Source organism: Poeciliopsis prolifica, unplaced genomic scaffold (assembly GCF_027474105.1).
Source record: "Poeciliopsis prolifica strain line A6 unplaced genomic scaffold, Auburn_PproV2 SCAFFOLD033, whole genome shotgun sequence".
Classification (NCBI taxonomy): Eukaryota; Metazoa; Chordata; class Actinopteri; order Cyprinodontiformes; family Poeciliidae; genus Poeciliopsis; species Poeciliopsis prolifica.
Window position 1 is genome coordinate 4,169,905 of NW_026562408.1, and position 60,826 is coordinate 4,230,730.

Genomic DNA, 60,826 nt, shown 5'->3' on the forward strand with positions numbered 1-60,826 from the left:
TAATATCTGCAAATACAATCAGCTCCCAAAACAAGTCTTAAAGAGAACCTTTATTTGCCTTAATGCAGAATGTCTACCATGCTAAATTCAAAAACTAAAAGTATCAAACTATCATCCTCTTAATATTTGTTTCCATCTCTAAGCTGTAGATTCTAACTTAGAATATCAAAACCTATTTTTTATATAAAATGAGACGAGGAATGTTTTCTGTATTTATGGTTTTAAAAACTGTAAATGACAGAGTTACAGTGCTCCCTAGTGGTGAGACAGGTTTTCTTTAATAAGTCGACTCAGGACCTGCAAGAACATGAGTAACACAGATTTGATTCATAAAGGAACAGAAAACCAAAACTTTTTCTTTATTTTTAAACACAGGGTTGCATTCAGGCTTAAAATGAGAAAATCCACAAAAAATTACCTGCATGTAGAGAATTTAGAGCTAGTTTTGTTGCTTTTAACTGCTGTCTGATACTTAAGCAGAAGTTTTTGATAGTTTAATTGCATGAATCAACCCTTTGTCCTTTTCATCTCAGCATTCTTTTAATCACTTAGTTGACAAGTCTGCTTTATTAAACAGATAAACATACATATTCTAGATCTTCTGTCTTCCTCCTTATGTAATATCTACAGGTTAAATCTCCTCAAAAAGAGAGAAAAGTTGTAGTTATTCAGTGATTTTAAATAATCGATGTTCATTTCTGAAGCTTTGCAGTCGTTCAAAACAGTAAAAGTGCTGATTTTAAATTTCTTCTATACAATTTAAAAAAAAAACACAGATCTGTTTCTGTTTTACACCAAACAAAGCATTTATTTACATGTGTGCTTTGTGTTAAGAGCTTTAATTCAGGCCAGATGTGCTGTATGTGATAAATCCTCACCAAGCTAACAGTCCCTCTTTATATCTTCACTTGTGTAAGTGGGGGCGATACAATGAGAACCATGTTTTTGGCATAATTATGAATTCCTGTGATGTTCTTTTGAGATTTTTCAGGAAGTCCTGAAAGTACGCAAACACAGTTTTTCTCTTTGCTCACATCACACATTACTGCAAACACAAGGGCGATGTTAAGCTGGTGTGAGATTTTAGTTACTGATTTTAGGAACACAAATACATACGAACCACAATAAAATTTAAATGAAAAGAGAAATGATGAAAATAGGGCAGAAAAAATATTCTTTTTATTTTTCTACATTACAAAACAGCTAAAACTGTCCATATCAGAGTTTCTTCAGCAGCAAACGTTGCCACTCTTGCCTTCAGAGCAGGACTACCTCAGTGTTTCCCTGGGAAATGAAGACGTCAGAGCCTAGGCGTCCTCGTTATCACTTCCTGCCAGGCTGCTATCAGTAGAGTCCACGTGCTCCTCCTGTTGCTCTGAGGACTGCGGTTCTGTTTGCAGGGGTTCTGTGGCGCTGGTGGACTCGCTGGGTTCTGTGTTGCTCTCTGCTGGTTTGCTGCCGCTGTTTTTCTGCGCTTCCTTATCTGCTCCCTCCAAGAACGTAGACCAGCCTTTGAGCCGCTCCTCGCGCTCACGCGACGTCTCTTCAACCTGCATAAACACGACACCGAATCCATCAGAGCAAAACGTTTATCTCACTCCTCAAGGTGTGTTTTTCTATTCATCTGGGATTTTTTTTCAGTTGTCTTTTTTATAAGAATAACAAAGATTCATCAGACAGGTTGCAGCGTCTTGCCAACAATTTTTATTAGATTGGATGAAAAGGATATTTAAAAGACTCTCTTCCTCATTCTTAACTCTTTCACAGCCTCTAACAGTTTATCTTCCAAGATTATTCTGCATCCATCAAATCTGATCAGCTGCTATGTCCCAGAAAGATACTGAGTGATGTGCAAAGAGGTAGCTACTAAAACAGTTTGCTGCAAAGGGCTTTATTTGGAGGAAGCAGAGTAAAGAGGGATCAATACAAATGCAAACCACTTTACAACTACGCATTACTTTGTATTGTTCTATTGTAAAATGTCAAATAAAATGTATATTTGTAATTTGGCAAATTGTGAAGAAATTCAACTTTTTGCAAGGCACTGCTGTCAACATGAAAAAACCTCACAGGTGTCAAATATTTAAACTGCTGCAGACACAACATGATCAAGATCCAATGATTTGAAAAGACAAAAGAAAAGAAAATGACGAAAATTGCATTTTATACGAAAAATTTTAATTATGATAAAACCTCTTCTTTTAACCCAAAACGTATTGTAAAGGTGATGAAAAATGTAAAATCTGACCTGATAGTCTGTGGTTCCGTCCCAGAGCAGCGCAATCAGCTGCCGTCCTCCAAACCAGCGGCCGTTAAATGAGAGAATACAAGCATCGGCTTGCTCCGGTTCCTTGAACGCAACTGACGCAACACCGTCCGGATGTCTCTGCAGTGAAAACACTCCATAACCACTGTTTTTGCTTTTTTTTCTGTAGGACTGAATTAACCCAAAGCTTTGAACAATTGATGAAACTCACATCAAACAGAATAACCTTCTTGACCTCACCAAACTTCTCACACTCTGTCCGTAGATCCTCACGATACTCATTCAGCACCAGAGGGTCTTCCTGAAACAGACCACAGACAGCTTTCCAAAAAACTCAAACTGTGTACAAAGGAATATAAACATGAGTGTGTGTGGAAGTATTTATTTTCTGCACCTCAAAGTCACTTGGATGAAACATGTTTCTGATGATGACAACTTTTTCATGCCTCTTCCTGAGTTCTCCTTGCTTCTCTGGCCTCCAGTCCAGCTGTCTGTTTGAACCAAACAACAACTTAAGTCATCCATTTGCCCCGGATGTGAAAGAAAAAGGGGGAATTATTTGTGGAACACAGTGAACTATAAAGTTTCTAAACATTTCTTATTTCTACATTTCTGAAGTTTCTAAACCAACATAACTTGTGATCTAAACTAAGATTATGACTGAGATAAGTAAACTAGAATAAGGAATATTGTACGAAAATCATTTTTCTATGCTTCTTCCAGACTTGTCCAGATTTCATAGGAACACTATGTAGCACAGGTTCCTGTATTATTTTGCTTATTATTATGCATTTTGCTTAAACAGCAAATTTGAGAACACTATATATCAAAAATATATATTTTTATTCATGTGGACCAAACTAAACAAGCAGTACGCTTCACTCACAGCCATAAATCTGCCTAGTATTACCTTCAAAGATAATCTCTTGCACCTGGATTTATCCAAGAATGCTTACAGTAAATGTGCACAGACATAATATGCTAAAATACTATTTAAATTTTCTAGGGTTAAAAATGCTGTAATGACAGCCGAACTGACACAAAGTGCCAAAATGCTGAGTCTCCATGCAAGAAGCTTAATAAAGAGAATGATTGAATTTACTTTTGTTGCTGGTGCAGCTTCTTTTTGTAATCTTTGCTTTTCTTCTTCTTCTTGCTGGCATCATACTGGCCCTTTAGCTCAAAGCGAGCTGCTTCCACATGGAGTTTATAACCTCTGACCTCTGACTCATCGATCAGACGCACAGCCAGAGCCACCGACTCTTTCTGCAGACAGATTAATGGAAAAAGTTGGCTTTTAAAGGACCAACACAACACATCACTGTACATTAATTGGATTGAGCTGTGAACCATAAACAATTAGCTATTTTTTATGTATCAACCAGTTGTGCAGTTTATGTTCTGCTTTTTATTGATTGTAACACAGTTAAAAAAACATTTTTGTGAGTGAAGAATAATAAACATCACAGAGAAATTTATTGTGCTACAGGGTGAGCTTTATTTCACATGAACAAGCATAGATAGAGGTGCACTGAACTTGTAAAGTCATTGTAATTCAAGCAGAAAGACAGACTAACCTTAAGGTAGCAGCAGAGGCCATCGCCTTTCAGGTTCCCGTCTTTGTCCTTGTAGAGTTTCACTTTGTACTCTTCGGTGATGGGGTCCCGCATCACGATACCGCACTTCGACATCAGCTCGACAAACTCATCAGTGCTGATATCGAGAGGCAGACCTGAGGAGGAAGACAAGAAGGAGCATGAAAGTGACAAAGTAAACAGAGTTAGCTGCTCTATCTTTGAAGGCACCAACCTGATACGTAGACATTTGTGTTTTTGTCCTCTTCAATATCAAACCATCCTACAATTATAGGGAAAAATGTTCTTTTAAAAATCAGAAGACAATCAGAATCTCTAATAATATCTCAACAGCAGGCTGTACCTGGCTCTGGTTTCCTTTTCTCCCCTTTCTGCTTGGCTTCTTTAGCAGAGCTCTCTTGCTGCTCTGTGGCGGGGCTTGGGGCAGGATTGACTGATTTCTCCTTTTCTGGCAGCTTGCTGTTCGATTCAGGAGCCACAGGCTCAGAAACACTCTGTGCCACGTTCTTTGCACCTGGATCTCCTTCCTCAGTAAAGCCATAGTTCGCCTGGTAGGCTGCGATGAAATCCTCTGTTATCTAAAGAAACAAGCCAGACCTGCTTAACACTAACAAAGAAATCAGAAGCAAAAAGTTTTGTGGAGAATTTCAAATGCTCAAAGTAACATTTTGAGAAATAAATGAAAGAAAACACAGAAGACATGAACATTCAGTACTTTTAGATGTTTCATCTTTTATCACATTTGGTGTAGATTTATTTCTTATGGTTTGCAATAGAGAAAATATTATGATATTATGAGGCTGACATGGGTTGGAATGAGATTCCTACACTGATAAAACACCTAAGTACAGTTTTACTATCTCACAATAAATTCAAACAAAAATGAACAATATGACATAATTTCTTTAACCTAAAAATAAAGAAGTAAGAAATACTACTGTTAAAACAATTCAACAAAACATATTAATCAGTGGTTAAAAATGTCTTGTAAAGCAGACAGACAGAGAAGTCACATATGCCGCCATGTGGATTTTAGTGTCCCTTGCCATGTCAGAATTTGTAATAAATACTGGAGGATAAATACAAAATAAATACTTTAGCTTTAAGTTTTAGAAGGCAACCAGCAGCCTGTAACTTAAGCAGTTGACTACAGTCTCACCCGCACAAATAATTGTACTAATTATCCTTACGGTGATAGTATTTTATTAGCATAAAGGCAAAAAAGTATATTGTCCATCATTAACAACTAAAAACTGATACAGAAGAATCTGAATGTTAAGTCTAGGTCTCAAAATCAAAACAATGCCCTAGACAATAATACTGTACCTTTTGCAGTAATGTGCAATAGAAGTACTTTTGTTTGTTTTAAACATAGACACGTTTTAAATTGTCCTGTCAATGTAAAACCCACACAAAAGCTGTCAAAAATGATCTAAATCTCATACTAGTCCATGCCCATTTGGATTATAATGTGTAAAACTTTGGGGATAGTTGACTTTATATTACAAAATCAACAAAAAGGTCAATAAAGGAGAACTGAAACATAGAATGCAGCAAAACAGCATCAAACATAATTTTAATATATAATGTTCTTTTGTTTTAGCTGCATTTTTTTTTACATAACTTTTAGTTTATTTTTTTTTATTGTGTCCAATAAAGTCAAACTCAACTCAATCTTTCAGTGCTGACACACAGGTGAATGCAGGTCGTACCTTTGGGAACCAGGCTTTTTTTTCATGGTCCCAGTCATACACTGTCCCGTCCACTGGATCAGTGTAGGTGTACGGATCCGAGCCGTCTACGTCTCTCTGTCCGTACAGCTCCTGCATTCGCAGCTGCTCCATAAACTCCTTGTTGGCACCAGAGTCCCCGCTCATCTGAAGCCAGAGGGAATGTCAGACACACCTTCATGAAGTTCATATTAGTTTTTTAAAGGACTTCAAATAATTGGAAAAGCAAGATTAAAACGACATAAAAAAGTGAAGTGGGACATTCAGACGTTTTAGAAAACATTATTTATGTTTAGTTGGAAAAGAGTATAAAGTGAAGTTGTTCATATCATATCAAAAGCCAGCATGACAGACATAAACGACTAAATCAAGACGCCACCTGCAAATTACCTGAGCTAAATGGCAGTTTAATGCAAGTAAAAGCATTACGTTATCAAATTCTCTCTTACACCTTTGTAATACATTGCTTGGCATTGGTATGATTTACTTATTTATGTTTCATTATCTATGATCAACACAGATCATGTTAGCCTACTTAGCTAACGATTACCTTTAAAAACAAGTGGTCTCTTCACTCCAGTTGGTACAAAAAGCAAGACAATAAATTCCCCCGATGAGACCTTGTTACTTGTATAACTCAATTTTTTATGTGCGATGAGGATAAAAGAGTAAAATGTATCTTTTATTGCCAAACGATCTAATTTTTTCCTCCCAGGTCGCGTTTGTACTCATTGCGCGACGACGCTTGAATAAAACATTTCCGAGGTCAGATTCCAATTGCGCATGTGCCAAAAGCTAATACACGTTCGATTTCTATTCTTCCACCAACCTGTTGTTCCAAACTGATCCCGAAACGTGCAACGACTCCACCCGCGGCTCAGCGATAAATATTAATCGAGCGCACACTTCGCTGTAAACCGAGCGGTGACAGTTCAGCTAGCTTGCTAACAGGTAAATAAAACTGGCTGGTAATGGCGGAGAACAGCGGTAATATTAACGTCGATCCAGCCAACCTTCCTCCCGGAGATCCGCAGCTCATCGCTATGATTGTGGAGCATCTGAAGAACCGAGGGCTTTTTGACGAATTTCGCCGGGACTGTTTAGCCGATGTCGACACGAAGGTATCGAGACTCTCTGCTTAGACAGATTCTTTGTTATAACTTTGGTGAATATAAAACATGAGTTGAATTCTAAATGGTCTTGTTTGCCCCTATTCTGAATTATCTAACCCGCAATCGTTTTCAGCCCGCTTACCAGAACCTGCGGCAAAAAGTTGACAACTTTGTGTCGTCGCACTTGAGCTCGCAGGAGTGGAACCCGTCCATCAACAAGAACCAGATGAGGAACGGACTCAGGCAAAGTGTTGTTCAGTGAGTTGTACAGAAAATACACTCGTTTATTTGCTAGCTTAATAATGAGCACAGATCCGGTTCACAGCATTGAACGTTCATACGATTCGCTTCTCTTCCTAATCGTATAGAAAATTACAAAAACAGTTTAGAAATCCCTCGTCTGTTCAGGAAATGTCTCACCTTCTCAAGTTTGGACAGTTTATTCAAGTGAGAGTAGCGACACTTCATAATAGCATTACTCAAGTAAAACTTAAAAATACTCCTAAAAGTAATTTTTAAAAAGTTACTTGAGTAAATTTAACTAGTTATTACCTTACTTTTCACAACACTGAATGGCTGGAACATGCTATGTTCACTGAGCAGGGAAAAAAAATATTTTTCTGTTTTATGGTCAAAAACAGACTGGTTCAGCTGAATATCAATGGATTCAGATCATAAACTTATTTCTCTGGACATCTGTAGAGGACGCTATTGGATGTATCTGAACATGTTTGACTATCTCTAAATCATTTCTCCTTTTTTCTTTTAGATCAGGAATGCTGGAGTCTGGCGTGGACAGAATAATAACTCAGGTCGTGGATCCCAAGATGAACCACACATTCAGGCCTCAAATAGAGACCGCTGTTCATGAATTCCTCTCCTTAGACGGGAAAGAAGAGAGCAGCTCAAGTCTGAATCCTGCGCCATGTGAGCCAACGGAAACTCAGGAGGCCCCTGGTGTCTCTGGCCCCAAAACCCCTTGAGAGGCTCTCTACAAGCTGATTTAAATTGAAAGGACAGCATCGGTTTTGAAATGGAGTTAAGAAATCTCCCTTTCTTGCTGAAGATGCACATATTGGACATTGCTGGATGGTGAATCTGTAAAACTGCGTTGAAAGTTGCGGAATGGAGCCATTAAAGGATAAGGAGTTTAATAAAAAGGTTTTATGCCTACACACAGCTGCAGCTAAAAAGGCTGAAGGATGCAAGTGCTTCTGCTCTGCCTTTTGTTTTCGTTTTCTAGTACAATCTTTTTGTGAAATTGCACAAATCTTTGACTGTGTGTGTATATATAGCTTTTCCAGTTCTGAGCAACTCAAACTGTAGGTTAACACTGCAATATGTAACCTTTATATTAAAAAAAAATTGTTTTTACATATTTGTTAAAATTATGTCATAACAGTATAAGACGGATAATATATGAAAAAAATCTAATTCTTCTGCCTTCTCCCAGTGCTCCCAGTACTAACTGCTTAGCACTAGCTGTACCACCAAATAAGGAACAACCAATCAGAGCTAGGAGGAGGGTCTTAGTGCTGTTAATCACTCTCTTGCGCTTGGTTGTTTTTGGGTCGTGCATTTCTTCAGACAACTCAGGGAGGGAGTTGATCTTTTCACAGATTATCTGTCTCCTATTGAACTGACAATGCATGGTGACAATTTTAACAAATATGGAAAAACATTTTTGTAAAAGTTACATTCTGCTGCTTTAAGGCATTTTCTATCTATGTAGGAGCATTGACAAAATGTGATTGTTTAGCTGTTTGAATGATGAGAATAAAAAGATTAAGACGAAAATTGTTTCAAAGTCATGCAGAAATTCCCTTCTTAATCCAAGTGTGAACATTTTTCATTACAGTGCCTCGTGCTTTCTTTTGCTCTTTGTATTTAGTTTGCAGTATTGATAAAATGTACTGAGAAAATGTGGCTCTGCATTTTATTGTTCCACCTCCAAACGTGTCAGATTGTTGGAGTAACAGGTAAAATAAGAACCTAAACATCTTTCTTTTAAACGTCTGCAACTGCTGAAATTTGATTATCCATGAGAAGGAAAAAAAACAAGTTAATAAAAATGCACTCCATTCTTTTGTTAAATATTTACGTTTCTGGCTTAGAACATAATGAAGTTTTACACTAGGTGGCGATATTGTTCTTTGTTTTATATTAGGTCATAGAGACCCTCAAAGGTTGGTAATCGTGGATAATATGCTGCCAAATCAATTCTCCAGATTTCACCAGCATAAATATGCAGTGACATACACAATCTCCGTTTATATTTAAATCCATTCAGTGTTTGCTTCATGCAGATTTCCAGCTAGTGGTCAGATGAATATAATATGGAAATATAATGGGATAAAAAAAAAAATGCAAAATAGGAAATGAAGAACCATGTTGATTTTACTTCAATTTGGCCATGCTATGTGAATGTATTTAAGAATTATATTTTTAATTCTTTGATAAACATGGGGTTGTTAGATGAAGACTGCTCTTAAAAATGAAGATTTTCTTGATTTTAGTGATATGTTATGACCTTACATGTCAATGTTATGAGCTTTAACTTGGGTTGTGAGATAACCAAGTTATCCTTTGGTGCTTCATGGATTATTTATATCTCTTCTTATCTGGGTAGGTTTGGAGTTATGGCATAATCATTCCACTTTTAGAAAATTTATTGAAAAATGCTTATTTAGATATTTAAAGCTATATATTTATAGTAATATTAAGTTACACTCGAGTGCCATTGTCAGGTGACTTCAGAAGACAATCGGCTCCACTGGATTTTATTTGAGGGTAATAGAGTAAAGCTACAACTAATTTTAAAAAATGCTTTTGTAAAATTTCTGAAAACCAATTCTCCATTTTATAATTATGAGCTGCTTCATGTCAGTCTATCTCATAAAAGTGCCATAAAATATATTGAAGTTTTGACATGAGAAAATGTTAAAAAGTTCAATGACCATAAATACTTAGATATATATCATGCTAATGGTATTGCTGATGTTATGATTTTTCTTTATGTGATATCAAAACTGTTAAATCATCATGTTTTGAAACCTTATCAGCTAAAATACTAAGTATGCTTAATTCTGCATTTGACCATACAGCAAAATGTTACTGCAAATCTTCCTCCTTAGATTCGTCATGACAGAGCAGAAACTTGTGAGTCTCTTCAGTATCTGCACAAACGAATGGAGAGTGAAGCTGGAGCAGCATGTGGGAGGACAGGGAGGCCACACATGAGCACTGTTTGCAGAGTCTCACTGCATTCGTATACTACTTAGCGGTGTGTGTTCAGTGAGAGGTCGTTGAAAGGTTGTTTGAACGAAGCTGTGGGATTTTGTTTTGAAGAGGAATGAGATGGAACAAGCAAAGAAATGTTTTTTTCCCAACTGGGCCCCTGAAAGAACACAGACATAAACACACTCTGTCCTGTTACCTTGACCTCTCACTGCAACACACAGATACAAACATACACACATATGTTTGTCCTTGGACTACATTTAGTGAAGATGAAGTAGCAGAAGAGTAAGATGAGGTATTTGTTTGGGTTTCGCAGTTGGTGATAAGTCCCTTTCTGTAAACCAAACATCAGATGCCATGGCTGGAAAAAGGAAAAACAAAACAAAAAGCAAGATTGTAAAACCTGAGTTAACATAAGGGAAGAAAAAAAAGAGAAAGAAAAAAAAAGAAAGAAAGAAAGAACAGACAAATAAACATGGTGTGGGAGGGAGATTACAGATTGCAGAGTTGGTCTCGATTCCTTCTGTATGTTGCAGCAAATGTTCATTTCTAAATGCTGTTTACAAGAAGGTAGCACTGACACTTAATAGGAAGAATGGAGTACTAAACTAGATGCACTAATCTCTGGAATCTTTTTCATTAGATCTGCAAAGTATAGATTAAAAAAACACTCCTTATGACCCACTTCTACTCATTAGCCTTTGATTCTTGGTAAAATTGATCATTTGAATCAGGTTTGAGTTTTGTGCTGTGCCTTAGTGAAATATGTCAATCAGTGTTTTGTGTGGTTGCTTTTAGCACTTTGGTGCTGGGCTTGTTGTGATAAAGTGCGACGGCAATCAAAGTGGCATTTGATTGCCAATAATAAAAAGACAATTTCAATGGTATTCCAAGCTGACAAACACCTGCATAGGCTTAACCTGATATACAATCCATCGATATTTTCAAATCAGAAGGGTAACATTGGTAAAAGCTTGAACCAAATGCCAAGAAGGAATTAAAAGCTATATGCTAATAAGCAATACTCAGTAAGGCCTAGGCTAAAATGATCATAAAAATCCATGAAAAAATACAGTATTTGTTGCCTCCTCTCCAGTGAGCTACATGTGAAAGAAAGAGTCGTTCTGGGGTTGTCGTCCTTCGCTCCGTCTCTGTCTGACAAGCGCACATTTAGTTAGGAGAGAAGGGCTTTGTGGTGAAGATATATATCTTGTTATATTAATGACTGTTTATTGTTGGCAATATTCGTGACCTGTGTGGCACCAATAGCACTCAGAATAAAAGCCATGTCAGTTGAGCCCTGGATTTTAAAACAAAATAGCGTAACATGGTACAATTTAATTAAATTGAACAGAAAAGTCTAAATTATTTCTACTTCTGCTGAAACAGAGTATAAGTGGCTGGTTAAGCTTAACCAAGCTATCTGCTGAGCTCTGTTATCACCTGTTTTGCAAGTCACTGAATTATAGAGTCAGTTTAAGCTGACTACTGTAAGATCAGATATTAACACTGAACAGATATCACTGATGTGTTTTACTTGTTATAGGTTTAAAAAAGCAAGAATTGACTGAGACTGGGAGCTGCTTCAAAATTATTCCTGATGACCAGATGGTGTCCAAAGCCAAACCAAACTTATTCTTGTACAGAAAGAATGAAAGATAAATTTAGTGATTTAAAATGTTGGCTCTTCATGTCCATCTTTATCCATAGCTACGCTGCTGTTGCCTCGGCAGAAAGCTGCAAAAACGAGCCATCTCTGAGCTCCCACTGATCATTCATAAATCATGAATGAGACAGCGTTATCCCGCACAGCTGTGAGTTTATTAAAGAAAAATATAGCCGGCAGCAAAGGACCACAGGAGTTCTCGTGAAGCATCAACATCAGCACAAAGCAGATAATCTGCTTTAGGTGTTGGTTGAATTGTGTGTAATGGTCATGATGTTGGCTGAGTAAATGCTTCAAATTGATTTCATTAGTCTCACCCTCTTTTATCTTCTCATCTGAAACTATTTTTGAATGTTCTTTATTCTTGCAAATCCTGCACCTGGCCAACCATACATCCCTATCCTGACCCAGGAGCCAGCTTCCCTCCAGCAGGCCTTGCTGGGATGTGACAGAGGAGGGCCTGGAGATGGTGAAAGGTTTCTGACTAAACAGCTTTAATTTTTCATAAAAACTGCAATGTCTCTGGAATGAGAGGAAGAAATAATTTGTTGATATTTGGGATACATCTTGTTTTGCCATGAAGTGTTATAAAAACATATCTGAACCTGAACTTAATCTTTAATTTTCTGATTTATCTCATTTATCTCTCATTTATCTCATTTATACATCATATTCTAACAATTATATTTTAGATTTGTGTCATTTAACTTCTCATTTGACAATCAAGTATTATGATGATATGTCAAATCGGCCTGCCATACCCCATCAAGCATTACCTCTCTGCTCGTCCTACGTTTCTTTGTGCACGTATCCTTCCGGCATGGAGAGCAGCTGTAAACCCTCAAAGTGCTTTTGAGTGTCTGACCTTCACGCATGCCCACAGTGCGTGATGTTAGAAGAATTTCACTTTTCGGGAATCATTAATGTGTTTTTATTCTGCTTTTTGTCATTATCATCCATTTAGCAGTCTAAAAGTGTGACAGACAATTATATGGGATGCATTTTGCACACTGGTTCCTTTACTGATAAACTCTCGACTCTCCGGTGCTGCGCGTTCACAATGCTGCGCTGTGATTGGCGGAGACGTATGCTCAGTTCAGTCCAGTGAACGCGCGGCGCTGCTGCGGGTTCATATACCCGCGTTTCTCTGCCGCACCAACCTGACCACACTCCTGCAAACAAACACAATCTGGTAAAGCTATCGGGAAAATAATAATAATAACAACAATAAAAGATGATGGTGACTGTGTCTGCTGCGATGTTTCTGCTGCTGGGCTGTAATCATCTGCTGGCCATGGAGCTGCATGATCATATCCTGGAGAAACAAGGGAGCCAAGTCAAAAAGCGCCTCTCTCTGCAGAGCACAGGTGAGTTCACACCGCAAAGTTCTATTTTAGTAAAAACGTTCACCGTTGGATCTAACATGTGAATGCTTCTAGATGTACATGAAGTGCACTCCGATCCATGTGCTCATTATAATAGCTTCTCCTGCTTTAAAATGATGTGACCTGCTAAATATTAACAGTGAGCAGCCAGGGATCTGAAACCTTAGACTGGCTGTGCCTCTTTATATTCAGCTCTGGGCTTCAGTGACTCCATCCTGCCCGGATCGTTCCCTCCGCACCACAACCGGGTTCATTTGAACTAAATCCTCAACCACACAGAGACAGAAAAGTCTTTTTAACAAGTACTTGTGTTTAAGCATTGAATATAAGAACAAAAAATATGAAAATAACTTATTTATCTGTAGTACTGAAACAAATTATTGTCTTTGTGTACATTTTGTTGTTTGCCATGTAAAATATGACAATGAAAAACAAAGTATTATCAAAACCTCTTTAAACATCTAAGGACAGATATCTGAGCTTATATGTTGTTAAATTTGATGTACAGTTTAATTAAACTTTGAGGATTTTTGAGAGTCTTTCTCCACCACCAATGAAAATGTAGAGTGGTTTGTTTGTAGATTCAAAATGGAAGGAGTTTGTACCAAAATGGCAGGGCTGGATTTAAAGGGATGTGGGCCCTTGGGCTGCAGCTGGTTTTGGTGCCCTATGCATTTAAAAAAAGAAAAAAAAAATATTTCACTAATGCAAATTACAGCACAGTAATAGGTAGTCCTACATATTAGCAGGACTATCTATTGTGGACTTAATATGTCCTCTACCCAATAAATCCATATTGTTCCCAAAGAAATCAACTATAAATTTAGAATTTAAGAATTTTATACTCACTTTGTCACTACGTATCCCTGAGAACGTTAGCATCACCGTCTCTAAAACCTATTTGTGATGTTGGCGTCAAAGGAAGTTGAAGTCCATCTCAATTGCCAGATATATTACTAGCATGCAGAGTGTGAAAGCACTGGGTTTGACATATATTAACTCACTAAGTATTGCATTACAAATATCCCTTTTTGGAACTTGCAAAGTATTCATACCTTTTGAACTTTTTCATATTTTGTTACATTACAGTCATAAATGTAAATATATTTAATTGGAATTTAATGTTATTTACAACTGTGAAGTAGGAAGAAATGTATACATTAAAAATGCATAAAAACTGAAAAGTGCAATGGGCAAAACTATTCAGCCCTCTTTTCTGTGAGAGCAACCATCTGCTGACAGAAGTTGCCTGATGATTGCTAATGACTAAATAGAGTCCAGCTGTGTGTAATCTAATCTCATCTCGGTTCAAATCCAGCTGCTCGGTGACACCTCAGAAGTTATGACAATATTGGAGAGCAAACAGCATCATGAAGTCCTAGGAATACGCCAGACAAGTTTAAAGCAGTTATGGAGAAGTTTAAACCAGATTCAGGCTAAAAGAATATTTCCCAAGCCTTGAACATCTCAAAGAGCGCCGTTCAGTCCATCATCCGGAAATGGAAAGAGAATGGCACAAACATAAAACTACAGATGTATATTTATGTTTGTGGTGCAATGTAACAAATATAGCAAAATTCAAGGGTACAAATGCTTTTGAAAGCTTCTGTATTTTTATATATTGCCAAGAAATCAAATTCCTGACATCTGATTTCTTGGCAGCCCCTTTCATTTCTCTTCTTTCTTCACCCATTCTGCTCCAACCAACTGCTCAAAATGTCCAAATTAGCTCTTGACAAGTTCCTGCAGCACATCACGTACTGCAGGACTTGTTGTGTACCTGCCCTTGCCGATTGACTTTAGCTCTCTGTTGTCGTGCTGATCTCACTGTGTCTTTTCCCTCTGCCTAAGCTGAAATCCAGAGCTGCTTGGTGAGTTCAGGGGATGTCGGCTGTGGGATGTTTCAGTGTTTCAGCAATAACTCCTGTGAGATCCAGGGCCTCCACCATATATGCCTCACTCTGCTGCACAACGCAGGACGCTACAACTCCCAGGTGGGGATCTGACTGAGCTCATGTCACGCTCTCAGACACATACATGAGAATGATCTGCTCGACGTCGCAGCCCTCCACTCACAGAAGGACTGAAATTAAGTTCAACTTCAGGCAGGAGTTAGAGAAAGCAGATCTGGACACACGTTTTTATTTCATTTAATCCCATCAGTCGTTAAGGTCATTTGTTAGGAATGTTTGTTGTATAAAGAGCCGGGTATGGCTGTGAATGGTAGCACTGGTTACAGAACGATCTGAGAGGGCATCTGAAATGGGAGAAGGAACAGTATGTCCACCTTACTAGAATAGAAATCTACAAGAAAGGGAAGCAAGTTCTTCTTGTCCTCAGAGTGATGAGGAGCAGTAGATGATGTTCTGCGTGTCTTTCATACTTATTCAAAACAACAGCTAGAAGAGATTTCTGGGGAAGAAAAAGACAGCATTTCTGTATATCATCTATGTGTTGTTTTTAAATTTTATTCAAGTCCACGATCCGATTAAATTACACATAAACAGCTGTTGTTTTTATGTCTCTCATGAAAACACCCGGTCATTGTGCATGAAGCAAGCAGGGTTTTACACAAATGATTAATTTCTCCTGAAACTACGTAGAATCAGGTCTGGGAGATAAGAAAATGAACCTCAGTGAAATTGGGCCCCTAGATTCTTCAAATCAAATGAAAGTGGTGCCAAATATTTGTGCTGCAAAAAAATATTTGCATTTATAAATGTTTTCAGAACTTGCCCATCTTGACACTCAAATTACTCTCCATTTTTCTTTGCAAATTTCTGCAGATTTGGTGCTGCATGTATACAACCACGTGGTATTTCTTTCTCATGCTGGTTACACATTACTAAGGGATGGTATCAAATTCTTCATCCAGTATTTGCGTTAAGTCTTCCAGTGTGGTTGGATTGGTCACTGACTCTGGGTGCAACAAACATATGTGGCACCATTTGAGGTGGAATAAACAGCATAAAAAAATAATGCCAAGACGTTTTGTTACAACTGAAAGAACACAAATGTCCTTAATTTTTCTACCTATCATCTCATGTTTGTCTCCTCCAGGGTAAGTCGTACGTGAAGGACGCACTTCGATGCGTCGCGTTGGGACTGCGGCAGCGTTTCAGCTGCGTGAGCCGGCGTTGCTCTGCGGTGAAAGAGATGGTGTTCTCGCTCCAGAGAGAGTGCTACTCCAAACACAATCTCTGCCTGGCTGTGCAGGATCACCTGGACACCATGGGGAACCTGGTCCAGTTCCAACTCATGTTTCCTGCAGGGTGAGAAAGTCATGCTTATTCATTACAGCTTTTTTGAGAATGAAAAACACTTCATCATTTTAAAAGGAGTTGGAATAATTTTGTTAATCCTTTGTCATTATTTACCACGTGTCACTTCATGACAACAGCTAAAAGCATTTATGAAGACTCCTTCATGTTCATGACATATTTTATGCCAGTCTTATGCACACCCCTTCATATAAAGTGTTACAGAAAATTACTCCCAAAAACAATTTCCTGCTGTTTTATTCTGTTGGATTTTTTTTTCTTTTAAAAGCATTATGGAGGAAGGATAGTCGTTGAGCGTTTTCTCTGTGAATAAAATCCCAACAGGCCGTACGTTGAGCTGATGAACTTCCTGCTGAAGTGTGGAGACAAGATCAGGTCCTGGGTCGGGCAGCGACTTCGGGGGCAATGTGAGCAACACTGGGGGGCACTCTGCAGCACCTTCAACAACATCTGCCCCCTCAGTCCGTCAGATGCTCCAGGGCTTCCCACCAGTCCAGCACCCTCCATCCCTGGACCTGTTAGCCACGCTGATCCCCTGCAGCAGCCAACCAGAGAGATCGAACTAGAGGATGTGACCCCTGATTGGTTGACAGACAATGCTACCCAATCTGATCTCTTAGCATCCTGAACTTTCTTATATCAAGATTTATACAAGGTGCACACAGGGTTAACAAACATTAAGCACTTATATTACCGGTAGAATAAGTAAAAGATGTAGATTTAGATGAGTTTTCTGTGTAGTGTTGCCAGTGAATGCAAAAGGAGCAATACTTAGTGTATGGGTGTTTTTGTTTTGTGGAGATTAATATTTTCTCTGAACATATACAGGATGAAAAGCCATTAATCTACCTCACATCAATATTACATTTCATCAGAGGGAATCGCTCTTAACACGTTCAGCTCATGTGTGTCTGATGGCTTTGAGACAGAATTACATTTTTACTCTGTTTAGGTTTTTATGAGGATTGTCATGTTGTGCATCATGCATGTAGTTCAAGAATAAGCTTCAATAACCTACCTTAAACTCAAAATAATCTTAGACATCTGAAGTTACACAATCTATTTTATACAACTGTTTTTCTCAGGTCATTTTCTTTATTTATAGTCACAAAGCAGATGGCTCTAAATGCATCAGAAGATGCCAAGAAAGTCCAGCATCCTGAAGTAATTATGCCTATTTTTGTTTCTGACTTGTCCAAACTGGTGGTGCTGAAGTGTTCAGGGATGTAAAAGTGTTTTGCTTGTTATTGCAACTCAAAACGTTAACATCTAAGAGGAATCCTGTCAGAACGGTGCTTTTAAAGTCAGCAAACGGTGATGCACTTTGTAAAAATTACAAATCCCAACTTAAAACTAAGTTGTGCTTAGTTTTAAGCACAACTTTAATAGTTTAAATAGAAAACATTTTTGAAAAAAAATAAAAAGCAGACCTTAACTTAATAAGTGAATATTTTTCTTTAATTGGTTTAAAAACCAGATTTCAGCACAGGTTATCTTTTCCCGTGTAATGCATAACAGTTCTTGTTTTTGAGATTGCAACAGTGTTTGCTTTGACTGTAATTTACATAAATATAAATAAGTATAGGCGGACGTTCACCAAAGTGCATGCATGTGTAATTTATTGTGTAAAAATACCTGAAAGCACAAATTAAGAAACGTTTTAAGCTGTAATTTGTCATTTTATTGGTAATCGAACCCAAATAAGCATACAGTTGGTCTTAGTCATATCACAGGAAGATTTTAGATTTTCCTCATTCAATCATTTGTTTATGACAGAAAATGTCACCTGAATCTCCCATCTTGTTTTTCTCAAGACTTATTTTGACCCTTCAACATAAATCAGTAGAAAAGCCTTTATTGGCATTACAAGTAAATTACTCTTATAATTACTGGCAGTCTGTTAATAGCATTTTAACTTTTTTGAGCTTGTAAAACATTTCCATTTATTGCACCATCTATAGATTCTCTATTATAAAAACATTACTACTTACACACCGTAACAACAATGCTGACGAAATTTGTATGAGCTGCAACATGTAATTTCTCTTTAAAATAAAAAAAAGTTTAAACATTGTAGCACTTTGCTTCCATGTCTTTTTAATTCCTCCTGCATAGATGTTGAAAAATAGAAACGTAAATGAGCAAAAACATCTGTACAACATGTTTCGGCGTAAGATTAAGAAATCACGACACGTTGGAAAACCTGCATGTTTGTTCCTGAAGCTCCTTTCACAAGACTTTTCTGTGATGTAAAATAATGTCAAAACATTATTTTTTTTGTATAATTAAAATGAAGGAAGAAAGGCACATCGTGTGGAGTTAACATTCACCTTTGGACCAGTTAACCAGAAAACATGAAAACATTCAGGAACAAACTGAAGTTATTACATTCTGTTGCAGATGTGAACCAAATTTTTGCTTTTTTGCTAATTCTATCTAATTAGAAGAACGTCTAAATGTCCCAACAGTTACTCCAGTAAGTCCAAACATACTGGACTTACTGCAGGCAATGTGCAGTCCTCACGTTCACAGCTGATTTTTGTAAACTAATCTTATATTCCTTCTTCTCTAACCGGGTAGTTTCTGCTCCACGTGGTTCATTGCTCTGCTGTTCTTCGTCTTACAATCCTGGCAGGGAGCTCGTCACGAGGCAGATGCAGACCGAGCCGGCTCATCAAATGAAGGGGATGAGGCGTTTCTTAAGGATGTAGAGGACAGTGGCAAAGAAAAGCGCTAAAGCCAGGAAGATGAGCAGCTTGTCTGTGAGCTCCCTGCGGTTGTACTTCAGGATCAGTTTCCTCCCCAGGTGGATGGTTCCCGTCATGTTTTTGAACTCCTCGTTGGCTTCCTGCACTGTTTTAGAGGAGGTGGCTGCCATAACGATGAAAGAGGAGAGGGATTAGTGATCGATAAACTGGACAACACACAAATTCATAAAAAGATGGAGAATTTTTAAAAAATGCTTCTTTACCCAGAGTGCCAATGGTGTCCTCGCTCTGCTTCACCTGCTCCGACATCATCCTGCTGATGGACATCAGACTCTCTGTGATGTTGCTGCTGCTTTCCACTAAACTTTCTTTGGTCACTTTCCTGACATAAAGATACACACAGGCCACAGCAAGGAATCAATCAATCAATCAAGTTTTATTTGTATAACACATTTCAGCATCAAGGCTGTTCAAGGTGCTTTACAGAATAGAAACACAAAATTACAATTTTATAAAGTTGACAGTTGTTTCCTTTGTATAAGGAAACAAAGTTGTTTCCTTTGTATAAAGGAAACAAGAGTCAACAATTTGATGATTACATCACCAAAGTAATACCTATCATATATGTTATTGTGTATAATAAAGTAAATGCATTTCTTAACAGGTGGGTTTTTGGTCTATATTCCAGGCTACAAATGACTAACAGCACATTTTCTGGGAAAATAAAGAAGTGTGGAGTAGAAATGCTGATTTTCCACCAACCCCACTGTGAAAAGTGGTGATGCTGCATTTTCATCATGCTGTGAGAATGCAGGAGCTAATTGAAGGAAAACCAAAGAAAAAACCTGTTAGAAATAGAGCTGCAACCAACAATTATTCCGATGATTAATTGGATAGAAAAAGAACATTATGCAGATTTTTTTATATCATACAACATTAGAAATAGATTTTAAGAATAAAAATAATTTAATTTGTTTTCAAATGAGAAAATAATGCCTATAATGCAGTAATGTAGCATTACTTTAGTGAACACTTGATCATTTGTAGCAAGTGATCAAAAAAGAGCAGCTGCAGCTAAAAAAATAGCTCATCCCTTTCTGCCTTTCTTAACATAAAAAGATGGAGAATTTTTAATTCTCCATCTGCAACATGTAATATAGCTCATCTCTTAACTATATTTTAAATTATTTTTATTTTACATGAAAAAATTTCACATTTTTAAATTGCAAAGTTCTAAATGCCTTTTTTTTTTGTCTGTATTCTCATTTAACAATTAACCGATTACAAAATTAGTTGAAAACTTCAATAATTAATTTATACCAATTAATCTGACTAATTGTTTCATTCCTAGTAAGAACCAACCGTAAACACACACATATACACAGATAGAATGTAATGGTTTCAGTCGAAACACATTTATGTTCAGACTTAAAATTCACCTGAGAACCTGAAACAAGATTTAAAGCTCAGGTGCTTTTTATAGTCTGACTGAGCTATTCGCATAAAAGAAAAGGCATTTAAGAGACATACCAGAAGAGGCTTGTAAATTCAAAGGCAGCAAAAATGGTTCCAGAACATACTGGACTCAGGATGTTCGATGTGTTGGTCCATTGTATTCAATTAAATCCTAATAGCACACACTGTTGTTTATAGCTTTAACAATGAGCAATTAATGGAGATCTACTAGATCTGAAAATAAAGCATTGCGCACCTCAGTGTCTAGTAAAAGGAACAAGCCTGAACAGAAACTTTAAAAAGTGAAACTTTGAAAACAATTTTAGAGCATAGGCACCAGCTGCTAGTCAAACACACCTCTATAAAGCAGGAGTTTTAGCAGCTTGATGCTCTGAAGCATTCAGGCATGTGTTTAACACATTGCTAAGGAGGAAAGGCATCCACAGTGTGATTAGAGATCTTTGAACGTTTTGTTGAAAGAGCTTCAATTAACAATAAAATGCTCAGCGACCTGGTTTAGCACTTCGAAAGCCCCAGCAGAACTTTACTGACCTCTGCCTGGTGCTCGGGCTTTCTCCTCCGTGCAGAAGCTCGTCTTTCTCCATGTTGTCTATGGCGAGTTTACAGGCCAGGTTGGCTTTCCGCCATGCTGTCTGGTTGCTGGAACCCACAAAAATGTCAGAACCAACTTAGAATACTGTAAGTGGTGTCTCAGATTTATTTACCTTGAACAGTTCCTGCGAATTCTTTTAATTTGAATTTACTGTAATTATCTACAACGGTCAGGTAGGTAACATGAAAACTGCAAAAACCGGATGGACAGATGGATGGATACAATGAACAACTAAGTTTAAAAGCCAAATATTTCATTCAACTGATTGTTTTGCCTCTCAAAGCTTAGAGCTACCATTTACAACAATTACATATACAACTCTGGAAAAAATTAAGAGACCACTTAAATAATCAGTTTCTCTAATTTTACTTTTTATTGGTGCATGTTTTTTTCTTTCATTCTATGAACTACTGACAACATGTCTCGAAATTCCAAGCAAAATTTTAGTATTTATTTGCAGAAAATGAGAAATGGTCAAAGTAACTAATACAATGCAGTGCCTTCAGACCTCAAAATAAAAATAATGCAAAGAAAACAAGTTCATATTCATTTAGAAACAACAACACTAATGTTTTAACTCAAGAAGAGAAATCCATATTTAGTGGAATAACAATGAAGTCTCTTACGGTTTTTCCAGAGCTGTAATTATATATTATTTTGTCATTAAAAGTGAATTATATGCAATAAGAATTACTGATAGAGTTAAACATTCATGTGTTTGTGTCCAGACACCTCAGCATTTGGCGTCGCTGGCTCTCCGTCTCCGTGAGGATGGACAGTCTGGTGGACTCTGTGTCTTGCTCCTGAGCCATCTGCTCCAGATCCTGACAGCAGCACAAACATGGCTTCCCTTGACATATTTCCATTTCTAAAGTAAGAAGTTCTAACACAGTTTTATGTGGGGTAAAGACCTGACCTGTATCCTGAGCCGCAGCTTATTGAATTTGTCTTTGACCCGAGAGTTGAGCTCTGTGAGAGCAGAATGAGGTCCAGGACAATTAATGATGTCCTGCAGATACAGAAAAACATAAAGGTGCAAAAATAACAACCTGTGAAAGCAGAAAGGTTAAATTACACATGTGAAGTTTAAAATGTTTTTTGTGAGCAGAATGACAAAATTATAGTCTGTCACAAATTCTGGCTACCATAAATCTTAAGCCAACCAACATTTTTTGATATATAACTTTCAAAAGGGGGCAGTGATTTCAAGCTCAACATGGACCTTTTTATTATTCAAAATCGTGTTACAGTCATGTTCATTCTTTTAACACATACCTGGCGTGTTATTATGTTGTTTTGATTTCTTTATGCATGTTTAAGAAATCCATTAATCTTCAGTGGCAACCATTTGGCTGTGCCTCAACATAGTTACTTGATTGTTGTGTAAAATAGAAATATGTGCCTGGAAAATACATAAAAGAAGTCTAGAAGTTTAAATCTAAAACTCGAGCTCCACAAAGTATTTAATGCTGGGAATCATTGCACTTATAATCCATGCAATATTCTAAACACAGAAAAAGAATGTTGAAGATTATTTATAATTCTTTCACATTAATGAACAGGACAATAGTTATTGGTATTGAATCAAACCATTTTTATCATTTCTCACCAGTTTTTTTTTATCTTTCCACTTGTATTTTGATTATTAATTACAATAAGTCCCCAGTATTTGTTGTTGGAAGACATTCTTCACCTCACCGTGATTTTTTGCGCGTTATTCGCTGGTCTTTTCAGATATTTCCTTTATTATTTAAAATTTTAAACTAAAAAGTGTTGGTCGGTTCCAGGTATTTGTCATTGGGAGACAGATGTTGCTTTAAAAGTTGTCAGAAACCTTTCGCGAAAAATCAAATAATCACTCGAATAAAATTTGAAAAAAAAATTGCTAATTTTATGTGGACGAAAAAAGCGGCACAGAAAATGATTCTTATTTAAACAAAACAACAAATATGATCGAAATTATTCCAATTATTCCAACTAACTGATGCTAAGCTAACTTCAATGGCCAACATTTAGGACCACCTGCGTGCGTTTAATGTCAACTTCTCCCAGTATCAGATGAAAATCACCACAAACAAACACTGAGCGTTTACCTGAGTCAGAGCTTTTATCTCCAGGTCGTATTTTATTATTTCTTGTCCGCAAATTCGGACGTTTACGTCCTCCGCGGAGGCCATTGCTATTTTGGTACGGAAAGCTGTAGGGCTTAAAAGAGACCAATCCGCTTTAGGCGAAGCTTTAATCTAATTGGCTGAGGCGGTTTCGGTCTTCCTGTAAATATTATAGAATATCTAATTTTGAAGTAGATTTCTGAGTGGTTGGAATATATTTCACGTGCTTTCAAAAGTAATCAGAGAGATAAATAAGGAGGAGAGAGGAAAAAATGCATTTAGAAATCTTACAAATTTTTACGATCTGCTGCTTGGAAGTGGCTGTTAGCAGCAAGTGAGATCTTTTCCATATATCAAAATAACAAAAACAATAACTGTAAATTGTGCTATAAATTATTCAGCAGATACAATTTTGGCATTGGATATTGTTTAAGTTGCTCTCAGCCTGTTTAATTTATTTAATTTATGTTTGTGGACCTGAAGGTGTTCAGGCTCGCAAATGTCTTCCTGTTATCTTGTGAGTCAGTTAAGTAACCACAATTTTAAACCCTATTAATTTGCTCATAAATGACACTGAATACTATAAATAATACTGTATTTGTCATGCATAAAATAAATAAGATTGCTATTATAGGAGTGATGCATTTAAATTTTCTCTTCCACTTTTAAAAGTACCTTTTACTGAACTGTAGAAAGGTTTTGATCTACCACTATGTATGTTAATCAGCACAAAGAGGCCACAACGTTAAAAATATATAAATAAAAGTATTCTAATGCCAGGTTAGAGGTTTTTTTATTATTAATATTTTCCTGTACATTGGCTACTTTTTCACTTGTTTTCTGTTTGCAGCTGTCAATTTTAGCAAAAACTATGTCCTTTATGTAAAAAAGCATATTACAAATTGATATTTATTCCTATTTTGTGTTATTGCTGAATGTGAAGAAATTAGAAGTGGCTCTGAATTTTCATAGTGCTTTTATTGGGCACAACGGACTGAGCAAAACAATTATCTACCATCTTCAGGTGGTAAATCCATGGATTTTAAGGACTCTGAAGTTTACTTCATATTAGTTCATATTCTGACACAGACAGGTCAAACCTGATATGTATTATTCTATTCTCTACAGATGTCAATACAATTTGATAAACTTATATTCTATACTTTAAATTACCCTTGAAAATGTTTTTTTTTTTTAACCATCTTAGTGGGAAACGCAACTTCTGCCAAAATCATATGTAGTTTTTTTTTTGTAATGGATATTGGTTACACACATTTTTAGAAATGAATCAGTGGGAAATTCCTCAACCGATAATAATATTTGAAGCAGGAAACAACAAAATGTTTCTCAGAATTGCATGTATGCAATCCTTAAATGTGTACAGGTTGTATATGCACCAAACACAGCATCCACCAAATGTCTAGATTAAATGCATTACACGAAGCTTTTCCTATGGATAATCATGCATAATGTATACTGGTCTGTATTCGAATGTATTTTTAATGGATTCAAATACATGCATTAAAAATACATCTATTTTTAATGCATCTAAGACACACAGACCCAGTGTGTTTTAGACACTTTGTAAAACGTTTTGCTCTACAGCAGTTCCTTAGACAGATAAAATGTAAATCAAAATAAGAACGAAACAGGAGTCAGAGTGGGGTGCTAATGGTTTTTATTGTTTTGATATTAAAATCAATAAACATAATCAGACTAACATGGTTACAAGCAGAGCTGCAGTACCAACACCCGGCTGATACATGACAGAAAAGAAAGAATGATTTAACACAAAGATAGAAAAAAATAGAGAGGCACAAGAACACAACAGAGATTCAGGGCAGGTGTCCGACAAAAACTGTCGAAAACTGAAACAGAATGGGCCATTACAGTACAAACCGAGAAAAAAAAAAGTCTTACATTTCCATGCCTGTGCATAAAGCCACCAACTGTGCCTCCAAAAAAATATAATGTAAAAGAAAAAAGTTAAACCAAAGTATAAACCCAGCACAACATTTATTATATAACATAAATATAACACATGTCAAGATATTGTATTTAAACAGGCATATATGTGAACTACAAATATAGACGTCATTGCTAAAGAGAGGATCAAGTTAGTTTCAGCAGGATACACGTTCTGCAGGTTTTGCTTCTTTACCAAATTAGAATCACCAAGAGATCTATTACAGAGCACTTAGCAATGAAGTACAGCCTTCCTACTGAAACTGGGAAGAGGAACACACACAGGACTAACTACAGAAAGATCCCATGCTGTTGATGTAGTAGAATAAGTTACCATACAAGACCAGAAGCATCATAACAATGGCATGTGGAGCTCAGGATGGCCGATACCTTCCACATCCTCTCCAAATGTTTGGGCTTGTATGGATTTCCTACTAAAAATTGACGTACTGTCTGCTCTTATTCTTAGAAACGGAAGAAAATAAACAGAACAGATGCTTTACTTTAAGAGAAGCATTTTTCTTTTTGTTGAACGTCTCTCGTGTGTTTTGGCAAGTCTGGAAGGAGATGTAAATCACTGCAGAGTTGGTTTGTAAGATTGACGAGTGTAAAAGTATATAGTTTTGCTTTTATTGTCAAAGACGGGTAGTTTTTTGCTTTAGGTAAATCAGTCTGCAAAAGCGGAGATGAACCCCTCCCGTATTTATTCACCACAGGGGAAGGAGAAGGGTCTCTGCCCACCAGCCTTCAGTGACCCCTTCCTAATCTCTGGGGCTACAAGACAAGACACTGCAAACCAAGCCCTTCTTAAAAAGAAAGTAAATAGAGCTTAAGAAACAATTTAAACAAAACAAAAAACAACAGGGAACGTGGTAAAAATCTCAACATTTCCACTGAAGTTCTTTTAACGGCAAATGAGCCACATTCTAAGGTGAGTGCTAAAAGTTGGTTTAGCTTGATGCGATCACATTGAACCTTTAACAACAATTCATGAGTTTCACAGGCAGAAATTTCTCACCATTCAATGAAATATTATTGTATATTATTTGTAAATAAAGTACATTAAGTTTAAGCCGAGGGTCAAAAGGTGCTTCTTTGTATATTAAAGCTATTTAACTCTTTAACTTGAATTTATTTATTTCAGTCATTCAAGTCCTTTGAAAGTGCAAAGAAATAAAAAAATATCCTCACAACGGTAGTTTGCAAGGAAATCTTGTTTGAGGAATTTAATACTCTGATTACAAAATGGTGGTTGGGATCTCAATATGAGTCTTAATAATAAGCATCAATCAAATTGATTGTTGTTTGCATATTTTCACTTTGATCGGTAAAAGAGATTACAAATGAGTTATTCAAGGTTAAAGATTTACTTGTTTGTTTAGGCTGTTTGCAATTTGTCCCTTACACAATTTGTACATGAAAAACTATTTTGTCGTCATGGACTTAACTAAAGCATCTCAATTTACCTCAGTAGTTAAAATGTGAATAGCAGAGATAAATAATCATAAAAATAATCAAAACCCACTGTTAGTTGAATATTATTTTCTGAAAGTCGTTTTCTTTTCATTTTTTTTACACATTTTTGCATTTTACATTGTGCATTTGTTGAATTTAATTTTTAGGAATGGTAATTTTTCAGCTTTGTGAAATAAGAACAGGTCATTAAATAACAAATCCTAATTTGTTATTTATATCTGAAGCTTCGTAGCTGATTGGCAGGTCAACTTCTGAATCTTTAGATATTTTCTATTCATTAAAGCATTAAAAAGCCGAATGCAGCAGATTTTGGTCTAAAACACACATCAACCACAGATGCACTTTTGGAAGAGTTTGGTATAAAAACATAAAAATATAGTCTAAAGCATAAATGTGATTATCCTTATCAGAAAATATGCTCTGTGTTATAGCAGAGGTTATCAAAATAGAAAAAAAAAAAAAAAGAATTGGTGTAGACTGAAAAATGCCTAATTGATTGCTGATTTATTGACTTTTTGCCACTAATCTCCCAGAAATGGGAGATTAAGTTTGAGAAGTCATTGTGGTTTCATTGTGATTTGCACCTGTGAATCTCAAGATATGTGTCTGACTTTCTATCCTCAGTGGAAATACTTTAAAATCTCAATTTAATCATATTTGTCTCATTGCATTTTAAAGTACAGGCCTTCACAAATAAATATCACATATTATAAACACTGGGAGTAGGGGAAAATATAAAATATAATTTAAAACAATATAAACATTTGACAGAGTTAGCATAAATATCAAACTATAATATTAACGATAGAAAGGTTTAAACATATGAGCAAGAGTAGCCACATAAAAATATAACATTCGAGATCTTTCTCTATCTTAATGACCAGAGTCTCCCTTTGAGCTTCCAAACAAATACGAACAAGAAGGAAATAAAATCTCCAGACACTCTTTCATCTGTCTGTGTGATCCTGCTGAGGAAGACGAGTCTACATTCATCAGCAAAGCAGCAGCGGAGGAGTTACACCTCGCTATGTCAGCGTACAGCAGTCAGAAACACCAGACTGACCAGAGTTATCAACAGAAGGAATAATATGGCTAAATTTCAACACAGCCATGTTACTGTAGCACCCAGCCAGGGACAGATTATAGCACCACAGTTTACCCCCATGCTCAGTTTGTCGCTTCATCCGCAACCTGCGACTCAGTGCCAACACTGACTTCACGGAGGGGTCTGGCACTTCATTATAGCAAAGTTAAAAAATGGAAAGTGTTCTTTTTTTAATTGGTTTTATTTCTTTTTCTTTTTTTAATTTTTTTTCTTTTTTACTGTCACGTAAAGGTCTCAAGAGGCAGCAACACAGTGCACCATGTCAAAACCTCAGAAGAAGAATGCATTGATATTGATCAGGTAAAAAGCAGGCCCCGAGTCTCCCTCTGTCACTGACACAGTGGAAGTTTGCTCTTCTCTACACAAACACACCAGTGGTGATAGCAGCAGCAGCCAATACAACGTACGATTTTGTGGCGTAGTGGGCAGAGAAAGAGTTTAAAAAATAGAACCGGGTTTCCCAAAACAACATCGGGTTCCTCTATAATACTAAAGGGAGATACCGTCCAAAAGTAATGCAACATCCGAGAAAGAGAACCTGTTTAAATCTGCTGCTAACGGTTGATTACACTGTAAAATGTGTGGATGTTAGATAGAGCAAGGTTTTCAGTTTATTTTTGTATTTCAAGTTTAAGTTTTGGAAAACCCAGTCCATTGTTTCTGTGGGGAAATCCCCTCCAGACTGACAAAAGGTGCAGATTTGCGTTTTTGTATATTTGATTAAGGCACCTGGTTCAGCAGGCATCATAATTCAAAATATTGTCTTTTCTCTGTAAGTGTAAAAACCAAGGGCAAGGTGAGTAATGCTTTTGGTCTTTTGACTATCACAGGAAAAATATATAAGAACAAAACAAGAAAACAAGGAGGAGTATGTAGGATAAATATACTGGAAATCTGTCATAAACATCCTCAAGCCTCTTTGTGCTCATTCAATAGCAGCAAGTACAAAATCAAATCACTGAGAGTACAGAGAGCCCCAAAAAGCCATGCAACAACTTCGTGACAATGAAATCAATTTCTTATGTCCAAATGCACCAAATTCTCTCAGCTTAATGCAAGAAGTTACCCTGCAAACACACAAGCCTTGCTGCTTCTCATCTGGGGAAGAACAGAAGAGAACAAAAGTGACACAACCTCAAAATTCAAAATGTGAGGCGATTTACAAAAATAGGGTTGTAGGTTCAAACAAAACAGAATATATTTGAAATGATACAAACAAACCTGGAAGCCAGACTTTTGGGTCATGACAATACAGCCAGTAGATGGGAGTCAAAATAACCCATTATTTAAACATTTTGAAGAATACTTACTTTGTAAATGCTACACTAAGAAGTTTCCAAGAAAACCCCCACTTATTTCACTTTAACAATAGCAAGTTAAGGAATAAAAAGAGAAAACAAGCTGTAAACAAAACTGACTATCAATTGAAACTGCTTTTGCAAACAGCTTTTCAGGCGTTATTTTATTTAAAAGTTCATTGCTGCCTTCCTTCAGACTTAAAACATAAGGACAGTAAGAGTTGGGATCAGTAGAGTAAGTTCCTTCTCGCTAAAATAAAAAACGCTAATTGCTTTATGTGTTGGAATAAAATACAAATGCTAGTAAAAGCGTGCTTAGAAAGTTTTTTAAATAAATATGTATATCACTGCATGAGAGAACTGAGGATTTTGGAAAGATTTTTGTGACTTGGCAGTTCATCAAATGTTACACTCAACTTTATGTTCTTATTTTCACAATTAAAATAATATAAATACTTTTTGTCACTGAAGAAAGTTGTAAACAAACAATTTTACTAAATGAATCATTTATTTCAGTTTTTCAGACATTATCTCTCATTTTTACCTTCCTATAAGCTTGAAGATATCATCAGAGTTAATAAGGTAGTAAGTTGTTGGCTGAAAAAAATGCTAATGGTGTAATATATTTAATTAATTAACACAAGCAAAATAGATTAAAGAAACTTTCTGTAGCTTTAAAAGAGCTAAATATAATCTAATATAATATTTCTAATTTTGAGAGTATCTTAAGTGCAGTAATTATATAACAATAGCAAGAAGCAAAGAAATCAAAAATATAGCAAGTGAAGTGGTTTTCAGGTGTTTTCTAAACAACTTTCATTAACCACCATTTTTTATTTCCTTTACGCCAATTTCAGAACTACAAAACCTAATTGTTGTTAGCTATTGTCGTAAATGTCTCATGAAATAGATTATGTAATTCACAAGTATATAAAATAAACTTTAATTCACTTTAATACAGGTACATGTGAAGCTTCTGAATTTTGAGGTTGCGCAAGGTTTGCATAGCTTTGCAAGTTATTAAATTCAAATCTTCCCATTACAAAATAATTACTACAAATCAAAAATTTAGGGTATTTAAAGTCACTACTTTAAAGACTAAATTAAGATTTTATTAAGAAATAAAAAAAAAATCATTAGATGACATTTGTTGCCATAGTTTAACCTAGTACGATTCAAAACTCGGTGCTAACAAGCTAGCATGTTGCCAGGTTGTGCAAGATATAATCTTTAAATTGTTTTAAAATACAAAGTTTCAATGAATCCAAAGTTTTAATTTTAGGTTGTTTTTTGTCTGTCTGTTTTGTTTAGATAATTTGGTGGTAAGACTTTGTATTTTATCCCCATTTTTCCAACTTATGCGATCCTTTAAGCACCTGGCATCAGGAGTAATGAATTAAAAAACTTTGATAATAGATTCATACAAACAGGATATCAAATTACGTATTTTATGAAGTCATCTCAAGTCCTCCAATCCATGTGTTTATCTTGCTTGTGGAAAAATTCAATTGTATTATATTTACTATAACTATCAAGTCCAAATTATTGACATAAATTAGCATATTGCTAAAACCGTGCCCTCAAAGGATTTGTATGAAATTTAATCCTTCAATCAATCAGTTTATACTGTGAAACAGATGGAAACTTCTCCAAAATTGTATTATATGATCTGAAAATGATATCACTGAAATATTTTAAATTTTATTATGGCAAGTTTTGTCAAGCCCAAGAAACTGGCTTTTACAAAAGAAGTCATGCTATGCTGTGCAACATTTATAACACAAGTCAATAACAGAAACTCCCAACTCCTGCTGTTCAGAGACAGAACCCATGTGAATCTTCTTCTTACTGGTCCAACAGCAAAATCCCACCATTCACAGGAACTTAAAACTAATGGAAACAATTGGAGGGGGGAGGGCAGCACTTCTTGGATGACCAAACATTATCAGCACCATGTGACAAACCCCAGTTGGATCACAGCTGGACATCAGAGTCAAATCCTTCATGAAGGGAACATGCTGCAGATTCTTTTTTTTGTTTGTTTGTTTTAAATTTCTGTGTCAGTCTGTTGGCCTTTGTTTTGACTTTGTGTACAGAGCTTTGCACCATAGTGATTGACATTGATAATTCAGAACACACAGGCAGACAATATATTTTTTGTACAGAGTAAAGAATGGCGACAATAACTGGAATACATAAATATATTTTTCTTTCGATTTAATACGTCATCACATGTCAGATAGAAGAACAGTATTACCCTGATTTGCTGAAGAAGAGCTTTATGGTATCCACGTAGCTTTTATTGAACAAGAGTAGCACAAAGTTACACACTCTATTAGCTTAATAGTTACTGTATAGGTTTTTTTTTTAGAACTAAAAAGAATAAGGAATAGTTTTACTGGCGTGGATTCTCACTCATTTCCTTGACTGTTAAAATGCCACAGAGTCTCTTGGTTCAAATGTAAAGTTGCACAGCTTGCGCCTATCATGTTAAATGTAAAAACTTGTGAGGACTCTCTTAAAAGTACAGCCTCGTGATCGACAGCAAAACATGCGCGCCTCCAACGTCAGCCGGCCGTCAACCAGCGGCCCTTTCAACCACTGTTGACCCCCTGACAGACCTGGCATCAGATCATAGCTGAAAAAAGGCTTTGAATATTGTCACAAAAGACACGCGAGTCAAAAAATCCAGACTTCTGAAGTCAATTTTCAGTTATGGATCGCCACGTCTGCTACTTCAGTCAAGGTTGTTTTGAGCCAATCAGGCTGAATGGTTTTGTTGTTGTTGTTTACCAGAATGGCAGAACAATGTTATAAACCCCAGGCAAGTTCCTTAAGCTACAAACATGTCTGCCATGTTGTTATTTTTATTTGTGAGAAGTTATTTGAGAAGGCAATAAGTGTCCGGATTGAGTCTCCACTTGTAATTGGCTTGCCATACAGTACAGTGATATAGTAATATCCCCTTAGGCGGCCCGGAAAAACAGCTTTGGAGCGAGCTCTTCCCGGCCGCCCAAGGCTAAACCCCCTCCTCCTTAAGTCACAAGTAGAAATCAGTTTACAAATGATAACAATATAGCTCTCTGAAGAAATGTGTCTACACTGTACATCGCCCTGAAGAGGAAGCCAAAGCAGAATCAGTTTTTCCATAGGAAACCTCTACTGAAGGCAAATGAATCATGACGCCAAGGGGGTCAGCATCAGAATCAAACATAGGGGCCCTGGAATCAAAACTCTCTTTTTTTTTTCGTTTTGTTTTGTTTAGGACCACAAACATATCATAACACCCTGACCAGGAAATAGACCGATTCTGTCAAGACACTACACTTCCTGAACGCCAAGCAATGATACTCTCATTCTCTCTCTGAACATCTTATATCATTTCATGGCTCAAGAAAATTTGTAGATCTAACCCCTGTCAGGCCACACGGATATATTACTTGCTAGTTCATAGACCTAGCCGTGTCAGGTAATAAACTTATCCGAGCAAGTAGTCATCAAGTACACTTGCAGCATTCACACGAGGCCGTTTAGCAGCAAATGGAAGAAAAAAACATTTTTTTGTTTGTTTTTTCATTTTTTTTGGACAAAGTGCTGTTGTCTTTTTAAACATATAACATAATCTACACATATAACTAACATTTAGAAGATACATATTAACTCATAGCTTATTTACAAAATATATAACCTCTAAGAAAATAATTATGGACGGAAAGGGGAGAGCAAGTCATTAGGCTACAACTAGTCAAAGAAGTCAAACGTGAATATTGGAAACTTATCATTCTAGTTTCGGAAAAAGAAGCACCATTTCTCCCTTTTTAGACAGAAAAGAAAATTATCTTTTATCCAATCATGAAATACACACAGAGGAACACTCACAGTCATTAGAAAACGCTCTGGAAATAACGTTTGGTCTTCACACTGCCCTGGGATCAAAAAAACTCATGCATGAATTCATTTGAGTCCAAAAGTCTGATTATGGTTCATTTGAGGAGATTTAGTTTTTAGGTGAAACAGGTGGAAATAAAATTTTGAAATATTTGCACAATGGACATTAATGATATGGCATAAGCAGTGTAATATGTATCGGTAAGTAGCTAATTTTGATGCAGTAAGGCTAGAAGACTGAAGGCAAAGCGAAGCAAACAGCTCGAAACAATCCCAGGAATGCAAACGTCTCGTAATTTAATGATTGATTCTGAAACTAAAACTTAGAACCACAAAGAAACCAAAATTACCCAACTTTTAATCTGACTGAGCTAAGCCTGCGGAAAACACTTTTTTTTTTCCTGTCAGTGAATGCACCATAACTCAGAACAACGTTCTGCTAAGCACAACACCCATCAGTGGGGACGTTCTTACTGAGTTTTGTGTCTTTGGGGAGTTTTGTGTCTCATTGAAGTGGCAAATTAGCATATAGCACATTTTAGTAGATACCAGGAAGGCTCTCTGGAGTACTGCAAAATTTCACTCTCTGTTTGTGAGTTTCCAACTTCTCTATCATGAAACATGTTGGATTTGGAAATATTTGGAATATATCAGAGATAAGCTAAAGATCCAGATATTATAGTGGAAAGACACAAAGACTGCTGCTCAAATTTAGTAATGCTAACTGCTAATATTCGAGTGGAAAATGTCAATCTCATTATTTAGTCTTTGTTCTAAAAAAGTGTCTTCTTTCTCACAGTGTCAGATCATTACTCTTATAAAGCCACGCAATGTTTTGAATGTTGTTAAATCGAGATCTCAATTAGAAATCCATATCAGGAGGTAGAGGGTTGAGTGAAAATTAGTCACAAATCTTTTATTGGTGCGTCTCTACTGAAATGTAAAAGCTGCTGATTCCAGGTCAGTGTGAAGCATAATTTTGAGCCACAACACAAATACAGTCTGTCCTCCATCTTCCTGCAGACCGTTCTAATGACAGTAATGCTAACTGCTAATATTTATGCCACATCGTGTCTGAGATTATCCAGCCCTCGTTGTCTTTTACACCGTCAGTAAAGAAGATTATCCGATCAGCCCGTGTCTTCTTTTTCTCTATAACTAATTCTCAGACCTATGAATACCTAAAAACCAAAAAGCAAGAAGCTTAAATACAAAAATATATTGTTTTTTGTTTGTTTTTTTTCTCTAGCTTTTTAAATGCAGAAATCTGACATGCTTGAAAACAAATCATTGTCATGAAAAGTGGCATTTCATAACTCATAGATGTAGCATTAACGCTTCTATATACAGTACTTTAAAACACAACTCAGATAATATTCTGCTTGTGAACTAGACCTTGACTACATACAGAAATCAAACAAGTGACACAGGAATATTTTGGTTATTTCAGGGAACATCTTGACAAGCAAAAAAAAAAAAAAATGTAACTTAGCTTATCTACTAGGTGAGCGCTTGTTTTTTTTTTTTTTTGTGTTTGTTTTTGTTTTCTAACTAGCGCCATTAACACACTTAGCATGTGCAGGGAGGAATCAGTTCAGGAATGAAGTGCTTTCTAAGCAACAAAAGAAATCTACAGGAAAAAGCCCACATTGCAAGGGACACAAATGAATGTTCCTTTTCTGTACAGAATTGGACCCAAACTAATTTCACAGTTCTATGAAGTTCCCTGACCCTCCCACATTTCTTACATTCAATACGGCGTCAGGTAAGCTGTGCAAAACCTTACTTTAACTGGCTGGTCGCCATTTTCGTTGCATGTGTCTTTGGTACAAAAAACAATCAAAATATAGTGTGCAAATATTTGTTGTAACCCTAAAGGAAAAATATCTGTTAACCCGCCCCATCCCGCCCATCCCAGGCCCCTAAAGACAAGAGTACCAAAAACCGAAAGGAATCTATTGCAGAGCCCTCCTATATACAGACTCTGTGGCATCACGCAACAAGAGCTTCCATTTGTTTATGTACATTCAGAATATCTTTAAACAACTTGTGTCCATCCTCTCGTTCCCTAACAACCTTCTCTCCAAAGCTGGAGCTGGAGTCCATCTCTAACACACACTCATTCAGACTTAAAGAGACACACACATACATATACAAGGCACAATGAATAGAACTCTGATCAAACACTAGTATGAACACATCAAACTGTCACCACCACGCTGCCTGGTCAACTTTACTGTACAAAAAAGGGAGGAGCTGATGCCTGGGAGACACTTCTATATACAGTTTCCTGGAGGAGATGGATTGCTGTTTATGTCATCTTTATCACAATCCTCATCGTCGTTTCCCAGTCCAGTTATAACCACCATAAAGCCCCAAAAAAGCACCATGCTACATGCATTTCCAATTCAGGTTGTGAGCCACTTCCTGTTGATTAAGGTTACACGTCGAACCAGCAGGATGTGTGATCGCTTGAATCTTCTACTGCATTTTCTTTTTCTGTTTCATATCTTGCGCTAATATGCTAAACCTGTTTTTGCAAGCAGTTGAGTTGATTGGCAAACAGGAGATGGCGTGAATTTATTTAGGCCTTCAGTACTAAATATTTCCTGCCACCTTGCTTTTATCTCCTCTGCAGCTTTTTGGGCTACCAGAGCCATTTTTGTAAAAGTGCTTCAGTGAAAGGGTCAATTTAACATCCTGGAACTTCTTTTTTTTGTTGTTTATTTTCTCTTTTTTATGCTTTTTGGGATAAAGCTCCTTGTATAAATGATAACTTATGCTTCATCAATCTGTGATTGTTTCTGGCATGTAACAAATTTCCTCTGTCTTTATTACCACCTCAAACAATGTGATGCTCATTTGAGCTCCAGTCTCAGTCCCTAAAGCCTCCAGCAGGCGACATTACGCTCATCTAACAATCACCAGTGGATTTAAGAACGTGCTGCTCCAGACACACCAAACCATCACTTGCTTTTCAGCGTGCTTCTCCCAACAGCCGGCCACCATGGTTGGGGAGACAGCGATGTACTGACACTGCGCATGGCGTGCAGAGACAGAAAAGCCAGGGTTCGTGCCTTACAGCTGCACGGCAAAGACAAGCACACGTACGGGGAGGTGGTGTGTGTGTTTGAGTGACTGGCGATGAGTGTTTACTCTGAGCTGGAGGGGCATGCAGAGGGGAGAATAGCTACAATGGACAGCACGGTGGTAATATGGAGTCCACTCTTCTCGGTGGACGGAGGGTTTGTCTACATTTTGGAGGTGGGGACTCGCAGGCCGACCAGTCCTCCCGTTGGGTCACCGCGTCCCGTGTTCTCCAAAATCTTGTTGACAAAGTCTGACGTCTGCCCAGCAACCGGAGATGGCACTAAAGGCAAAAAGAGACGTAAAGTTGTGAAAATGTATTTTCCGGTTTACAGATTTCCTCTGTCTGCTTTTTTTGGCAGACAGTTGCATCCTAGGTGCACAAAGGAGCTTTATAGGAGATCCTCCCTGTAGATTACTATCACGGCTCCCAACAAAATCAATGTTTACATCCCTGCTGGCATTACAACAATTATTTATTCTGTTTTTACTCGTTTCTGCTGTAGACTGTTTATTGTAAACAATTTCTTTTTACGTTCAATACACATAAAAATTATTGAATAATTTTCTACTGTATATTATTTTGATTTGATTATGTATTTATTTCAAACAAACATTCAAATACTATGATATGTATTTAGATAACTATTTGTTTGAAAAGGAGGTAGACAGAAGCATAAACATATTTGACCTGCTTTCTTTTCTTTTAGATGTGTCTTAGTTTATATGTTGCATCCTAGGTGCACAATTATTAATTTAAACAAATGTAATTATTGTTGTGATTTTTGGTATATATGTATATTTAATAGTTTTTAATCTGTTGTGTGCTCCTATGGACATCGTGATGCAGCTTTTACACTTGAATTCCTCACTGAGGCAATAAAAGCAATTTTAAGTCCTATTTCTTCTAAATCAAAGATAACATGAGAAAATACAGATAGCAGTTTGAAGTAATGACTTAATCTCTAAAAGAAATAAAAAGCAATTCAAACCAGCATAACAACTAGAAGCCCTTTGTGAAATATAACTACAAATTAATTAGCAGTTTTCTTTTTTTTATTTTCACTGAAAAACAATTATAAGCTTAATTTTATGCAATTACTGCATTTTTTAAATTTTTTACTTGAGTTAAGAAAACTGACATAAATGTTTCTTTAAGGGTACAAAATGGAAGTGAAGATGGACAAAATGGCCAACATTTAGAGGTCAAAGAAAAAAATACTTCAGACAAAAAAATCCTGTGATTCAGATTTCAATCCAAGCAGGTTTGAAATAGCATTTTCCAAGCACAGAAAAGCTAAACGAGGTAAGAATGTTTACTCGTGTTAAATCCTCACCAAGCGTTTCCTCGATGAGCCGCTCCAGAGTCTCGGTCATGTTGGTTGGGCGTGGAGACGAGTCTTCCACTCGCAGCATTATCTCCTCCTTGATGGCGTTGATCACAAACAGTAGCCGATCTGCACGTGTTCAAGCACAGAAGACATAAAAATTATTCATCATGCTCCTCAGACAATATTTTTGTATCTAGATTAATAGAAATAAATGTAACAAGAGAAATAAAAAGACAACAATCAGATGAGGAGATAATTAACTTACCATATTCTGTACTGAGTCCCCAAAGCTTCACTTTGTTTGCTTCATATTGAGCTTTCTTTTTTAAACGGCAAGCCCTAAATCCCAAATAAATGAACGTTACTTATCCACATTGTAGCTCTGACTGTAATTGTACGCATGCAGGATGCTGTAATTGTACGCATGCAGGATGCTGTAATTGTACGCATGCAGGATGCTGTAATTGTACGCATGCAGGATGCTGTAATTGTACGCATGCAAGATGCTGTACCTGGATGCCAGCTTGTTCTTCTCCTTGCGAGAGCGCGGCCGGGCGGTCAGCGGCAGCTCGCTGACGGGAGTGAGGTCGCTGATCACCTTGTTCAGCTTGCGGAGCTCTGTGCCGATCTGCAGCAGCTTGCGAGGATTGGGAGTCAGGTCTTCCACGTCTGTGCGCCGCGATTTCTTTAGCATGTATTTCCCTTTGTAACAGGAAGGAAAACAAAAAAATTGTAACACATTACAAAGCAGTAAATTTCTATAGACACAAAAGAGGCTTTGTTGAATTATTACTCAGCATAATGTGTCACTTCGCTATAAGCTATTATTCCTTTTTAGAGATGTGCATCACTTGCTAAATTAAAAAAATCCTCAAAATAAATCCTAAAGATGTCACAGTCTTACACAGAAGATATTAGAAAAATACAACCTTTATTTGAGTGCATTTATTCATTAGGGAGGAACAGAAAGAAAGATAATTTTAATTACTTTTGACACAATTAAAGTTAAATGTACTATATTGATTGAGCCTCCTGCATTACTATGGATGACTGCAAGTGTGATTGTAATGTTTTCTTATTTATGCTGAGCTACTTAAAGCCACGCAATGTATTCATTGATCCCAGAATTTGGAAATTATCGACATGTATGATGCAGACAAAACATTCAACATACACAAAAATACGCAACAGTTGACTTGTTTTTATCATATTTTCTTCAAAATGAACATGTTCTCTGTAATAACCCTGCGTGGCATCATGTGAATATAATGCATGAAGGATATAAACAAAAATGACCTGTGTGTCTCTTTTTAATCACAATTTTCAAATGTAGCAAGACTTAAATGGCTTTTTCCCATTTATACAAATCTAATTTCCATAATTCAGCATAATTTAAAACCAAAAGGTTTGCATGGATACAGGTGATGGATAATTGGCTTGTGACAGTTTTTCATTTCCCCTGTTATTTAAAGGATCCTGATCCGGGCATGCTGTTGTGCAAACCCATCTGAACAACATACATCATCACAGCCTCATTTAAAAGTCTTAGATAAACCTCATGGGCACAATATTATGGAATAAAATGCTCTAAAAGTCTCAAATAAAGCTTCTGTTTTACGACTCTGTCTTAAAATAAAGGTCAATGTGATAAAGCTGAATATGGAGTGGATCTCAGAGGTGAACCCGTTGCTGTTAAAATACCAGGTGTATGTGACGTAAGACCAGCGGGCCAATCGTAAAACTGGAGAAGCCTCAGAAATGTCTCCCTAGTGTTTTTATATATTTTGTTCTTCATATGTCTTTGGTAAGTTGTAGGCCTGTGAAGCAAAAAATGCTTCTTCTAAATAACTGGATAAAACTTCACAAAACCTCAAAGGAGAATGTTTCATCTATGAAAAGCAGAAGTAGAGCCTCCTGCACAGTCAACAAGAAAGCAGCGAGTGGTTTCTGAATTGTAAGTAAACAGCAAAAGACTTGGACAGCGGTAAAACCAGCTGACCAAATGTGCTGGAGCTCCACTTGGTTGCTAGGTAACAAGAGTGGGCGATAGAATTGCATCTATATAAATTACAAATGAAAGGTTTGAATGTGATTTTAGAACTAAATCTGACAGAAAATCAATGCTGTTAGTTTAAATAAAAATGTTGCATATTTCTCCTTTTTAACGATAACATTCATACTTCAGGATTAATGTTCATTTATAAAGGTGGGGAAGGTTTTCGTCAGATTAGCCACACCTTTGGGAGCTGCTGTGTGTAGTTTCTATGAGTCTGTGTGTTTGTGAATACCATGGAGAGGCCCGTTCTTCTGGTACATGTTGCTTGGCAGCGTGTGTCTGTCCCACTCAGAAGGCTTCAGCATCCGCTCCTGCTTGGAGGGGGTGAGCTGCTCGCTGTACTCCCAGAAGTAGCGGCGCTTCCCTCTTTTCCGGCTGGAGACTCCGGCTGTCAGGCCTTTAATGTCGTCCATCAGCTCCATGTCACAACCTGACGGGACAAAGAAACGCAAACAGTTAGCAAGTAAAGTTTTTGTGGATGACTGTAAGTCTTGAAATAAGACATAACTAATTTACAAGCACGTCATTGATCACTTAATATTGATGAAAAGCAACTTGTAAGTTAGTTTTGTCTTATTTAAAGCGCACTAAGATATTTGCACTAGAAACTAGATTAAAAATACTTGGTAAGATTTTGTGTTCTTGGAGCAAAGAATTACGGAGAAATTAGATTTTGAAATGCAAGACAGGAAAGAAGACGCCTCTACCTGGCTCAGAGAAGGCGTCGCTCATGTCGTCATCCTTGTCTGCTTCGTAGTCGTCATCCTCCTCCTCTTCCTCTTCCTCCTCATTCTCAGAGAGCTCATGCTCACTGCCGAAACCTTCATCATGATCTTCGTCATCCAAGTCCAGCCCATCGCCCTCGTCCTCCTCTGGCTCCTCGTCGTCTTCCTCCTCCTCGTCTTCCTCCAGCTGCGACAGAGCTCGGCTGCGGGTCAGGAACAGGGAGTAGTTGTGTTCTTCCTCCTTGCTCTGCTCCAGATCTTCAACCAAAACCTCGCCGCTTGCGCCGCACGCTCCCGCCACAGCGTCGGACGTGCTGCACACGGTCTGCTTCGCCTCTACCAGCTGGGGAACAGCAGCGGACCTGCCGACAGGCCCCTCACGCCGCGTCGCCCCCTCCACCTTCAGCTCAAAGCCCTCCAGGCTCGCCGAGCCGCTGGGCTGCGGCGTGGCATGGCCCACTGAGATGGCACTCGCTGAAGTGGAGGGCTTCTCGTCTTGAGGCTGGGAGAGAGGCAGCTGCGGTTCTGACCTCTCAAAATCCGTCGAGGGCATCACCTCTCCTTGAGGTCTGGGTCCAGAACTGACGCGAACTTTAGCTTTCCGAACAAAGTCGGTGCTGTGAGACGTCGGAGCGGCCATCTTAGCCCCTCGACCGGAGGCTTGGGTTGAGTCTGGACATGGTCCTGGGCGAAACCGAGCTGGTTCTGGGTTTTAGCCATGGTCTCAGTGCTGGAAGCAACAGGTCTGGTAGCTTTTTGGGAGCTTTCAGGAAAGTCTGCGAAAAGGCTTCTGGAAGGCCGGGATTGGGAAGAGGATGCAGAGCACGGAGAAGGCCGCACGGAGCTGACGCCCAGACCCTGGAGTCTCTTGTTTTGAGAGGGGAGTGGCTGGGATGGAGGCTGGGGACAAGGAAGCGTCAGGTCGACAGGAGGGTAGAGAGCCTCACAGACGGGCAGCGAGTCCTCGCTGTTGAGCTGAGCGAGCGTCGGGGTCCGACTGATCACCTCCTCATCCTGATAGGGACTGGAGAAGTCATCCAGTCCAAGAAAGTCCACTTCTTTGGTTCCCCAGATGTCACAGCTGGCCAGCCGTGTGTATCTGTTAATGACAAAAAAACATGTAGATGTTTAAACAATGAAACTTCCAACAAAAAATAACAAAAGCAAAACCAGAAAAAAAGTCTAGACTTTTTGTTTTAAGCTTTCCAAGTAAAATTTTTATGATACATGAACTTAAAAATGTGCACATTATCCTGCAACATAGCTTCAATGCAAAATATTACAAAATAATTTTGATCTAGTTTTTGTGCAAATATCTTTTACCTGAAGTCAAAACTGACTTACAAGTAACTTTTCAGCAAGATACATCAGCTTATTTTAAGTAACTTATTTCTTAATATTGATGAAAAACTTCCAGTTCCATTGGCAGATTATTTCAGATATAACAAGACATTTTCCCATGTAATAAGTAAAATAATCTGTCAATGGTACAAGTACTTTTTCATCAATATTAAAGAATTATTGACATGAAACAAGCTCTCCTGTAGCTTTCTGAAAAGTTACTTTTAGTTAGTAAACTTAAAATGACTACAACGTTCACACAAGAAACTAGAGAAAAATACTAGGTATTTTGCTGTGTTAATTCAAACATACCTTTGCTTTTTTTTCTTTTACATATATATATGCTTTACCCAATTATGAACCATCAACAGTGCATCAAACACCATGTTAACTTGTCTGAAAGTCTTCTCTGGACAGCCACGATGCCCAGAGCAAAACTGCAGCTGTTCACCTTGTTATTCTCATCCTGTCTCGGTTTTGGGAATTAGTTTTGCCAGAGCCAGATTTCTGAGAACAGTAGAATGTTTTCATACCACAACATTTCCAAGAAAAGAACAGAACGATCAGATGATTTTTCTGCACTCCTTCAGTGAGTTAGCTAACGCTTCTTGAATGTCTTTCCTTAAAATATTGCGAAAACTAGTTGCTTCATTTCACATATTCAGTTTTGCAAACTAAGAACACACAGCACAGCAGTCCTATCAAAAAGCAGCTAATTTTTTTATTGTTCACTTGTCACTCAAAATAATGTAGCACTTTGATTCAGGAGAGACAACATTTTCTAATTTGGCTTTGCACATTACTAAAATGAATTTCGAATGCAGTTGAAGTTCAGACTTTCAGCTTTAATTCAGTAAGTTGAACAAAATGACTGCATAAAAATGTGATGAACTAAAACACTTTTTTTAAACACAATCCCTTCATTTCAGGGGCTAAAATGAACAACCTTCATCAAATTTTTATGTGGAGACCCTCAAATGAAAGCTGAAGGTTTTGACTTTATGTCCGTTTCCAAATATATAACGAGAACTTAAATATAACAGATAAAAAAAAACTAAAACTGTGTCAGTGTCCAAATACATATGGATTCAGCTGTACCATCCTGCAGGCAGCACATGTTTTCTGTTCAAACACCCCAGTTTTTATAGCAGCTGTCTCACCACACCTAGCATTCAGTAAAGGTAGGGAAACAACCTTTTACATTTATTTTTGGAGTGAAATGCAAATCCAATGGTTAGCTGAACTCCAGATAAGCTAAAAAACAAGATGCTCGTAACTGGGTGACTTCTGAAAGTAGTGTTTTTGGCACTGGATTTAATTTAGAGGTGCTAGAGTAAAGGAGGTTGAATACAAATGAAGGCCATGTTTCAGATATTCAGTTGTGCAAACATTTAGAAAATAATCACTCTTCTATTTTACAGTAAATCACTACAAAAAAACCCTACAAGTAGTTCAACGTTAATGCAAAATGACTAACTGTGAAAATATCCAAGGCATCTGAATTCTTGTTACGATATGTTATTGCAATAATGTTACGGTACCTGGTGAGGTCTTCCCAGTACGAGTCCCACTGTTCGAAAGCTGAGGTGCTGTGGACCGTCTCACACTCACCCAGGCCCATCAGCTGATCCACGCCTCCCTCCACCTCTTTGCCTCCGTCTCCGACCCCCACGACGCTGTCCCCGCAGGGACTCTGCTGGTGGCTCATGTCTGCATCCTGCAGACGAAGGCAGGAGGAATAAGAGTGAAGGAGGCAGACGGTGAATTAAATCCAAGGTACTGGTTCAGATGCAGTGGTCTGCTGCACAGTCAGCGTCTTTGTTTACTCCCACATTAACAGGTATGATTAAAAAACTAATCCTGAATGAATTATTGTAGAAATCTTTAACTATTGAACAGCAGCATACAAAGTTCAGGAGGCTCCATGGCTTTTTAATGCAGCTAATCAAAGGTTATATGGAGGAAAGAAAACGTAATTCTTCTTGCCGTAAACACAAAAATGTGTTGGACTTCAAGTCTCTCCTGAACAAGAAAGAAATGAAGCTGCTGACCTCATCACCTACAGCATCAGGTTGAAATTACTTCAGTCTATACATGACTCATTGTACGGTCAAATCTAGGCAAAAAATGCAAATAAAAACCATCTAGTTTTATTTACGACTATAAAGGTACCAGAATAACCCATACCAGTGTTACAAGAAATATATATTTGTAAGGTTCATTCACTGAAAGCAACTAAACCTAAAAAAGCAATATTTAAGCTTCTGTAAGACTAAAATGCAGTGGTAAATCTAATTAATATACCTGGCTAAGAACAGCAATAATAGGCTTTAAATCTGCAGTATTTAAATGAGAGGGCACGGGCCGGGAAGTCAGCCTGACAGAGGAGCTTTGTTTAAGAAAACTCCATCATTATTATCAATAGTAAGAGATAACAGAACAATATGTGGGGCAGATGGTGTATTTCGCTGCATCTCATTAGCTCAGATTGAGCAGCCCAAACAACAGATGGTAAAGCCACTGCTGGGCTGTGATCTAAGCATCATTAGATCAATCAGCGGATTACACAACCACATTAAAGACACCCAATTGTGAATTTCAATGACAGCATTTTTATGTGCTTAAAGCTGAACCAGATACATTTTTATACAGAAGATTAAAGATGAAGCTGATCCTGTTTGTTAGAGGGCAAGAAAACTAATGCTCAGCAGTGAGTCACTATTGTTTAATCTGGAGCAGGAAGTAAATTGAAGGAGACACCTGTAGCTGACAGCTATGAGTGGTGACAGGAGAGTTTCTGTTTAAACCTGCCTGCCATGCCTGAAGAATGGTACAGACCTCTGGCTTTAACATTCCTGTGAAACAGATGGCGAAGATCTCCAGGTTTCCTCATTTTAAGAATTTCGTGACTCCATCTTGAAACGTTCATTTCGATTCTGATTGGTCAGCTTCAATGCCATGTACCATAACTCCAAATATGGTACATGGCATATTTGCTGCTTTTACTTTATTTTTATTTTAAATAACAAATCTTAAGTGATAGATATCAAAAGTCACATTGTGTGACAAGATGTTGCATGCATCAACAGATAAAGGGAATATCTGTGCAGATATTTAATAAAGACAATCTGAGCATTGATAGAAATATTGTTCTTTTTAGGTGTCATACAAAGTCAAATCCACTGTAATTCATTTAAGTTGTAGGTCACATGTGCCAAACTCAAGGCTCGGGGGCCAAATCTGGCCCGCCCTAGCTTTTTATGTGGCCGTTCAGACTCCAAATTACATCAATAAGTTCTTCCAGTTCTTCACAAATCTACAAAATTCCCACAAAATCAGCAAATCTCTACATTTTTTCTGATTTTAGTGCAAATCTTCTCAAAATTAGTTAAACAATTAGTGTAAGTGACTCAGCTTTACTTGCTCTCAAGTCATCAGACATAAGTGCAAATACTGTAAAAATTCCTCAAAACATTTCTAAATGTCATTTTGACTGCAAACAAAAACACTAAAACAATCCCAAACTGCTGGAAGAACAGTAATTTATTGATATTTTAACAGTTTGATTTGTTTTATCAATGCATTCTGGCACAACCGGCTCATTAGGAACATTCAGATTTTTGACATGGCTCCAAAATGAAAACGAGTTCGCCATCCCTGTTGTAGTTAATAAAGATTTTTGAGAGCAATATCAATGTCAGTTGAGCAATTTTAGCACCTTTCGAACATTGTTGCTAAAAATGTTATAATCTTAAATTTTTTACTAAAAAATATTAAGACTACAGAAATACTGAATAAAACAGAAGTGGACAAAAGTTGCTTTTTTTCTTTTCACTTTGTTTTAAGTTTTGTGTTTCAGGTAACATAATATTGTTTTGTATGGATGCCAGCATAAGCAGCTGTGACTGTCCAAGCTGCCCTGACAGAGTGCAGAGTGGAGTGTTTTCACACAGCATTGCTCAGTTAAAGAAGATGCTTACATCTAAACCTCTAATGCTACGTCAGAGTTTTACCCTCTGAACCTTTTAAATCAAGCAGCTTGCCATGGGTGTTTCCTCTTGACTTGGCGACTTAATAGCTAGCCGTAAACGTAATTTCATTCAACAAGAGTGCAGCTAATGAAGCGCCAACATTTATAATTATAATGTTACTGGTTTAAAGTTTAAATGATGGGAATATTCAGTGTCACTGAACAGATATTTAACGTGCATCTCTGAAAATAAGGCAAATGAATCTGATTGATAGGCTTTAAAAAAATGTTATTTATGAAGTAACAGTGATCCACATCCACAAAGTTTTACATAAATTTTTTGGGGCGGTTGTGAGAACATAAGGTGGAACAGTTGTTTCATTTTACAATTCTCATTTCAGTTGTTAAGTGAAATGATATACGATTTCCTTTTTTCATTGTTTTACAATTAAAAATGTTGAAAATGTGCTGTATATTTGTATTAGTCAACATTTTATAGAACCTTTTGTCTCTGTAATTAAAGTTGCAAGATTTTTTTATCGTATTTCAAAGCTTTTATTTGGACTGAAGCAAACCTTGACTAATTCTTCCTAAAACATTAATATAATTTGATCTAAACCATTCCACTCTTTTTCTAGCTGCATGTTTAGAGTTTTTGTCCGACTCTAAAAGTTAAATCTCCTTTGTAATCTTTGAAGCCGTCAAAGATCAACTAGATTTATACTGAGATTAAATAACACAGCGGCAAACTATAATCAGATGATATCTAAAGGTTACAGGTAGAGTAGAAATATAACTGTGTGCTAATATCCACTGATTTATCTTCTTTAAATCATAATTTTTCATCCATCAAAGCTATCTGCTATTTTATACAAGTCTGTCACATAAGATCCAAACACAATACATTGAAACATGTGGTTGATACGTGAAAAAATAAGTAACAATTAAATGAATATTACCAGGAAGGGTGTTTAATATTATATGTAGCTTCATTTAAACAAGTATCCAGATAAACCATCTGTGAGAGAAAGTGACAAACTTGTATGCATAATAAAAAGTGATCCTTGCCATCTTAACAGGAAGATACATTAAAACTTGCTGCTGTCAGGATCACAGATGGAGAAGTAAAATATATCCGAAGATGTGGCTAAGATGCTGCCTCCGATCTCCTTCTGTGACATAGAAGGAGATGTCACAGAAGGAGATAGTTCACTACAATCAATGTTTAAACGGATTTGTAAAGGACGCACAGAGTCTTCACGTGAATAACAAGGTTCTGCTGACTGGCAGAGTAACCACATGTAGTAACAGGCCAGCAGATAAAAGCTACATAAGCTGAGCTAATTTTGCTAGTTTGGCAAAAAGTACCATAATAAATATCACTGATATTTATCTTCGTGTTACACAGAAGTGGGTAGAATATTCAAATTGTAATCGAGTAATAGCTGCAATCTACTTATATTGTTTATAAGTCATAGAAACTTGAATGCTAGTTCTATGTTTGTGCGGTCTTTTTTCTTGCCATAGCAACTCCATCGTAACGGCCTGCCAAGATGGCTGCCAGTTACAAAGTTCACGGAGGTCGCATGACTATGCATTTTATTTATCATAGTATTGTGAGATCTTCCATTGTGTTAAAGATCCTCTTGTTTGAAATAAAGTGAAAATGTTTGTCATATGTGTGGAAGGAAGATCACACCTCACATCCGGATCTAAACGAGCGACAGCTCGGTGGGAGCAAGTAACTGATGTTAAAAGAAAATGGACTCATAAAGCCTGGTGTTGCTTGCGAATTTTTTGTTTGTTTGTTTGTTTTGTGTGTGTGTGTGTGTGTGTGTGTGTGTGTGTGTGTGTGTGTGTGTGTGTGTGTGTGCGTGTGTGTGTGTGCGTGTGTGTGTGTGTGCGTGTGCGTGTGCGTGTGTGTGTGCGTGTGTGTGTGTTCACCCACCAGCTCATACATGAAATCTGGGTCAGAGCTGGTGGCCAGCAGCTCGGTGCTGGTTAGGGCCTGGTCAGCAAATGAGTAGTTCTGAAAGGCATCCCCAAAGGGAGGCTCCATCCCACTGACGCTGGGCTGCAGCACAACACAAAAAGAAAACACACAGAGTGAGCAAAAACAAACTAAGTCTGATCAACTCTGTTAACTTGAGAATGTTTTGCTTCTTTTCAGTAAAGCTAACAGGATATTAAATTCTAATTCATCCAAAAATCTGAAACACAAATTAGCCAAACAGAAACACTAAATGCTAGTTCTGTGTAATTTTTTGCACTACTGTAAGCAGTTAATCTATTTTTTGCACAACATATAATACTCTCAGCGATTGTCACAACTTTATACAACCATCTTATATCTTCAGACACTTTCTGATAAACAGGAAACCAAATGTTCAGCTCATGATAATTATCTGAGGTAAAGTCTGTCTCCATTATATCCACCGTATCAAAAATGATTGGCTTATAATCATCATATACAGATTTGTTATTAACAAGAATGTTGGTTCAGTTTTGACAGTTTTCCAAATGTTTTATTTATAATAAGAAAGAAGATGAATAATTTAGCAGGCATTTTAATGTTTAGTGTAAGAGTAAACTTCTCAGTGGATTAAAACACTGCAGGTCTACAGGGTGGAAATTAAAGGTGATGTGCAATTACTTACATTAATGTAATGAATCAGTCATAAAATCACATTTTATAAAATTGAAATCTTTCACGATTCTCAAAGGTTTGAAAATATGTGAATTTTGGTTGAAAGCTGAATCAATAAAATGTCAATTTTATTTTGATAATGGATAATTGTGGCTTTGCTTTCATGCTGCAGCTCATTCAACTTCACAGATTCACATGTCACCCCCTACATCTCCAGAGTCGCGCTACATGTCTCCTAGCTCATTCAGCGATGCATTCACTTGCACTCGGGCATCTGATTTTTGCTCATTTAAAGGTCCTTCAGCCAGTGCATTTACAACAAATGCAATGTCATGTTTGATTTTTTTAAAGGTTGTCAATCATTACATTTATGAGATGTGACTAAAACGATTACAACCCATAGCAACACACAACTTAATGTTTGTGCTTGTGAAACATGCAAAGATTTGTCTCCAATTTGTAGATTTCATTTACACTTTTCATGTCAAATATCGCACAATTTACCATCAAATTTCCACAGTTCTCAGCCTTGTTTTGCTAGTTTCACAGTTGACATTTATACAATGCTCAGGCAATGCTCAGGCAACACAAGGACAGACAGATGGATAATTGTGGCTTTGCTTTCATGCTGCAGCTCAGGCCGAAGGATTGGGAGACAGATGGATGAATGGTCAAAGGGTTGGATGGATACACATTTTTAGAGCCTGGCAAAGGGAAATATAAATATCTCTCTATATTCTGTTTCTTTTCAACACTTAAAACAAACTACACTTTTCAAAACCTCTTCAGATTGCGCAAGAACCCTGAATGTAAAACTAAGTGCTTTGGTTATTGGTGACCAAGAAAAAAGTGTTGCATACATCTCTGCCTTTATGAGTATGTCCAAAAATGTAATAAAGCTTTCAAATAAAAGTTCGCAATAAATAAGAGAGTCAGAATGAATGAGGAAACAAAGTGTATGAATTCTGAGCACAGACTTCACACAGCATGGAAAAAGCTCCAGGCAAAATGCAAGACCTTTGGTTAGCCAAATGAGAAAACACTATTTGATTACAGCCTTCTACATCTTACAAATGTTCTCCACACAGATTCAATGTTTGAGAAAACCAGGATGGTCTGTAAATGCATCCAGACATTTTAGGTAATGAATAATCAATATTGTAGTTTGTAGGCTGAAGAATAATATAACAAAGAGTGCTGGGTGCATTTATTGACAAAGCTGCTCTCCTTTTTAGCTTTTTGTTATTAGCACCAAAACTGATTCAATAGACGGTTATTTTTCACATCTTGGAATAAACAAAAGAAAAAGTTGATTTTCTCTTTCCCTGCTGCCTCATCTACATCAGCAGCCAAGCTGATGCAGCCAAGCTGATGCAGCCTCTGCAGACGTCAGACTGATCCAGGGTCAGTCAGTCACCTCTAAATCATGACTCATATCTCTGATCCTCTCAGTCTTCAAGCACTTTTGTTTACAAGTTATCCATTTTTGCATGGAATACACATCCAATAGCTACATTTGAAGATCCTTAGAAACATTTTCTGGACATTTTGCACAACTCTGTGTGTATTTATCAACATATCTAATCAGGAATATTGTTTCTGTTGCTTGTCTTACCTGAGGCATTGCCAGGCACAGCTTAGAGCTCCAGTGGCAGGAACCTCTGGGTCTCCTGTCCAGTCCCACTGGTCTGAGTTGGTCAGCACAATAAAACACTGCTGAGGGGAGATGATCAGAGTCCAGGGGGAACACAGCCTGCAAGGCTGGGAAGAAAGGGGAGACAGCGTCTTGTCTGTCGTGCTCTGGCGTATTTCTCTGTATGCTTCAGATCTGCAGAAAAAAAATTGAAAAGATGTTACGATGAAGAAAAATGTCAAAAACAACAACAAAACAATTTAAATTAAGCTTCAGGATGTAGGTATAACAACGCTAGGTTTGTTTCTTTTGTCCCACAAATTATTTGTTTTTTTTTATTGCAAGTTATGCAGTGAAACATTTACCAATACTATCCTGAATTACATGTCTCCTAATATTGTGCATCCCTAACTTTAAAATACATCCTCACAAACCCCAAATTAAATATTATTAACAGAGAGCGTATTGTAAGCAAGGGAAACTCTAGAAGCTTTAAATTGTGGGGAATGTTTAGTTTTTACTTGTGCAACACATCAAAATTCTGCTTTGGTGATTGGAGCTAAACTAGTAGCAAAGCATGTCTAAATCTATTTAACTAATTTCTAGCACTTTCAAGAGACAGATGATTTTTAAAAGGTTTAGAAAAAATTACAACACAATCAGTCTGTAAGCACATGAACAAACAGAATAGTTTTATGATGGACTTTATTTTCTATATATGCGGTACATCCTATATATTTCCATTCCTGGGCTTTATTTCAAACATTAGACATTTTTACTCAGGCTGTTTCCTGAGTGATAATGTTTTGTGGTGATTGTTAAACTTGTATTTAAATCACTGGCTTGAAAATGTTGATAAAATTTTCCCTTTTGCTAACCTCCAACCCTTAAACACTATTGTTTAACTTCCAAATTGCTTTACAGCCCATAGAGAAAGCACAATTTGCTCTCAATGAACCCAAACACCATAAAGTTATCACATTAGCACCTTGCTTCTTTTCCTCTACTTGCTTTGTTCACAGCTGAAACACGTGGCCCTTATTTATCTCAGCTGTTTTTGCATAACAAATAAAAAGATCTCCATGGGGACATGACCCCAAGCAGCAATCACATGATGCACAAAAAAAAAAAAAGAAAAATCTCTCACCAATCCTACTCCTCTAAGAGGCCACTGAACAACACCACTTCCTCTTGCTCAGTGTTGGCTGACAAAAATAAGCTTCTCACCCCTGACAGTTCCATCTCCCCATGTACAGGCTTTGCATAGAGACAGGAAGTAGCAGAAAACACTGCTGTGCAAACTATTGGTTCGACTGCAGTTGCATAAGCAACACCTTATCAAACACAGAAACTGCTGCAAGCTCGCAGTCTCTGTCTGTGGACACCTAAATGTTTAATCACCAGAACAGATCTGGAACTAGATAAACATCCAAAATAACAAATTGGAACCATCATCGGACCTTGGTGTGCAAGGTGTTCCGGCGCATTTGTGGCAGCTCTAGAATGAGGAAACGCACGGCTTAAACACAACAAAGCAGCTGCATCAATCCCACTGCAAAGAGCCAAAGAGCAAAACGGAAGAAAACATCAAGAGAACTCTTCAAAGCAAAATTAAAACAAGCTCGAGTGATGATGCAGAGATCATTTTCCCAAAGAAAGATCTGAATGTAATGACGTACCACAGGCTCTTACAGGCCAGAATGAAGAGCTAAAACTTTGTGATAAAAGCCATTAAGGTGCATTTAATAAAACAGTCTTCACTTCAAGCAATTTTACAGACTTACAGAGATAATTAACTAACAGCAGCTGTTCAAATTATTCAATCAAATGTCAATTTCTGTTACTTTCAAGATTTCGTTATTATTTGTTGCCTTTGCAATGAACTTTGTCCTGACTAATCACAAATCTTTAGAGCAGAAAAACACAACTTCCTGTTTGCAAGTCAAACTTGTTGGTGTCTACTACAAACTGAAAGCACAAAAATATCCTCTGCTGAGCTTTAATTTGCAAAGCGGCATGAAAAATACAGCAAAGAGTTTCAATCTCGTGTTTTAAAGCAGAATTATCTTGGAAACGAGATCTGAGGAGAATCAGAAGGTCTTGGTTAATTTTTCCATATTTGTTTAATTGCAAAGTCGGTGAATCAATTAAATCAGTTCAGACAGATGACTTTGTTCTAATTGGGTCGTGTGTAATTAGGGCTGGGTGATATGACTTCAAAATAAAATGTGCATTTTTAGACCAAATTTGATTTCTGATTTCTTTAATTTTTTCCTTGTTTCTTTCCTTCAAAACATTTGAAATAACAGAAAATATGTTTAGAAACTATTTTTTATGTAAATAATTCTTTTTTCAAGAAAGAATTATTGTTTTCAAACAGACTTTCAAACAAGATAGTAGTTCTTGGGCTGGCTAACATTAATGAACTAAGGAAACAAAGGAATGCATTGATGAAAACAAATTATAAAAATCAAATTTTTTCAAAGATCACATTTCCACAAACAGAGAATTCTAATAGCCAATAAAAGTTATTGGTTATTAGAGCCGATATTGGTTATTAGAGGCGATAAAAGGCCTGGCCGATTTATCACCCAGGCCTATATGATAATCTCACTATATGAGCACAATTTATATGATTGTGCTTATATGAACTAATCTGGGTATAATTAAATATAATATAATAATAAATCTGCTTGTTCATTAAAGTGCTGTATATACTGTCTTGAAAAAGTAGCTTATTAACCACCAAACTTTTTTTCTGGAGATGTTTCACATTGCAAACACTAAATGTATCTTCCTGGGACAAAGCAACACAAAGTAGCGCAGAATTAGGAGGTAGATTGAAAATGAAGCACAGTTTTTAAATTTTCTGCTAAGAGAAACATGAAAAGTCATAAATGCCTCAACTCTAAATACAAGGAAATGATTTAAATAAAAGTAGAGCTTGTTCAACGTAATCAAACTATTTTGCTGTTGCGGCAAGAACATAAAAATGATGTGAAAATGTGAACGATTCGAGATATCAAATCACTTTTTTTTGAAGCCACAATGAAAAAACCTGGATTGAATCTTAAAGCGTTAGCTCCAAACAGCTAGCAGACAATGAAAAGCTCCAACTGCGAGTCTGCTGTGCTCATCTCATATCTCCCACCATCATGAAAACAGGTGATATTTTTGCCCTACAACACTGGATGTGGTCCAAGTAGGCCAATCAGCAGTACCTCCTCTGGAATGAGTTACCCACTGATACCAGGGAGGCGCTAATTACTGCAGAAATAACAAGCCGAAGATGCCAGCCTGTTTATGAAAGGGGTATGTGAGAGCACACATCACAAAAGGTTGTTAATCCTCAAGCCCTGCATGCATTCGGACAGCGTGGCAACAGACTGAAATAGATGTTAAATAACAGTGGATTGTCCCTAAAGGTTAGGGATTTTCATGGCTTGTTTAGATGACTAACAGAACGAGCAGACAGGTGGTAATAGGGCTGAGCACCACTTATTCTTTTCCAATCGTTCACTTCCGACAGAGTTATGGGCATGCAGTATAGCTATTCACATTATCAATATATACAAGTAAATCTAACTTGTGTGTGTGTCTGGGGTTCAGATGTTATTTAAGATCTGAATAGAAGCAGCTGTATGTTTTTTCTACATGCTGCTGTTGGGTTTATTTGCACAACAGGAACAGTGTTTTATCAGTTGAGAGAAACAGGGTCTTTCACTTCACTCAAGGACACGATTGCCACTCTCACAGTTACATGCGTGTCTTTTAGAGGTTCCAGGATGGAACCTCCAAACGCCTGGCTTTCCAGGTTTTCAGACCTGGAAAGCCCATAAATGAAAAGCCAGGCTTCTGCAGCTGGCATGTGAAACGTGTATCTGAAATTAGTGATGCATGTCGTCAAAGTTTAAGCTGAAACATCGTCTAATTTGGTGTAAATACAATACAATGTATAAAGATTAGTGAACTTTTTTTGTAAGTAAGACTAATTGATGTCTGGAAAGCAACTTTACTTTTTACTTAATGGCATCACAGGCTAATTAAAACCGTGAGAAATGCATTTCCTTGTAATAATGCACCTGTCAAATGGCTACTGACTGAAATCAACCCTCAAATTTAATTAGTAAATTTGAGGTTTCACTTTAATACAAACACTGTAAATTCACAAGGAGTTGGCAGTTATGTCTAGTTGTTATTTACAATTGTCAATATTATCCGTAGATCGTCTTATGAGTTCGTTTGTAACTATTTTGTTTATGCAATATGACTTATTTGTTGGCTCTTTATCCCAGTACAATGTACAGGCACATCAATATTATAACTTGGTTGTAATGACCAATTTTTGGTAATAATTAAGTCAGTAAGTAATGTTTCATTAAATTGAGATAAGACAGGATTAAATAAGTGTTCACTTCTTCTGACTCTTTTTCAAACAGAAAGGTTGTGGTAAACAAATTATTTTGTTCTGACATCTTTTCTCTGCCCTACTGACTGCTTGTTTCCTTGGTTTTTAAAACCTGTTTGAAATACATAAATCAAATAAAAAAAATTAAAGCTTAAAGTTCACTTTTTCAACCAGTAAAAGCATAAATTTAGAGTCAGTTTTCTGGTGACCTTGGTCTTAACTTCAGTGCAATCATATAAGGTTTAGGGGACAACAGTTTTAACAACTCTGGTAATTCTTTAATTTTCTGTTGGACTTGAAAGTATTACCTGGATTAAGGAACCTGCAGCACACTTTATGATCTGTGTGTGTGTGACATATAACAGTAGACTTAAAACTCAGTTCAGAATAGTTTTGGTGTTATTTTCTCCAGGAAGAGAATTGGATCAACCTGATCGGTGCAGATCTGATGTTGTGACTTGTACTGAGCTGATATGAGAGTCAAAGGACATGATGACTTTGACTAAACATATAAAGTTTTAGAGTACTGGCACAATACAGTATTAAAACAAATAATACAAAAAGCATAAAATAATCTCATTCCCTTGAATTAAAAGAGAAAACCAATATTCTGCTACAAAACAATATATTCCACTGACGATTATTGTTTTTGTTATTACTTCTACAAAACCTCATAGCTTATAGTTAAAAGTTTCCTTCAGCACTTGAACACAAGAAACAGAGGACAATTATAAAGGACATCAAGTGCTAATCGAATGTGTGAATCTAGTCGACAGAAGCTCAGTAACAAAGCTTTAAACCAAGAGAGGAAAACCTCAAATGCTTAGAGCCACAAATACTTGAAGATCACAGCCTCATTCGGTGGAAGTGTGTTGATTAATAGGATGAAAGGTTGAGCAAACAAGTCTTACTTAGTTTTAAAGGATCTTTTAATTGTGTTAGAAATAGGCATAGATAATTCCAGTTAATTGCAGCACAACAGTGTAATAATCTCTGGGAGCAGGCTGCTTGAGCTTTTCCTGCTGAGACAGGTTTGCTCAGTTAAAGTCATTGATTTAAATGCTGCAGAAACAGAGCCCCTTGTAGGCTGCAAAGCCTCAGAATTACACCAGTAAGGTTTGGTTAAAAACTAGCATAAAAGTACTAGTAATATAAAACATGAAAAAGGTTTATTTTAATTTCACAGACAAGCAAACATTCAACTTGATGTTTGCTTGTCTGTTTGCATCTCTGGTTCATGTGTCGTGAACCAGAGATGCACGACATATTGGGATTGCCTTCGGTATCGGCTGATAGGCATTTTTTAATGTATCGGTCCAATAATTGGAACTGTGACGACATTAACAACCAATGTTTATTGGAGGTCGCTCATGTGACAGTGATGCAGCAAAGGATTGTGCTGCATCACTTTAACTTGAGCAAAGGACCAATGTCAGCAATGTGGATGTTTTTGACAGTGTTGAAATGGTAAGAAAATACTGGATATCCATATCTGCCCAAATTTTTATATCAGTGCAGTTTGAAACTTCAACAACTTGCAGAACATAAAAAATAATGTGGTTTTGAATTATAAATGTGCCAAAGGTAATACTAGCTACCAGCTACTCCAAAATAGACACCCCAAGACAAATAAGCCATCTAAAACTCTTGTTATAAACTACTTTGACATTTTGTCCATAACTTTTGGGTTAAGCCGATGTATCTATATTTAAGTAACAATTTAGTATTAATTTTAAAAATATATATATTATTTGTGTAATAAATTAGATAGTACATTATGCTAGCAGAAGTAGGGATAATTGTTTTTTATTATTATTAATTCAACCATATTATGTATTCTTAATATAAAAACCTGTGCAAATATGGCATTTCCTTGAATCAATACAATATTTCCTAGCTGGAAACAGCTCGTTAATTTATAATGATGCACTTCATGTTATTGTCTCAAAGGACATTATTATCACTGAAACCAACAGTCTCTTTACATCAAGCGCTGTTGATGAAACTGTAATAAGCTTTAGATTTTTCCAAAACATTTTTGGGATCACCATGCTGACATAAACTGACATTTTGTTTCAGAAATAAAACCGTATAATCAATGTATTTCTTTTGTATTTCAAACCTGACAGCAGGCAAGAGCATCACCACCAATACTATTGAATAACACGCTGGCAAGTGTCACAATTGACCTATATTATTCCCCAGTAAAGCCAGAAAATCACCAGTGTCTCGCCAGTCTCTGCTCCCATCACAGATCTCTGCAAAGCAAAACAAATCGTCAATCTAACAGTCTGCGCCAACACCCACGTAAGCTCGCTTTCCTATTGGTCTAAGAGAAACGAAGGCCCGCCTTCTGGAGTGCCTGATAGGCCACATTTGCCGTCAATCACAGAACCTGCTTTATCATAAACAGCTTGTTTCAATCTAGGTTGAAGCAGAAGATAAACAACCAGGAGGCCTACATCACCGTGCCCTACATATTATTATTTATGAGATATCTACACAAAATCACACAAAAAACAAAGTTCACACAATAAAATCGTTAACACTGCGTGTATGTTCGTGTTTTCTCGAAAAGACAAACATGTATGCATAGACTTATTCACGCTGACTCGGTCGATGAATCCCCAAACAGGATTTTTTAAAATAAAGGAAAAACAAAATGCAATCATCTTGCAAGAATAACGCTGAATGTTTGGACTCACAATGTATCTGAGCTGGGATCACATGGATTTGCCGAGCATTTCTCCACCAACACAGGAAATGTTCGATGTTGGGGGGCGTGTACCATGGGACACCTAATGCTGCAAAGTCAGACTTTTTCCTCCACAATCACACTTAAACACTTATGTAATCCTATATAATCCGAATGCATAGGGGAAATGGGTAAATATAATGATCAAAGCGATGCTTTTCTTGACAGTTTATGCTCCTTACATAACAGTTGTTTTTACCCAAACGGACACGGAATCAGCTGCTCTACGAGCTTCGTGATACCAAAGCAGCAGAAAGTCATCAGAGTGATGTTTTGGAGCAGCTGACCGACATTTATATCAGCTAATCAAACGTTTCTCTAGCTAGCTAACGTTTCTCCTCCTCGACAAACAGCCGAAAGCGACGACAAATGCCACTATAAGATTGTTTGTTTGCCTTGAATTCAACGTCAAAGAGCCGAAATTACACATACTGCCATATTTTCACCTGCAACTCGGTCAGTATGGCCTCCGTCCGCCCCCTTCCTCATCCCAGCTGTAGCCCGACACTCAACAACAAGAAGCAGCTAGCTGCGAAGCTAACAAACCTCCGCGGCCGAAACACACACTCAAGTGTCCATAAACGCACCATTAGTGGTCCTACTCACTTTTAAGACTCCCATGCATAGGCCTCGTTCGTTACTAGACATCAGTGTTTGAGTTAAGCCGATAACTTTTAAAATATGTCCCTTTCCAATGGAGTCCACACGGTTTAACAGCTCTCTCGGGTTTGTTTTGTTTTTCTCCTTCCTGACGGGTTTCTGGAAAACGCGTGACTACCAGACCAACGTGGTGCGCCCACCAGCCAATGGGAGAAGAGCTCCGAGCTGGAGAAAAACACTTCTTAATGTTTTAGAAGGTTTTTATAGGTTAAAAGTCACAATGCAGATCTGCAAAACAGCTTGAAGATGGCGAATATTGTATAAAAAAAACAATCATTAAAAGAAAAGTAGCAGAGCTAAAATGTTTACTCAGGCGTGCACAATGATAATATATTCTTAACATACTTCTATATTATTTTGAGTAAACAGCTTCATTACTTTGCTATTTATTTCGTGTAATGAACAGTTTTTGCTTTGCTTTGTTTATAAACTGTTTGAGAACGTTCTCCACCCCAGCTTTCGTTTCACTTGTAAACTGAAACTAATGTGGCATATTAGTGCATGAAGACATGAGACAAGTAAAGAGACGCTAAAGCTCAACCTTTTACAGAAAAAAAGGGACAAAAATAAGAGGCGAAGCTTTTCTTTCGGTTTCAAAATTGCTCAGGAGAAATAAATGAAAGTTAACAAAATGGTGAGTCAGTATGGAGGTCGAAAAGTGCTGAAGTTTATAAGAAAAATAAAAATCATCATTTACTTGACTAATAGATTAAACATGAAAATAATTCATTAGCAATGTATAGTTTATCAATAAACAATATTATCTTATTACCAAGTCGAAAAATGTGACAGATGAATCAGATAATGAAAACTAATTATGAAAGTCCAAAATATGCAGCTATTTATAAATATATATAAATAATTAATGTGTTGGAAATTAATTTAGTTTTTTTATAAACAACAGATTAAATTGTTTAAATATGTACTGAAAAAAGTCACATATATTTATTTGATTTAGAAAAACATCTGTAATTATGTAACTATTTTTGTAAGTAATTGTAAGGCTGCATCCTAAGTGCCAAAAGCAGCAAAATATGATAAATAAACAATCAGTAATTATTGACACTTTTCACAAAATATATTTTGGTATAAACAAATATTAAGGAAATAGCTGCATTGATTACATAATAAAATGATAAATTAATTAATTAAATGAGAAATTATTATTTTTATTATTATTATTTACTTAGTGTACGTATATAAACACATAGTGCATAGTTTAGGGTATTCTGGGTAACTCACATCAATAACTGTTTATCAATGTCTACCAATGATCACAACGTCCGGTTTGTCGACGTTTTTGGATGTCTATATTTGAATCGATGTTTAGTTTCCAAGTACTGTGTCTGAGTAATTCTGAAACTGAAAGAAATGTTTTAGCATTTAGACTTTTTTCTTTTGCTCCTTTTCTGTTTCTTATTGTATTTTCTGTAAGTTGGAGAGGAATTAGGTTGATCTTCACTCTAAAATTTAGATTTAAAGTAGACATAACCAAAGAAATAGTAATAAATTTTCATTTAAATATTTAAGTGTGCATTATTGACATTTAATGACAGATACACTGCTTTCTTTATTTAAAGTTTTATTTCAGTGATGGCATGGATTAAATAACAGATTTCCTTTTATTATGTTCTGGCACTTTTTGCACTCATTATGTCCAAAAGTTGTTTTCTCTTTGCCCAAACAGTCACAACTGAGCTGTGAACAAAACTTTTTTTTCTAAATAGTTTAATTTCTGCCCATTGATTGACAAATTCTATTCCTTGAGGAAATTTTGGTCCACACTGTGTAAATAAATATGAGCAACAAACATATCCATGACAAACTTAAAGTGCCCAACAACACGTTTCAGAAACGAGCAAAAAGTAAAACATTTAGACATTAAGAGGTTCAAAAGAAGAGTCTATTAATCTGCTCCATGTTAACAACACACAGCCTGCAAAGTATGAGGATCAATATATTGAGAAGATGTAGAGTATTAAAAACTCAGAATGTGTGTGAGTTCTGTGGAATTTCATAGCTGGCAAAGAAACAGGACTTCTCAGGAATTCAGTGCTGCTTGGAAACCTTCTCGTGTTTTTCCCGTTAAGTTCTGCTGCTAATAATTGCAGTTTATATGTAGGAAGTACAAAAAGTACTGAATACGTTTTACTTTAAATGTAGAAAGTTGAAGCAAAAATGTTGTCATTATAATTAAATGTCAATTTATAAAACAACTTACTGTTTTTCTGTTTATGCATTTAAAAATGCAGTCATCACAATCAATTCTTTAAAGACCCTTAAATAGCATGAGCTACAAAAAAACCCTGTTTAGTTCTCCTTTGAAATATTTTTTTAAATGAATTTGTTCACACAGACCGTCCATTCAAGATGACTGAATGTGAGCGATTTACCAAACATGAAAGGACGAAAGAGAACAAATCAGTCTACAGGAAAAACAGAATAGCAGTAAGACAGATAAAAAATATGCTAAAAAAAAATACAAGATACACTTTTCAGTTTTATGTGTAAAATAACATGCATAATGTTATTTTCTCTATAATTTTTCACCACTTTGTTGGTTTTTTGCATAACTCATCCAAAATTTAATAGTCACATTTTAAGGCATTGCACATGCTAATTATTAAACACTTAAGTAAAGTTTGTTTTCACTTATGTACAAACAAGATGCAGATTTTTTTCATTCTCATTCTATCCATTCATCCATTTTCTAACACCCTTGTCCCTAGTGGGGTCGGGAGGTGTTGATGCCCGTCTTCGTCCCGGGTGAGAGGTGGAGTCACCCCGGACAGGTCGCCAGTCTGTCGCAGGGCAACACAGAGACACACAACCATGCACACCCAGGGAGAATTTAGAGACCAATTAACCTAACAGTCGTGTTTTTGGACTGTGGGAGGAAGTCAGAGTACCTGGAGAGAACCCACGCGCATGAGAGCATGCAATCTCCGCGCAGAAAGATCCTGGGCCAGGAATCGAACCCAGGCAAGTCAACAGTGCTACCCACTGCTCCACCATGCAGCCCAATTTTCATTCCACTCTGGAAAAAAATAATTATTGAAGGGCTATGTTACAGAGTTAGATCTATTGTGTCAGCAATTTCAGACTCAAGACATATTTTCTAAAAGGCTTCCAGCTAAATTATGAATAAAATTAGATTTCTAAAAGTCATCTAATATCTAAAGGTCATCTCTAGGTTTGGCTCAGCATCCCCTCTGATGTTTAAATACTCCCCATGTAGCAATAAAGTTGTGTGCCATATTCATACATAAAACCTAGACTGGCTTATCCTCTCTGATGAACTGGACGGAGTTCAGAAAAA

General features: G+C 36.9%; 4 protein-coding genes across 6 annotated transcripts; 1 reads left to right on the forward strand and 3 right to left on the reverse strand.

Annotated features, from left to right (window-relative positions):
• Positions 1–781: 781 nt before the first annotated feature.
• Positions 782–6,951, reverse strand: htatsf1 (HIV-1 Tat specific factor 1). Of its 3 annotated transcripts, none has more exons than XM_055051469.1 (10): positions 6,846–6,951; positions 5,574–5,738; positions 4,205–4,439; positions 4,076–4,123; positions 3,844–3,998; positions 3,369–3,532; positions 2,661–2,757; positions 2,478–2,567; positions 2,249–2,386; positions 782–1,550 (listed from the first exon to the last, which is right to left on the reverse strand). In XM_055051469.1, exons 2-10 carry the CDS (start codon positions 5,736–5,738, stop codon positions 1,308–1,310), a joined length of 1,335 nt encoding a protein of 444 aa, XP_054907444.1. In that variant the 5' UTR covers positions 6,846–6,951; the 3' UTR covers positions 782–1,307. The 3 variants fall into 3 exon arrangements, with proteins under 3 accessions (XP_054907444.1, XP_054907445.1, XP_054907443.1); XM_055051470.1 differs by lacking the exon at positions 6,846–6,951 and adding an exon at positions 6,421–6,504; XM_055051468.1 differs by lacking the exon at positions 6,846–6,951 and adding an exon at positions 6,142–6,348.
• LOC129373382 (uncharacterized) lies at positions 6,447–18,351 on the forward strand. Its single transcript, XM_055051262.1, has 7 exons — positions 6,447–6,712; positions 6,837–6,961; positions 7,473–7,683; positions 12,841–12,976; positions 14,846–14,988; positions 16,055–16,266; positions 16,600–18,351. Exons 1-7 carry the CDS (start codon positions 6,563–6,565, stop codon positions 16,901–16,903), a joined length of 1,281 nt encoding a protein of 426 aa, XP_054907237.1. The 5' UTR covers positions 6,447–6,562; the 3' UTR covers positions 16,904–18,351.
• bnip1b (BCL2 interacting protein 1b) lies at positions 18,114–23,257 on the reverse strand. Its single transcript, XM_055051471.1, has 6 exons — positions 23,145–23,257; positions 21,968–22,060; positions 21,784–21,875; positions 20,991–21,098; positions 19,247–19,365; positions 18,114–19,146 (listed from the first exon to the last, which is right to left on the reverse strand). Exons 1-6 carry the CDS (start codon positions 23,226–23,228, stop codon positions 18,950–18,952), a joined length of 693 nt encoding a protein of 230 aa, XP_054907446.1. The 5' UTR covers positions 23,229–23,257; the 3' UTR covers positions 18,114–18,949.
• A 1,566-nt stretch (positions 23,258–24,823) lies between these two features.
• Positions 24,824–57,594, reverse strand: crebrf (creb3 regulatory factor). Its single transcript, XM_055051397.1, is given in 11 exon segments — positions 24,824–36,264; positions 37,319–37,438; positions 37,578–37,651; positions 37,825–38,014; positions 39,601–39,798; positions 40,076–40,747; positions 40,750–41,192; positions 42,976–43,151; positions 47,353–47,478; positions 49,667–49,879; positions 57,454–57,594. Coding segments are annotated over 10 exon segments (2,127 nt in total). The 5' UTR covers positions 49,676–49,879; positions 57,454–57,594; the 3' UTR covers positions 24,824–36,145.
• Positions 57,595–60,826: the final 3,232 nt, after the last annotated feature.

Excerpts from the sequence above, each read along its gene's own strand:
- htatsf1 (XM_055051469.1), bottom strand. The coding sequence starts at position 5,738 with ATGAGCGGGGACTCTGGTGCCAACAAGGAGTTTATGGAGCAGCTGCGA. Across the intron at positions 2,568-2,660 it reads TTCATCCAAGTGACTTTGAG|GAAGACCCTCTGGTGCTGAA; the intron begins GTGCAGAAAATA and ends GGTCTGTTTCAG. Across the intron at positions 1,551-2,248 it reads ACGGAACCACAGACTATCAG|GTTGAAGAGACGTCGCGTGA; the intron begins GTCAGATTTTAC and ends GTGTTTATGCAG.
- LOC129373382 (XM_055051262.1), top strand. The coding sequence starts at position 6,563 with ATGGCGGAGAACAGCGGTAATATTAACGTCGATCCAGCCAACCTTCCT. Across the intron at positions 14,989-16,054 it reads CAGGACGCTACAACTCCCAG|GGTAAGTCGTACGTGAAGGA; the intron begins GTGGGGATCTGA and ends TGTCTCCTCCAG. Across the intron at positions 16,267-16,599 it reads CAACTCATGTTTCCTGCAGG|GCCGTACGTTGAGCTGATGA; the intron begins GTGAGAAAGTCA and ends AAATCCCAACAG.
- bnip1b (XM_055051471.1), bottom strand. The coding sequence starts at position 23,228 with ATGGCCTCCGCGGAGGACGTAAACGTCCGAATTTGCGGACAAGAAATA. Across the intron at positions 21,876-21,967 it reads AGCTGCGGCTCAGGATACAG|GATCTGGAGCAGATGGCTCA; the intron begins GTCAGGTCTTTA and ends TGCTGCTGTCAG. Across the intron at positions 19,147-19,246 it reads GGACACCATTGGCACTCTGG|CCACCTCCTCTAAAACAGTG; the intron begins GTAAAGAAGCAT and ends TCGTTATGGCAG.